Genomic DNA, 72,089 nt, shown 5'->3' with positions numbered 1-72,089 from the left:
GTGTCTAGTGCCCCCCTCCCAATTCCCATACTAGATTTAGTGTTGTTAGAGCACATGAATAGTGACTGCTGATGTGTAGTGCCCCGGTCATCACTGTAGAACACTTATCCCTAGTGGCTAGTAGTAACCTCAGAGGTTGAGAGTTCTCACCACTTCTGATATTGCATCTTATGCTCATTAGTCTAGTGTGTACAGGTATAACATCTATAATTCCCTACACACACAAACAGATGCACAGATGCACGCACGCACACATGCACACACACACACACACACACACACACACACACACACACACACACACAAACATGCACACAAACACAGCTTCCTTACCCCGTTACTACCCTCCTTATCCTACCTCCCAGATAATTACATACATACACACAAATGCAGACACATGCTCACATATGCAGCCCCTCACAAACACTCACTCAGAGACTTTTTAACCCTTCCTAACCATTAGTACATACTTCTTTCATGATGGCTGGATGTGGACTTTTGGCTGTGTTCACCATCGCAAAGTGGTAAGAGTGTCATTGCTGATCTACACATCTGTGTGATTTCATGAATCTCTTCGTGTATAGATGCCTTGCTGGAGGTGGCTCCTGGAGGAGAGACAGAGCTCATGGATAATTAGCATATGATTCTCCCCAAACTGCCTCATTATTATACAGCATGGCCTCGGAGATAGCCCCATGTGGTTTTGCAGATCTTCATGCAAAGCCACCATCTTAGGGCTTCTTTGAGTAAGAAAAGTTACCAGGAGGTATACTCATTGTGTATACCTTGCAGTAAACTTTATGAATTCATCCATAGTCTTCAACATAGAATTACTTTGGATAATAAAAGTATGCCCTTCAATAATACAGCACAGTGACCTATGTACTAAAATAGCGAACCACATTGCACTGTAGATATCTCTATTTCACATATCATATCTTATTTGTAAGGTGGATGCCTCAGCTTAATCCCACAGTGAATTATTCAAGCAATAGCTATAAAACCAGCAAACCAAACTACGCATCCTATAATACACCATAAAGTAGAAAAAAAAATAAAATATGTATGTAGCTGTAAAAGGCCTTACGGTTATCCTTGGCTGTACTTGCTAAGTTTCTCTCATAGGAACTCTTGGAGGATTTGACAAGTTGTCTTATCTGCCTGTTGAGGATGAGGTGGGTGATTTTCCTTTGTTAAGGCCTCGCCTTTCTTCTCTTGGAAAGCAGCTTTTTGCATTTAAAGTTCGTTGATGCTGGATGTCCTCCATTGCAGCTTGTTTTTACTTGGGGCTCTGGCTTTTATCCTTTCTGGTATAGCTGAGTTTATACACTTAAGCAAGTGACTTTGCAGGGCATTAGTAAGCTTTGGCATATTTACCACTTCCAGCTTGGGGTGGGGTGTGGAATGCATGTATACCTTCACCTAGGTGGGTATAGTTTACCTTGGTGAAGTTTTTTAGTTTTTTAGGTTGATTTCACACTTTGTGAGTTCTGGTGTTTGTGTCAGTTTGAAGGAGACTGATTTGTGATAATTTTTAACTAATGAGGCTCCGACAGTTGAAGCAGTGCATCTGTTTAATAACTTGGTGAGGACCAGATCTAGAATCTTTGTTCCCCTTGTCGGAGTATGAACAATCTGTTCCAGGACATTTGAATTAACAAAATCAAGGAACTTTTTTGTTATGAAGTTAGGACTAGCATAGGTTTCCAGATGATGGTGGGATAATTGAAATCCCCCATAACCAGTGTGTTTGGGAAAATTTGGATTGTCTCCAGCTTGGTCAAGTAGGTTTCTTGGGCTTCATGACCCATGGAGGGGGATCTATAACTAGCTATGACTGAATGGGGGGGTCTTACTCACTGGAAGCTGGAGTAACTCCATGGAGTTGTCCAGTCTAACTAGACGGGAGGTGAATTTGTCTCTAATATAAATCAAAAAAATTGCCTCTTTTGGATTTCACATGTTAATTTTGTGGTCTAAATGTGTGGAAGGCATTGTAGCCTTGCATGGCCAGGGTACTCTCTGAGGCCTTGAACCAGGTTTCTGTGACTACTCAGACATCTGTGTCTTCTAATGTTAGAAGTGCTTCCAGGGAGTGCAGATTTTGGTTTAAGCTCCTAGCATTTAGCAGCATGACCCATATTTTGTACTGATTGGTTAATTTCGTGTCAGTAATGTTTTTGAGACCTTACCTAAAAAGGCACTATAGGGAGACAAGAGCCTTTGCCAGCAGCCAAAAGCCTAGAAGTGCCAGGTGCTAACTGTCTTTGGCAAAGCAGCTATGTTTGTAGACCATGGCTTCCCAGGCTGACAGGAACTGGATTCCCTTTGAATGACACCAAAACCTGAGCCATTTATTGAAATCAATCATTTTTTTGTTTATACTGTGGCATCACTCTAGGTGAGGGTAGTATGCTGCTCAAGGCTAAGGACATACCTGCCTGGGGCACATACTCGGAGAGCTCAACCATGTCTCTCTTCATATTGTCCAGTGAGGTATGTTTCAGGTCATTCACACCAACATGAACTATGCCAGAGTCATAACGGTACTTGTTGCTTAGAGACCTGAGTGCATGCATGATATGTTGAATCCTGCCACCAGACAGGCAGCTGACCATGACTGATGCGTTTTATTAGAGAGAATACTTTTATCACAAATGCAATCAAAACAAATATCACTGTGATTTTGATTACCCAATGCTAGAGATATCTTATTTTTACTTTTGACCACAAACTTCCCTTTCCTGATCACACCAGCATCGGTAAAACAGAACTTATCTAAAATCTGGGGTCTCTGCACTGCATTAACAGATGCCTCTCCCCTGATAATAGGCAGGCACTAACAAACAGCATCCATCTACCCAAGGCATTTTATAGATGTGTTGACATGGGTGACATTAATAAAGCCATTCAATCTAAACTGGAATCAACATACAACAACACTGCTAAGCTTGCATCTCAGTCACGGCCTAGTTGGTACCCCAACAGTATACTCAGTAAGTTACAATGGATAAATTACACAGTTACATATAATCACCAACTTGTTATAAACAGCTATATAGCAACCAATATCCAGACATGAAATCAATTTTGACTGATATTCCACTATTAGAAACTGCATATCAAGCAACAAGAATCTCCTCAACATGAACAAAACTAATTCTACTTCTGGAGATAAGGCACCTTGCCACTTCCTACCTTACTGAATGAATTTCAAAGCCCTTGGAAGTGAGACAATGTGAACTATACATCTTTCAAACTGCACAGCAAGTCCATCCTTCTAAATACATTGTTATGTTACAAATGTGACAAACCTAATACTCTATTCCTTTAATATGGCCTTATTTTCCTTCTTTCAGGTTTTAACTTTTGGCACATGTAAATAAGAATGAGACCTCTTCCTCTCCCTCTCACATCCACTACACCTAATCCTTATACATTATCTAACACTTTTACCTCATCTTTCTTATAAATCTCTTTTCCTGCTTCTGAATCTAGCATATCTTAAGTCACTTTTCCCTTGCCTATTTTTTTACTGCACTAATACTAGATATAGATATATTGACTGATATATATTACTATTTCTTCTAATGTTATTAAGGTATATTGCATCTTTTCTAAGCATTGTCACTATATGTTTATGTTTACTACCTGGGTCCTCTCCGAAAAATGGCCAACTCCCAGTAGGGCTAAACTAGAGAACAAAATGCAAATAAAATAAATAAAAAAAATATTTATTTCTGTTTATGCCGCTGCTGGCTACTGCAAAGTGTACTTTCTTAAAAGCTATGAACTTCCCACATTATTTTAGGTGGCAGGGAATACTACTGTAAAAAAATGACAAATTTGTTATCAAAATATAAACGAATAAAGATATGTACAGATTTTTCTAGGTCATGATTATGAACTATCAAAGTTTTCTTTGCAGACTTATTTGTCCTTGATCCACTGATAAGGTGGTGGTGGATGGGAGAGCGAGGTGCAAGGGGATAAAATGGTGAGTGAGTCATAGTTGAAAAGGAGTTAGTTTTCAGGTGCAACTAATGGAGGGGTGATTTTCGTAAACAGGGAATTTGAGGGAGGGTGGAACGATAAGTGGGTTATATAAGTTAAGGAAGGGGCTAGGTTCAGTCTTTTGGGGCATATAACCTTAAAGAGCAATACTCTGTTGCTCAGTTGTCACCATCCAGGTGACTATTCAGGCCAAACAGGTATAGCGTGAGTTGTTCCAGTAGCATAGAGGGATAAAGCCCTGACTATGGCCCAGCTGACTGGGGTTCAGTTAACAGCTCAAGTAACTGATGGAGCAGCAGGGAAAGGGATGGGATATGCTTGGTAAGGGGGCATGGTCAAAAGAGGGAAGTTTCCCTTGGATTTAATTAGTAAGAGTGGTGGGTACGGATAGCTAAGTGGTTAGGTCATAACAAAAAAGAAAAACTAACTAAATAAAAAAATCCCTGTTGGATGGAAGCACAGACAAGCAAAACCCCTAAGACACCCTATCACCAGGACACCATCAGGATCCACAACTGGCCCCAGTAAAAACAGAGTAAATTTTGGGGACTGGAGAGTGTCTGGTAGACCTGGCATGGACATTATGTACTGGGGGCCTAGCTAGTAACAATGAGTTCTGAGGGGGTCAAATAAAATGTTACAGGGTGGTTGGTAGAAACGGAGAGGTAAGATTTCAGTTTATGTTGTTTTTTTTTTTTTTGCTTCCGTGGGTAAAATTTGTGTAGCTGGGGGAGGGGGGGCTATAGAAGTCATGTCCACCTTAGTGAATAAGCTGTGTAGGCTACACCAGTGGGTTTTTAAAGAGTGTGTCCTAGTGTTTCCATACTGCTTAGGCTGGTGTGAGTCCATCAGCTGTTAAGGATAATTTGGTAAGGTTACAGAGTTATTTGTTGAGAAGCTATTGTAGGGTTATTTGTACAAGATTCTGCTGCATATGACTGACTGTTTATGGAGATTTTTATGGTTTTAGAAGTCAAATCAGGAATGCTGCTGCATTAGTTGGTTTTCTACCTCTTTGATGCTCAGTCATTGATGTTATGGAGTGTTTGGTGGGTTTGCAATGTGTTATTTGCATCAGAAAAGAGTATCTAAAGCATACTATCAGCTGCTCAGACTTTTGAGGAATACCCAGCATGCTTCATATTTTGATTTGTCTCTCATGCAATTTTTGTTATGCTAGCATTGAAGAATGAACTCACTGCAGGTCAACAAACAGTTGAACAGGAGTGTGGAGTTGGCAAACTTCATTTCAGGGGAACAGCTTTAGAAAATGCATGTCTTGTTATTTATTTAGGATGCCACTGTATGTCCTGTTTTTATAAGAGAGGTAGTCAGACTTTTCCTTGGTTTTGGGTTTTTCATCCCCTCCTTTAATTGTGGTGTTGTCCAGGTTCTTTGTGATATGACAGTTAGAGTTATGGAGAACAGAATAATCTTTGCTGCTGGTGTGTGTTTATGGCTCTTTGGAGAGCATGCTTGTGATGGCTATATTGAGCTGGTTATCATGCTGGCATAATTGTACTGTGGAGTTAGTGGTTATTACTGAATGGATACATAACCAAGCTGCTTTCCTTGAAATTTGTGTTTTTAAAAAGGTGGTTTATTCAATTGAGAATGTTGCCCCATTTCGTGGCTCAGGAAGTCATGCTAAGAACATCCTACTATCAGTGTTTTTAGGATAATGTCTGCTAGTAGGATAATTTACTCCAGCCATTGCTTCAATGTTTGGTTAAGTCTGCTAGCTGATGAGTGGCACTTTGGATAGGCCAGGTGAATGAGTGATAGCAAATGCTTTATGCCATTACTTTTATATGCTACCAGATGCTTTAGAAATTTAGGAAGATGAAAGCAATGGATAAATCCTTGAAACGGGAAGCTATACATGAGGATACATGGTTATCTACCATGTGTGTCAGGCTGAGTTTGGTGAACCAGTGAGGTCAAGCAGAAGGTTGAGCAGACAGAACGACATGTTGGGCATTTTATACAAAGGAATGCTTTTGGCCCATGTGTCATTTTACTCATATGTGTTCAACATACTGAGGTCAATTAAGTGGAGTAAGATGTTTGTATAAGGAAGATGGATAGGTAAGAAGGTGAGAGATGCTGAGCTTTCAAGGGGGACTGGGAGTAGTGATGTGAGGTTGAGAGGCTGGGGCAGAAGGATAGGTTTTGGAGCAGGGCAACTCTTTTGGAGATGGGCCATTAAACTGGCCAATGCACTCCCCTATTAGAGTACAGTTATTGAATAAATTACACACATGGTTCCCTGATAAGGACTGGAGAGGGAACTGATTCAAGGTTTTCAAGTTAGTTTCTCCATTCAATCAGAGGCAAAGGCTTTTTACAAGATTTGCAATAATCTGAAGTAAATTAAATGAAATGAGGATATTTTACTGAGTTTGTTGATTAAGGAGGTCAGAGCAGGTAGACATTTGAGACCATTAACCACACCCTCCATTTAAAAGCTTTAGAGTATCCCTGATGGGTTTGTTTCCTAAATAGAAACATGGGGAGTACTGTGTCATTCATTACTTTTCATTTCCAAATGGGAAAACTGTTAATGATCATATTGACAAGGATGTGGTGAAAACTCAACCTGAATTGCAGAATGATGCCGTTAGTATTTTTTGACTATATGAGGACAAATGACTAGCAAAACTGGATAATAAGTCTGTCTTCTGATTTTCTGCCAGTAGCAGATGCTGATTGGCTAAAACTAGGGATGTATCTGGAAGGTCCATTTTATTTTGGCAAGGCTATGCCTGTGCTACCTTAGAGAAGATCAGCTCATCTTTGCATTGGATTTGGGACCAGTGGGTTAGTGGACAAAAAGTAGTCCACTGTTTGGATATGGGAAGGGAAGATCAGCAGATAAGTGAGGTCCAAGAGTTTGTGTAGCTTTTTCAGGAACTCAGTGTACCCCTGATACAGGACTAGAAGGTGGGTTCTCTGGAACAGATTTATTTCTTGGTCTTAAGGATTGATGCTAGTAATGGGTATTTTCATTTTCTTGAAGTTAAGCTCGATATATTTAAGGAGTAAATTGTCAGGTGGTTGGGCACAGCTAAAGTGAGAGTGAGGGGATGAGAAGGAGTGTCTATGATTGTTGAATTTTGCCTGCCTGGCAATGGATCCAGGGCATGCCTTTTGCAGGTGGGTAGCCAGTCTTCTGAAGGGTGGTTAGAGGAAAGTTTATCGGATCAAGATGTCAAGGATGTTGAAGCAGAACTTGTGAATTTGCTTAACCTTCTTAGATAATTTTAAAGTAATCTCTATGTGGCAAAATAACTGTGTATCTGCTGATGAGTTAGAGTTGTTCACAGATGTAGCAGGTGGACTTGGCATGGGGGCATATTTTGGAGTAAATGATTTGTGGTCCCCTGGCCAATGGAATGGTGTAAGACACTGAGGAGGATTATTGTATTCCTGGACTTGATGTCAATTTGTACTGCAACGGTTGTATGTCAGACAGAAATAGCTAATGGAAAAGTTGTTTTCTCTGATAATGCAACTGTCTTGCGAAAGTTGTCTGAGAAATCATCAAACGTAGAGCAAACACAACTGGTGTTAAAAAAGTTAGTGTTACAATGTTTGAGAATCAATTTGTCTATTTCAGCAATTTTAGCAAAGCATATACTAGGACACTGTAATGTGATAGCTGAGAGTCTTTCAGGCACATAAGTATGTTAAGACCCATGTCACTCACTTGTACCTCTTCTTGCCTGTACCATACTGGATCTTTATCACACAAGTCCAAATAAACAAGTACAACTATGTCTATGGTCTTAGCAACCGTAGCTGCTCAATAATTAACATGTTTATGAGAAGCTTCAATTGCACTCCATTTAAAAGCATTACTCCAGATTAATCAAGAAGTCCTCACTGACCAAACAGAGACAGGGGTCCAAATGGAGAGATGAAAAGTAAGCAAGCAAAGGAGAGGAGTAGTAGTGCTGAAATTGAATTCATCCTCAAGTTTGGTGAGTACATTCACGAGGTGGACCGTGTTTTCTACAAAATCTCACCAAGACAACACTGATTTATATAGCATATATCATGGACAGAAGTAGGTCAAAAATGAAAATATATACCTGGGTGCACAAGACCCAGGATAAAAAAGTGCCCAGTCCTGGTAGGTGTACTGGTGCCAGGTCTGGAAAAAATGGCAGTGTAGAATCCTCAAATTACAGAAATATTTCTACAATGGGGTCAGGCCAGGCCCATGGATGGGCCCCCTGTTTAGTAGGAAGTAGCAGTCCATGAAAATTACAAAAGAAAGAACTTATGTATTGTTATTATTATGCAAAAAGCCAAAAAGTTGCAAAATACAAGATATACAAAAAGATAAAGAGATAAATTAGAGGAAATAAAAATACTTCCACAAGAAAAACTGTCAGAAGTTTCAAATAAAAATGTGCGGTCATTAATACAACAGATTTAAAAAAAACAGTATATAGACCGAGAAATTTTGATCTGTTTGGAAAAAGAAGCATCTGAGGAAGGGAAAAATATAAACAACAAAACCTATTTATTTTTTGAAAAGTATAAAAAAGAAATATGGACATGGGAAAGAAAGCGAGATTTGATATGGTGCAATATTTATGCAAAGGTGAAAGCCAAATTAATCAACATAAAAAAGGAAAACCCAAAGATATTCAAAGAGAAATACAGGCAAATGCATCCAGATATGAAACATTTCACAACAGAAAATAGTATCACAAGGAGAGAATGTAGAAAAGCAGATTAGTAAAGTAGAAGTTAAAAAATAGAAGTTGAAGTTATGGAGTGCCTGTGAAGTGAAGGATTTGATGCAGAAGGTCTAACACAGGTTACTTCACACCATGATGGAACGAGTGCCCAAAGTAAGAAAGGAAGATCAGGAGATGTCTGAAGAAAAACTTGGTTGACTTTTTCGAGACAGTCACCAAGGCCATTGATGAGGGAAAGGCAGTCCATACAGCCTACCTCGACCTGGCAAAGGCCTTCGACACAATACCCACTCAGGTATCATCGAAAAACTCATCAGCTTGAATGTAAACCCATACATCACAAGATGGGTTGCAAACTGGCTAAGTGACAGAACCCACAGGGTCAGAGTTGCTGGAGCCATGTCAGACTCAAAGCCTGTCACAAGTGGTGTCCCACAGGGCTCAGTCCTGGGTCCACTCTTGTTCGGCATCTACTTTTCTGAAGTACAAGCAAACACAGGAGGGTTATGGCTGACAAAGTTTGCAGATGACTGCAAACTGGGCGTCATAGTCGAAAACACATCTGACACAGATATCCTCCAGAAGGGCCTCACAGAAATGGATAACTGGTGCCAGAGCCATGGCCTGAAGTTAAACGCAAAAAAATGCATAGCCAAACCCTTGGGAAAAAACAAGGCTACCCCTAGCTACCATATAGGTGGCAACCCACTGAGCACAGAAAAGTCATCAGAGATCTGGGGACCCAGGTTGACAGTAGCCTTCGCTTGACACTCATGTTGCTAAAGTAGTTAGGAAAACCTTCTATATCACCCACCTGATCATGAAGGGATTCACATCTAGATCAAGGGAGGTCATCGTTCCCCTGTACTCATCACTTATTAGACCTATGATTGAGTACAATGCCCCGTTCGGAATGTATCTGACCAGACACCTGCTGCAGCTTGAAAGGCCCCAAAAGTTCCTCACCAAAAGGATAAAGGGTCTCAAAAATATGTCTTATGCTGCCCGACTGAAAGAACTCCAGCTCTATTCAGTCTCATACCGCTTGCTCAGAGGTGACCTGTGCCTGACATATAAGGCCATGTCAAACCCAGATTTGATGAATATGCTTCACCTCAAAAAATCTAGATCCCTCAGAACCACAAGGGCGGGAGACTTAAACCTTGACACGGTTATAAATAGAACGTGCTGGAGGGACAGATTCATCACCCAGAGACTCCCTATGCTGTGGAACAAAATCCCGGTACATGTGAGGCAGAGCACCTCTCTGGTCTTGTTCAAGAGGAATCTTGACCAATGGATGGGAGATTGCAGATATACCCCAGGGATTACTTCAGCGTCACTGCTTGACAGAGGCACAGCAAAATGATAGGCATAGTTTTTATTCAAACTAAAGGGGTGGCGAAAGCCACATAACTATGGGCTAGGCTTATAAATGCCCTTGGGCAGATAGCCTAGTATGAACCTATGAACCTATGAACCTATGAACCTAAGAAATATGGACATGGGAAAGAAAAAAAAGAGTTAATATGGTGTAATATCTATGAAAAGGAGAAAGCAAAATTAATCAATACAGAAAGAGCAGCACCAAACATATTTGAAGAGAAATACAGGCAAAGGAATCCGAACATGGAAAACTTTACAATACATAAAATAAGAAGACAAAGATAAAAAGTAGAAAAGAAGATCAGTAATGGATGAGTTAAAGAAATAGAAACTTAGGTTATGGAGTACCTACAGAGTGAAAGATTCAGTGTAGAAATTTAATTCAGAAAGTACCACAGCAGGCTAGAGCAATGGAACTCCAAATTAAGGGTAAACCAGTAGAATGGGAAGCAATTGGTCAGGTGCCATATGAAGATATTTTGGAGCCATCCACATGAAATGAGTGTAAACATTCACTTGTAGCTGGACAGCAAGGGAAGGAACAGGAAACTGTGGAAACTCTGACACAGTTAATGTTGAGAAGTGATAGGCCCGTGAGTTCTCATGTGACAGAGCAATAGATAGCATGGGGAAATTGAAGAGAATATGTCACAGGAAGATGCAATAGAACTTTCTATAGAATGCCCACAGGAAATAAAAAACAAAAAATGTGCCCTCAGTTTGGAAGAAAACAAGCTAAGAGTAGAGTTGCTTGAGACAGACAGACATATTAAGATCAATGAAAGAATAGATTGCAGAAGATCAATAAAACCCAAAAAGTAAGAAGTTTCATAAAACAAATGAACACAACTATCAGGACTGTCCATGCAATATAATGGAAGTAAACAGGATATATTACTCTGCAGCTAAATTAATAACTGATAAAGTTCTACCACAAGTACACAGGACAGTGACGGGAGATCGAATACCATCATGGAAGTATCGAATAGAGAAAACTATAAAGCAACTAAGACAAGAAGTGTCATTATCAGAAGAATATAGAAGAGAGAACAGATCAATAGAAACACTTAGAAAGATAGAAGTGATAAAAGCATAGTGCAGTATTAAAACAGATCAGGATCTATCATGCAGCATCGCAAATAACAAACTAAAAATCACAGCACAAGTAGAAAGATTTAGAAGATACGCAGATAAATATAAAGGAAAAGTGCAAAATAAGTGATTTATTGATGACCCCAAAAAGGGCAGCCATGGTGGTGCAGCAGTTAGCATTGCTGCCTCACAGCAAGAGGTTCTCTGGTTTGATCCTTGGCTGGGATACCTTCTGTGTGGAGTCTGCATGTCCTCCTGTGGTTGCGTGGGCTTCCTCCGGGTGCTCTGGTTTCCTCCCACATCCCAAAGACATGCTGCAGGTGGATTGGACACTCTAAATTGGCCCTAGGTGTGAGTGTGTGCCTTCTGTGGAAGGTTGGGCACTGGGCTGGCAACTCAACACTGTAAAACTCCACTGCCAATCATGACCGGACAGGTGATCCGCTGTGGCGACCCCTAACCCTAAAGCCGGAAAAAGAAGAAGAATTGATGACCGCAAAAAGTTTTATAGAGAACTGGGAAACAAGGTAAAAGGAATTGAAAGGTCACCAAAAAAGAAGAAATAGATACATTTTGGAGAAGTATCTATGAAGATCCTGTGGAACATAACAAAGATGCTAAATGGATAGGAGAAGTAAAAGAAAGAATATGAAGATTAAAGGTGCAGGATATGAAATGGGATGAAGTAACAGGCAGAGAGATTGAAACAAAGTTAAGAAAAGCCTAAAATTGGAAAACCACAGGCCCAGATGCAGTAGCTAACTTCTGGTTAAAAGTATTAATATCTTTGCATGAAGATTTAGCCATGAGTAAGAACTATTTATATGCACACCCCGAACAGACACTAACCTGGCTAACAACAGGAAAAACAATGACCCTACTTAAGAGTGAACCTGCAAGCTACCCTCAAAATTATAGACCAATAACTGGCCTTCTGACAAGGTATCAGCTATGCACTGGAATTGATGCTGACATAGTCTATAGTTATTTAGAAGAAAACTCAGTTATGACAATAGAACAAAAGGGCAATAAAAGAAAGCCATATGGAACATTTTCTGTTAAATAAAGTCATAATGGGGAACTGTAAAAAGGGGAAGAATTTAAGTATGACATGGACTGACTACAAAAAAGCATTTGATAGTATATCACATTCATGGATAAAAGGGTGCCTAAAATGTATAAGATACACCACACACTGATAGATTACATTACAGAGACCTCGGAACAATGGCAGACCACTTTGCAATTAAGCTATGATAAGGGACAAATTATTATTCCAGGGACAAACATTTAAAGGGAGATATTCCAGGGTGACTCTCTGTCACCCCTGCTATTCTGCCTTGCCCTTAACCCACTAAGCTGTCTACTTAACAGCTTAGGCTAAAGCTATAATTTGGCTCCTAGAAAACAACAAAGTATAAAGACTTCTCATCTTCTCTTTGACAATAATTTGAAACTGTATAGCTCATCAGATGAGGAACTGAAAGTACAACTGCAAGTTGTCAAAACTTTTTCAGATGATATAAGAATGTCATTTGGTTTTGTTAAATGTGCAAAAGCAACCTTTAAAGCAGGAAAACCGCAGCACCAAGAAAACATCAGTTTGGAACAAGAATGTAAAATAAAAGAACTTGAGAAAGTGGGAGTGTATAAATATTTGGGAACTGATGAAGGATCAACACTAAAACATGAAAAAAATAAAAATAAAGTTTAGTAAGGAGTACTTTAGAAGACTTAAATTAATCCTGAAAACAGCGTTGACATCTAGGAATACAATGCAAGCTATAAACCAATTTGCTCTTCCTGTACTAACTTACAGTTTTGGAGTGATTGACTGGCCCCAAAATGTGTTGGATAGATTAGACAGGAAAACAAGAAGGATGCTTCATGTTCACCTAATGATTTATAAAAATCAGTGCATAGCAAGATTATATATTCCTTGTTCCGAAGGAGGGATGGGCCTCCTTGAAATTGATTACATTTACAGATCTGCAATCATGGGACTCCACACATTTCTGCTGACCTCACAGGACCCAAATGTAGTGAAAGTTTTGAAACATGAGGAGAACAAATCTAAGATGACTTCCCTGCTTAGGCTAGCAGAAGCACATTGGCATCAAGCATAAATGCAAATCAAAGCACAAGTGGATAAAACCAGGGAGCAACTGAATGTGCCAAAAAAACAAAAGGAAAAAAATATAAGGTGAAGGACCAGATGAGAAAGCAAGAAATGTGGAAAATGTATAAATATAGTTGCAAGTATAGAAAACTTCGGGAAGAACCTCATGTTGATCAGGAATGAATGCAGAAATGGTTAAGGAGAGGCAAATTTAAACCGAGAGATGTATGGGCTACATACACATTGGTTTACAAAGTCCATTGAACATTTAGGAGAAACAGACAAATGTAGGTTTTGTAAAACAGAATTGGAAACAGTTGCACACCTCATTGCTGGTTGCAACATACTAATGGCAAAAGGACTGCATACTGAAAGGCATAATAATGTGGCAAGACTGTTACACTGGGAATTGTGAAAACATTATGGCATTGAAGTGGCTGAAAAAAACTGAAAACATGAGCCACAAAGCATCATAGAAAATGATGAAGTCTACATCACATGGGCACATCCACTCCTAACAGTTCAAAGGATAGATGCTAGAAAACCAGATATAGTGGTTGTGATGCCCGTGCCCTGGCCCAGCAATCAAGGAGCTTCAATCCTCACCACTTACACCAGTGAGGGGTATCTCATATAGGAGTAAAGGATAACCAATACACGCAGTAAAGTGAAATTTCCCTTAAGAGCACACAGAGATCACAGTCAGTCCAAGGCTGGTCGCTCCCTTGCTCCCCAGGTCCCCAGTAAGACTCCCCACTGGCACAGCTATAGGATCCAGATCTCAGCCAGCTGGGCAAGCTAAAATCTCCAGCACCCTCTCTGTCCAACCAGTTCTTCATGTCCCTGCCCAAGTAGCTGACACACACACACACACACACACACACACACACACACACACACACACACACACACACACACACACACACACACACTTTGAGATATGAGTTTATACAACCACACAGACACTCCTGAGGAAGGCTAGCACAGGTTCTCCAGCTGTGCCCCTTTTACCCAGACTATATACAGTAGAAATCACTGCCACCACCCAGCTAATATTTATTAGCTACTCAAAGGCCCTTAAAAGGGTGTCCAATTATTACTGTGCAATATTATTCTCCAATTGGTAAGTGTGACAAAACAGTCAAGGCTTATTTGGAGTGACTTGGACAGTAAACACTATAAATATGCAATGTACCCTAAAGCTTAAATTATCTCTACATAAAACAGCCACAGTTGAAAGGTTTAAAATATTTAATAATAAATACTAAAAACACAAGATAATACTTGTTACTACACAGTGTTAGTCAAGAGTTCAGAGATCACAGAGAAATACTTAAAATAATTCAGTAGTACAGTTCTGACATCACAGAAAAACCCTTAGTCTAATTGTTCTAGTTCGTAGCTATTTCTAAGAGAAAACACAAGTCTAAGATAAACTTACTTATAGAGCAAGACAGTGCTGTGAGTTGGATGGTCAAGACAAAAATGCTTAATGCCCTCTTATTCTCTCTGTTTTTAAAATCTCATTCCTGGTTCCCATTTAATCATTCTTCACACTTCCCTGAGTTACCAGGCTAACAGAAACTACATTTACATTCTTAACATCTCCTTTTGTTATTATGCAGCTGGTCAGGAAGCAGAGCAATAAAAATACATTTGCATGTTTAAATCTAGCAATTTAACTCTTGGTTAAAACAATAAAAGGTTCACAAAATGTTTTACTTGGTCAGCAGAGAGCACTGTTGTGACTTTCTTTCAGTTCCACATCTAACAGCAGTTTTTCCATTTAAGACAACAAACCTGTGGTTCACATTAATATTTACAAATTATAGCATTATCTATAAAATTCTATCTAGCTAGGCTGGCAGCCTTCACTGTGGTCCATGAAAAGAAGACAAAAGTAGCATTGATCATTGAAATTGCCACACAAAGTGACTACAGTGTCCTGTGTACAGACAGATACAAAGTCATAAAATATCAGGATTTGCAAGCATATTTAGATATGCTACCAATACATGTAACTCTGTACAAATTGCAGAATAAGACATTTCTGGGCAAATTGCTGGTGCTACGAAGAGCACTTTTGGCTGACATCAAAGAATGAAACAATACTAATTTCATAAACTTTAATCATACTTTGATTTAGGAATGGGGTCAATTCCCGTCATGGTATTAGGAACCCAAAAGATTTGGAGAAATTAAAAAGGGAGAAACCAGACACTGGAAACAGGAGCCACAAAGCATCATAGAAAATTATGAAGTCTACATCACATGGGCTCGCCCATTACCAACAGTTCAAAAGATAGATGTGAAAAAAACAGATATAGTGGTCCATGAAGAGAAGACAAAAGTAGCATTGATCATTCAAATCACTACACCCAAAGACTACAGCGCCTTGTGTACAGAGAGACACAAAGTCATATCAGATCAAGATTTGCAGGCAGAAATGAGACTAATGTGGAAAAAAAGATACCCAGACAGTTCCAATAGTAGTAGGAGCAACAGGCCTTATAAAAAAGAATCTGCAGTCATATATAGATATGTTACCAATACATGTAGCTCCATACAAATTGCAGAAGAAGACATTACTGGGCACATTGTGGGTGCTGTGAAGAACACTTTTGGCTGACATCAAAGATTGAAACAATATTAATATCATGAACTTTAATGGTACTTTCACTAAGGAATGGGGTCCATTCCCATCATGGTATTAGAAACCCAAAAGATTTGGAGAAATTAAAAAAGGGAGAGACCATACCATAATTGAACTGGGGTACCTCTGCCTGATTGCTGAAAAATCCTGTACTATAACTTTAAAACAACTGCAGCTTTGGACAGCACCCAGATTGTTATACTGTAATTGAATTAAAATTACATCTGATGATCTTAACCACCCTAATGTCACCACCATACATAACTGCAATTGCCTCCACCTAAGCCCCTTTGCCCTAGCCAGTGAACCTCCTAAAATTCTGGGTCCCGTCCTAACAGTTCACCATTAAGTTTGACTATGGTGCCTTATAGAGGGAAGAGTTATGTAAACCAACTGCTTTGGCCATCTGCTGTGGTCTGCAGTATCCTCAAGATGGGAGAAAACAGATCACAGATTGTATGCTATGGTAGAGCTAGCCACTTGTATGTGATCTGGTCATGTTGATTAATGTCACCAAAATGGGCATGGGTATTTGCTAGTGCTAAAAGAATTGAGGACCTGGCCTACTACAAGTTATGTCAGGGACCCATGCTAATGGTGAGAGGGGTGTATGCGCCCCTATTGGCCAGTGTGTGCCCACCATAAAGCCCAACAGCTCTGGTTCAATAGGCTGCTGACAGTCCATTTTCTAGTTGCCAAACTTGGGTTACCTGGGATAGCTCTGTTGACTGAAGGATGGACATAAAACAAATCAACCTGCCAGACATGAAGTAAGAATTGCCAGACTCATTGTAGGTTCGCCGACAGGATGAGGCTTGGAAGTGGATGACATGATGGTAAGGAAAAGGCTGGACATCCTATGTATCTGAGAGTCAAAGTGGAAGGGCAGTGCAGCAAAGCCACTTAGCCTGTAATTCAGAGTGTACTACTCAGGAATAGGACAGACTAGAAATAGTGTGTGAATTGTGATGAGGGACAGGCTTCAGAAAACAATGAGAGATGTAATGAGAATGAGTGACAGTCTCATGGCAACCAGACTTCAGTGTAATGATAGAACAGTATTCGTAATCTCAGCCTATGCCTCACACCAGGGTTGTGATAGCGAGGAAAAAAAGTACATTCAGACAGCTGTAACAATTGGCTTAGTTTCTGTTGTCATTCCAGGGGAATCCAGTACCTGACAGCCTGGGAAGATGTGATCGACAAACCAATATGCTTTGCCAGAGATGGCCTGCATCTGTCTCAGCTGGGCTTCAGGCTTCTGGCAAAGGCTCTTGCCTCCCCTATAGTGCCTTTTTTAGGAAAAGAGATGAGGTTAAAACTACCAACATAAAAATTTCAACAAAACACAAATTAAAGGTCATGCTGCTAAATGCTAGGAGTCTAAACATGAAACTGCACTCATTGCAAGCATTTGTAACCCTGGAAAATGCTGACATCTGTGCAGTCACAGAAACCTGGTTGAAAGCTGTGGAGAGCACCACAGCCTTACCTGGTTACTCATCCAATCATACATTAAGACCCCAAACTGTGGGGAGTAAAGCCAAAGGAGGTGGAGTTTCAATATACATCAAAGCCATACATACTTCGAGGCTGGTCAAACAGTATGATGCACAGGAGACACTCCAGATGCAGTTAACTATTTACAAGACCCCTGTTAAAATCATAGCTAGGTACCAGCCCCCAATTCTGACTCAAGATGCCCAATCTGCCTATTTGGACCTGTTCAAATCTATCAAGATTCAATGCTTTACACTGATCCTGGGAGACTTTAACTTTCCAAACATAGACTGGAAGAACTACTCATGCCAGAATACAAATGCCCAGAGATTCCTTGATTTTGTCAATGCAAATGCCTTGAAACAGCTAGTAGATTCCCCCAGAAGGGGTGATAATATCTTGGACTTAGTATTAACCAACATGAGTAACCACTGCAGCATCCCTATAGTATCATCCTCCCTGGTAAGATCCGACCACAAAGCAGTCAGTTTTAAAGTCAGCATCTCCCCCAACCCCCCTCTAGCTAAGATAAGACATAAAAAACTTCTCCAAAGTTGATTACAGCCTCCTGAGGGATGGTATAAACAGATCCACAGCTTCCTCCCCCTCTGTAGGAACTGGCACCAATATCCAAAACTACACCAAAGCACTATACAAGCACTTATATAGATGCATGGAATCAGGAATACCCAACAGGAATAAGTCATCCTCCGCAAGGAAGAATAAACCTCTCTGGTGGACATCTGCAATAAATAATCTTTATAACATAAGGAAAAATTGCTGTCCAAGACCAAGAAGGAACAGGTGCCCAATTGGAAGCAATGTCTCTTTAGCCTGAACAAGCAAATAAGAGCATTAGTGAAATCCTCCAAAGCAAACTTTAAGTCCAAATTGGCCATATCTACTAGAGACAATCATAAGGGCTTCTTCACATATGTCTGCTACCTCAAAGGAAGCACCCAGATCTGTTCAGAACTGGTGGTCAAGGACACAACATATACAAATGCCGTAGATATAGCAAACTTGCTGGCTGATAGATTCAGTGAAAACTTTACCCCTCTGTCCCCCTTATCAGTAAATCCAGACAACCCCTGTACCTGCCCCCTTCCCCTTATATCTAGGGAACGGGTCATCACTGCCCTCTCAAAGGCAAAAAATACAGCCTCCATGGGACCTGATAACATCCCAGGCTGCATCCTACGTGAACTCAGGCAGGAACTTGCAGCACCATAAGGCACCCTATTTAACCAAAGCCTGAGCACTGGCTTTGTCCCAGCTGAGTGGAGGACAGCCACTGTCATCCCTTTACACAAAGGTGGATCGTCCACCAATCTGGGAAATTATAGACCCATCAGCCTAACTAGTCCGATCTGCAAGGCCATGGAATGGATTATCATGGACCTCATTAACAAGGGCATTAACAACTTCCAAACACTTGATCCCACACAGTTTGGCTTTGTCAAGGGGAAGTCTTTGGTCAACTTCTTTGAGACAGTCACCAAGGCCATGGATGAGGGGAAGACGGTGCACACCACCTAACTTGACCTTGCCTTTGACACTATCCCCCACTTAGGCATAATGGCTGAACTCTCTCAACTAGGCATCAATCTATATGTTACCAGATGGGTAGCAAACAGCCTACTGATAGAACCCATATAGTCAAAATAGGGGAAGCCACCTCAAGCAGTAGACCTGTAACAAGCGGCGTACCACAGGGTTTGGTCTTGGGGCCTTTATTTGGGATATACCTTTCTGAGGTGCAGGCCAAAACCATTTAGCTATGGCTGACCAAGTCTGCAGATGACTGCAAGCTGGGTGCTGTCATCAGTTCCTGTAGTGATGTGGACATCCTCCAACAGGGTCTCACTCAGGCAAATGGCTGGTGCCAGAAACGTGGCCTCAAGCTGAATACCAGAAAATGCATCATCATCATCCTCATTATGGAGAGTGATGTTCCCACAAATTATCACATTAATAACAATGTCCTAAGCACTCAATCAGTTGTGAGGGATTTGGGCACCCAGGTTGATAGCAACCTGACTTTTGACCGCTGTGTTGCTTCCATGGTACAGAAAGCCTTCTACATGGCCCACCTCATAAGTAAGGGTATCTCATCCAGGGAGAAGGAGGTCATAACATCCCTGTATTCTTTCCTTATAAGGCCCACTATTGAGTACAATGCACCTTTTGGCATATATCCCGCAAAGCACATGCAGCAGCTGGAGAGACCACAGACATACCTCACCAGGAGAATCCAAGGTCTCAAACATCTACCATACACAGATAGGCTAAAATCTCTATCCCTTTACTCAGTTTCATACAGGCTCCTCAGGGGTGACCTCTGTATGGTATACAAGGTGATCATGGACCCCACCTTGATGGGACTGCTGCATATCCGCAAGTCAAGCTTCACTCGAGTAACCCGCTCGGCCTCAACCTGGTCTCTGACATCAGCAAGACATTTTGGCAGGACAGATTTGTGCCCCAGAGACTCCTTCATATATGGAATAGACTCCCTCTACACATCAAGCAGAGTACAATTTTTACCCCTTTTTAAGTGTAACTTGGATAACTGGATGGGAAGCAGAACATATAACCCTGGGATTCCACCCATGTCCCTGCTGGACAGGGGCATTGGGTGCTGATTTGTCTAAACATGGGCTAAACTTTTGGCTAGTGTTATAAGGGCCTCAGAGCCAATAGCCTAGTAACCTCCTATGATCCTATGAGTTGCAAGATCTACAAGATAAAACAGGACAACAAGAATTGGTGTTGATAATGTGTAACCTGAATGTACACATTGGGGCAGACAGAATGAAATATGAGGATGTCCTGGATCCTCACAGGTGGGGCAACAGGAATAAAGAAGGAAAGTCCATTCTAGACTTTTGTCTGGCAAATTGCTTAATGGTAGCCAACACATGGTTTAAAAGGAGAGAGAGACAGTACCAAGATCACATACAAAAGTGGCCAACATACAATTCATGTAGACTTCCTCCTAGTAAAGAAAGGGCACTGGGTTAGAATCAGTGATTGCAATGCTATCGCCAGTGAAGCAGTCAGCCCACAGTATAAACCATTGGTTGCCACAATCAGGTACAAACAGTGGACAGACAAGGCTCAAGGTCAACAGACACCAGGCTGAAGATCTGGACGTTGACTGGAAAGAAACACAACAGTTCAAGGGATTACTCAAGTTTCTAGCACCTCAAGAAGAAGAGGAAATAGGTTGAGTTGAAGAAGAATGGCAGTGCCACAAAACAGCATGTGTAAGGGCTACAGAACAGATATGAGGCTGAGTCAGGTATGGAAATAAGGTATATATAAGGAAAGCTGATGCAGGGAAACAGAAGTCCAGGAAGTCATCAAAAGAAAGAATGACTGCAGGATAAAGTAGGAGATAGAAGAGACAGACCAGGCTAGGAAGGAATAACAGTGGGCTAACAAAAAGGCTAACAGAGGAGTTATAATAGCAAAGAACAATGCATCAGAGGCACTCTAGCAACTTCTGGAAAGTGACTAAGTGGATGGCACAAAGGAACTCTATCAGGTTGCAAGGCAAAGACAGAAAGATAAAGAAGGTAATCCGACACTCTTCATAAAAGGATGCCGGCAACAACCTGCTCATCAATCCACAGGACATCAAAGGCAGCTGGAAAAAATACTTCCAGCAGCATCTGAATGAAGAAAACCCCACAGAAGCTGTACTGCCTCAGATACAGCCTACAGTGAAAGAAGAGGAGGAGCCCCCTGCCCTCAGAGAAGAAGTAAGAACAACACTAAGGAAAATGAAATCAGGGAAAGCAGCAGGCCCATATGAGGTCACAGCAGATAGGATAAAGTTGTTGGGTGAGACAAAGGTGAAATAGCTCCTGAGGGTACTCACAGCAGTGTTGAGATAAAATCGTATCCCGGATGAATGGAGAATAAAAATACTAGTGCCAATGTTCAAGAACAAAGAGGACATTCACAACTGTGAGCAATATAGAGGTATCAAATTCCTATCACACTGCATGGAAGTTCTGGCAAAAGTGGTTGATAAATAAATGCACAGAGTAGTAGAACGTAAGATAGGAAAATAAGCAGTCTGAATTCATATCATGATGCAGCTTAACTGACTCAATCTTTACAGTGAGACACATACTTGAGAAGAAGCTAGAAATGAGGAAAGTGTCTATTCCTAGATTTCAAGAAAGCATATGACAAGATCCCAAGGAAATGGATTTGCTCAGTCCTATGCAAAGTCCCAGAAACTTTGGCAGAATTATTGCAAGCTATGTACAAGAACCAGTGACTCAAGTATGAACAGTGTTTGGTCTTACAGAGGGGTTCCTAGTGAGAGTGGGTGTGTGTCAGGGTTCAACTCGGAGCCCACTACTATTCAAAATGGTGATAGACTACATCAGCAAACAGGCCAGAGGTCAGAGGGAACAGGTCAACAAAGTTGCTGTATGCACATGATGTGCATTACATGCAGACTATGAACAAGAAATTCAGAAAATGGTAGGCTAATGGAATGCAAAACTGAAGGCACATGGGATTAAACTGAGTGCAGATAAGATAAATGTAAATGGCAGCAAATGAGGGAAACAAGAAAAATCTGAAAATTGAGATAGAAGGGAAAACAGTGGAACAAGTTAACAGCTTCAAGTACCTAGGAGGGGTGGTTGAAGACACATGTCAGGGGTAGTGTATGACAGAAGAATGCCAAAGAAGCTGAAAAGTAAGATTTACAAAACAGTAGCGCAACCAGTACTACTGTATGGTACAGAAACTTGGGCAGTAAAGGCAGAGCAGATGTGAAAGATAGAGATGATGGAAATTAAGTGTGTGATTGGTCGAAGGATGCACACTGTGGAACAGAAAAAAGTGAGGGCATAAGATCAGAAGCCAAAGTAGCTCCAATTACAGAAAATGTCAAAGATAACCAACTGCAGTTGCTTAGGCACATGTGCAGGAAAACAAAAGACAACCTGATGAAAAAGATTTGGAAAAGACAGGAAGACAGCAAGAAGAAATGAGGGTGTCCAGCAAAGAGGTGGGTGGATTGTGTCAGAGAAGACCTGCGACAGTTAGGCAAGAAGAACGCAGGAGAGTGGCATTGAATAGGGAGAGATGGTGACAAGGGAAACAACACTTCGACCCCATGTAGAAAATTGGAAAAAGAGAGTTGATTATGGTGTTTAACCATAGCTCTGTTCTCTACTCAGTACACAAAAGAATGACAGATAATGACCACTCTTAATTAAACTGCAAAGCAGATAAATAAAGCTAACCTTGTATACTAGAACTAGCTTACCTCACATACAATCGAGCAGGATTATAATTCCACCTTCCCTGCCTCTTTACTAACTCAGATGACCTACCCTCAACTGCTAATTTAGACACTCTTCCTATAGTAAAGGAACATGAAGAATATCTATTATGTGTTACCCCTGATTTCCTAATACTTTTTTTAATGCTGAGTCAGACTATTTCAGTGATAAAACCCTACATCCACAAAAAAAAACAAACAAAAAAAAATGGATTAAATGGATTAACTTTATTGGCCCAAACTAAAGCCTCCCATCTTAAACCCCAATAAACTGGGCGTAACTGGCTGAATGAATCTTCTGGTGAGTCTAATTGAAGTCCTAGAGAGTTCTGATTTACTAGTTTGTAAATTTATAAGAAGCATCAAGCTTAAGTTACAGATATGTAAATACAAATGGCATTACTCTGCTTTTACCACACCCAACTCAGTTAGGCACCCTGAAACTAATGAAGGCAAATGAAATGAACAATCCATACACAGTCAATCAAAACAAACTCCAGCTGAACACCAGCGACTGAATTTTGTATTTAATGAAAAAAAGATTAAGCGCTTTCATTCCTCACAGGGAACTTCATCAGAATACACAATGGTGTTACTCAAGTACTTAAATAGCACACCCCAAAAAAATTACATTATAAAAACATCCAACACCTATTGGTCCCCTACTAATTACTTAAAACAAATGACTTTTGTGTTAGTAAAACTATTATTACATAATAATATAATTTTAGTACAATTAAAATTTTCAAATACACATATTTCATCACAATTGATATTTGATATTTAATATTTAATATTTTGGGGCTCTTCTTTTTAGAGCCGGGATGATGGAATAGTATGCATTCAAACTGGGATGGGAACAAGCCTCTAGTCTTAATTGCCAAATAAGCTCCTTGAATCCAAGACTTGTTTCCCAGTTCCCACCCCTTGCTGGAACCTTTATCTGTTCCAACACCCAAAATCTAAAACTCACTTGGGTGCAGTGTAGGGAGTAGGCATTGATGTCTTTTCTCTTACTGATTTCATAGATGTGTTCATATCTCCTCTGTTTTAATTTTCTCTTTGTTTTTCCAACATGATAGGAAAAGCACACTACGTAGTAAGCAATGTAAACCATCCCTTTGGTGTCACAAGTAAAATACACAGAAGCTACTAAATTGCCCTGCATCCCACAGATCTGAAGTTCTGCCAGGTTAGAAATGTAAGAACACTAGGCACACATTCTACACGTAAAGGTAAATAATCTTGTACTAATACCTCTAACATTTCCAATGCTTTCAAAATATTTTTTCAAGTTATGACATCTTCTGAATCCAAATCCAAGAGGTTTGGAGAAAACATCCAAACTATTAGGCACATTTGAAAAAAGATCCCAATATTTGCAAAATATATTTTTAATCTCCTTGGTCCTTGGTGTCACAATGATACTCTGTTACAAAAAATAGTTCTTTGTTCAAACTCCCACTGGCTCCCACCCTACATCCACAAAAAAAAATGGATTAACTTTATTGGCCCAAACTCAAGCCTGCAATCTTAAACCCCAATACATTGGATGTTGCTGGCTGAATGAAACTGAAGTCCTAGAGAATTCTGTTTTACTAGTTTGTAATATGTATAAGAAGCATAAAAAAGGATTTGAAATCATTATATTACTGTAAAAAAAAAAAAAAGATAGAGAGAAATGTCCATGTACAACTAATATACTCTTTTTATAATTGTTTTCTGTTTTGGTCATACAGAAAATATTTTTATAGGTTTGCAGATGCAAATGAAACCATTACAGTTCAAGCTTATGTTACAGATATGTAAAAAATGGCATTACTCTGCTTTTAACGGATTCCCTCTAATAAATACAAGGACTATTTTTAGTACTGCATTTGATATATTCATACCTCTCAGCTGTACAGATTTTCACAGAATGTCCAGATTTTTGCCTCATATGTTTGGTCCATACTTCATAAAAGTGTGGTTCTCTGGAAAATTAGTGGCAAATCATTAAAGACTGTAGTTGGAAAATAATGACTGACATTTGAGTTTCAGATTTCATACCCTTCAGAAAATTCTTGCAAATGCAAAACCTGTTATTCTAACAACTGTTTGTAAGAGCAATATTTAAAAATAGTCCCTATGTTTGGGCCTTTGCCCCACTTTTATTTATAGCTCTGTCCAGATTGCTTGCTCTTAAAGGTTGAAAGGAATGGATCTATTGCCATATGAATGCATCAGAAGTATGCATAAGTACTTTTCATATCAGTCTTCCCAAGTATCCAAGCACATCCCAAATGACATTATGTACATAAGCAATTCCCATACACAAGTTTTACTTCAAGAATGGTTTTGCTGTAATAATTAAATAGCATATGAAATGGCATGTAAGCATGATTTGTGGATTTATTGTGCATTTTCTCTTTTGTTTCTCCCCACCCCTTTTATTCTCTGTTTTTCTTATTTTGATTTTTGTATTTCTTTCTCCTTTATTGTTTCATTTCTCTCCCATTTATTTTCCTAGTTTTACAGGTTGAAATCTCACAGGAGCAGGCTGATAACATACCTCCCAGGCTAGGGAATGCTCACCCTTGGCTAATCCAAGGACATCCCTGCAGAGTCAGGGTGGAGGCAATGGTCCTGCAGACACCCTCTGGCAAGTTTCAGCCTGGCAAGCCTCACCAAAAAGGGGGCTTCAAGCTTGGTAGAAGACGTACTAGCTTAGGTAGTAGATAAGAGAATGCAGCCAGTCAAAGCCTCTCTTCAGAGTGTTGAAGACATCCTCTCCCAGTTGGCACTGACCCCCACATGGACACAGGTCCCCACTTCCTGAACATTGGGGTCCTCTACTGCAACATTTCCTAATGGGCATGTTTCAGGCTTTGTGGACTGGGACTCCTGACATCTCTTCCTCAGCACTTCTTCCTTTCTCCTTTCTTCTATACCCTCATACCTATTTTCCACCAACACCACCCTTATATATACATATATATATATATATATATATATATATATATATATATATGTGTGTGTGTGTGTGTGTGTGTGTGTGTGTGTATATATATATATATATATATATATATATATATATATATATATATATATATATGTGTGTGTGTGTGTGTATATATATATATATATATATATATATATAAACATAGGGTGGTCTATCCTTAGAAAAAAAACATAGTTCCCATCCTCGCCTATCTCCTGTAGCACAAATCCTCTTCATGTTTTCCTTGTGTGCTCCTCTCTTTGTTTACCTTTTTTCAGTTTTCCTATCTTTCCCTTTCTTTTCTTTAATGAAACCATCAGGGTGTCCACAAAATAATACCTTATATAGAACATTATAATCCCCTTTTCTTTTTAAAAAATCATTTTTAAGGGCCATGCATTATAAAGATTTCCTTATGCCTTTTAAGTGTGACTGTTCTTAGCCAGTGGTGCCCATGATATTCAAAAAAGAAAAAAAAGTAACACAAACCATCAGGCTTTTGCAAAGTAATTTGTAACTTCATAATTCTGAACATTACACATTTTACTCTTTTTGTGAGAAATGGTCATGTTTTCAAAAAAAGACTTCACTTTTCTTTATTCATTTCAAATAACTTTTGCTGACTTTATTTGCATATCCATGTAGCACTGCTATTTGTAGATAACCTTAAATCATTTACAAAGCCCTGAACTATGAATACTGGCCTTTTTCTCATGTTAGCAGAACATACTGACCCTTATCAATGTAATCAATTCTTGATGACTTAATCCAGATAGACATAGCCTAAACTGAATGTTCACTTTTTTTTATGTCATTTTTCAAAGTTACAGAGCAGCCTCGTTTCCACTTCTCTCATCTTAATTAATGTTGTTATGTAAATATATCCTCCTGACCTTGCATGCATTGATCCTGATCAAACATTTTTTTGATTTTTTTAATCAATTTCCCTTTCAGAAGTTGACACATTCCTGTTGCAGTCTTTCCACTGAATGCATCATTCCAATTACTTTTACATAGTGACTAATTTGCTTCTATACTACTACAGAAAATCTTAAAGTAAACAGAACCTTGTAAATACAAAGGCTTTATTTAAAAATTGACATATGGATTTACAGCTAGAGTTCTTAACAAAAGAATGTGTAGATATGAACCACTAATATATTTATATATTGAAATGAATGTGATATTCATTTTATTCACAGGTTTATACATGTATACTAGGCTATCAACCACCTGGACTTTTATAAGCCTAGTGTTACATCCCAAATACATCCCACACATTTTTGATCCATATAGTTTATATTAAGGGGTATTTGTAAGCTAGTCTCTGTCCATAAAAAGCATAGCCATACAGACATAGGTGACCTTCGGTGAATTTTTGGTCAGCCATCCACTGGTCTGTGTTATGCTTGAACAGGGTTAGGGGATATCCCTGCTTCTCATGGAAAATCTCTGAGGCATATACCTGTCCCTCTAACATGTCATATTTATGTTACAAGCATGGTTCAAGCCAAATCTATATATATATATATATATATATATATATATATATATATCTATATATCTATATATATATATATATATATATATATACACACACACACACACACAGACTGGTGGAGAGGGATTTTGTCCTTTACCAGCTCCCCCTGCTAATTATGTATATCTGCTTCAAGATCGCACAACAGTAGGTAAAGGACAAAATCCCTCTCCACCAGTCTGACACACACTGCAGCTGGCATTAAAGAGAATTCATTCTATTAAGCTAGTAAACCAGCCAAAAAGGAACAGTCAAGATTTTGAACATTCACTCATATGAACTGCAGCAATATTTGTCCATTTATCTATCTATCTATCTATCTATCTATCTATCTATCTATCTATCTATCTATTTATCTTTCTATCTATTTATCTATCTGTATGTGCACATACATACACATGTCCTCCCTGTGTTTATGTGGCTATTCTCCTGATGCTTTCATTCTGATGAAGTTCCTTTTGCAGCACAAAAGCACTCAGTGTTTTATGCTATAATATTAAATTGTTTTTAAACCATTTTCAGACCCTTCATGGCATTTATTTTAATTATTTCCATAGTTGTGAGAGCACGCACGTGTGTGTGTGTGTGTGTGTGTGTGTGTGTGTGTGTGTGTGTGTGTGTGTGTGTGTGTGTGTGTGTGTGTGTGTGTGTGGTATGAAAGGAAAACTGCGGCTGGGCTAGCCACCCAGCGGTGTGAAGACTGGTCCTAGATGATAAAGTTACTCATGATGTGACACCCCAATCCCATGTCCAAAAATGGGACAAAGGGGGTTTGGAGGGATGGATGTGTGCACTTGTGAGTGTGTGTGTGTGTGCACACGCGCACGAGTGCATGAGTGTGTGCTCGCGCGCGCAAAAATATGCTACTGTCTTTTTCTATATTCAAAATTATTTTTTTTAACATATAAAGAAAATTAACATCAGCACCACTTTTTTGATAAAAAAGGCAAGAAAAAATTAAGTTTGTGTATAAAAGACAAGAGATGCCTCCTCAGAACAAATGATTTTTTTAGATCTCTGGCATCCACTGGAGAAATCACTGCTTGGCTGCATCCCTGAAACATGTCACTTTCTTATCATTTGGAGGTGCATGTAGGTAGAACTATGTCACTCCTCCTTACCTACAGTTAAACCACTCTGGATGTGAGGCTTTTAATCAAGCAAATGTCATAGGAGCAGAAGTTAATGTTCCATCCTTTTACAACACAGAACTGACTATGCTTATTTTTTTATACTTGTTTTGCATGCATTAATAATATGTTCAGTTATATTTGTTAACAGAGTGAAACTAGGGCGGCCGCGGTGGTGTAGCAGTTAGCATTGCCACCTCACAGCAAGAGGCTCTCCGGTTCGATCCTCAGCTGGGGTGCCTTCTGTGTGGAGTCTGCATGACCTCCTTGTGGTCGCGTGGGTTTCCTCCGGGTGCTACGGTTTCCTCCCACATCCCAAAGACATGCTGTAGGTGGATTGGACACGCTAAATTGGCCCTTGTGTGCCTTCTGTGGAAGGTTGAGTGCTGGGCTGACAACTTGACACCATAAAACTCTACTGCCAATCATGAGCGGACAGATGATCTGCTGTGGTGACCTCTAACCAGGAAAAGAAGAAGTAAAACAAGGCCATTTGTCAGTGAAGTGCAAGATTTGTGGATCAATTGCATTTTTCCAACATTCTTTGGAGCCACAACCTAAGTTTTGCAAACTTCATTGGAGGGATTTTCAGCTTTAGCATCTCAAGTCAAGCCTATTTCTGATTTTCAAAGCTTATATTTATTAAAATTCATGGGTTGATCACATTCCTAGCCAATGAAATGCCAAATTTTAAAGTATTGTAGTATTTTTATGCAATTACTCTTTCCATTGTAAGGCTGAATATTACAGTAAGATTATTTCTTCTGCTTAGCCTATTTCTATAATACCAGACATTCCTTTCCTGTTTTACTAAAGTGTTCTCTGTAGTTATACAAAATCTATGGACTCTATTACATGGGTAATTAGCAGATTAGACCTATTTTTCTGTCCACTGCGGTGGTGGTGCTGTGGTAGCATTGTCGCCTCACAGTAAGGCACTATCCTGTTCGATTCTCAGCTAGAGCGTTTAGACATGCATGAATGGATGTACCTTTGTTGAAGGGTGTACGTCAGAGCTGGCAACTCGGCACATAAAAATCTACTGCCAATCATTAGTGGACCGGAGTTCCGCTGTGGCGACCCCTAACCGGGAAAAGCCGAAAGACACAACCACAACAACAAGACCTATTTTTCTGTCCACATTGCCTGACAGACATCTACTGCCTAATGTAACTTTCTGGTATTTCATATCCCAAAGGTTAGAAGTAGACGTCACACCTTTATCGAGGTAACCTTAAGAGTGTTTTTTACTTTCTGTCTTTAACTATTGTCTTGTAGGATGATATGAACTCCAGGACACTGTCTGTCCTTTGTCCCTTCTATCAGATAGTTAAAAAAAAAAATAAGCAGCCACTGAAATATAAAATGACAGATAGCACGGTAGTTTTTTTTTCATAGAGTTCATATCATTTTTTTCTTTCTTTCAAATGATAGATTACTTTATTGTAAGCAGGATCGCTATTATTTCTATCCAAGGGAAATACATTTTAGCAATCGTTATATACAGATTATGTCTATATTACACTATTTCTGTCAACATAGTTATTCAAATACATATTTCTGAAAATGTTCAATTCTGCGCCAATTGATACATTATTGTGAATTTTGCATTGCTGTGTATGTTTTGGAAAATATGTTACTTTTTAAAGTTCTACATGTAGATTTTTACATAGGATTATCAGGTCAGTAAATGTGTGCATACTTTCCCTTAGGATTCAGAGGCTCTTGCCATAAGTTCTAATAATGTGACGGGGAAAATCTCTGATTAAGAAACACAAAAAAGTTGTTCAAAGGAGCATCTTAGTAGCAGCTCATTACCATGTCTGTGAATTTAACAGAGCACTGTAAGACTTGATTGTGCTAGTGTTCTCCTTACGACACCATGTATAGCGGTAGCATAAGTACCCACAACATACAGACAGACACACACACACACACACACACACACACAGACACACACACACACACACACACACACACACACACACATGCTTGCACCCTGAGACAAGTTCCTACTGACGTGCTTACATGCACAGCTGTTCACACACACGCACACAAAGACAGCCACGTCGTCCCTATGCTAACATCTTGTAGTGAGATCACTGAGTCAGACTAACAGACACACACACACACACACACACAAACACACACACACACACACCCACACACACACACACACACACACACACACACACACACTCACACACATACATACACACATACACAGATGTCTTCCCTATATTAACCTGTCATAGTGAGATCCCTCAGGAAGAAAGTCATATATATATACACACACAGAAACATGAGTCCTCACTGAGACAAACATACACACACCACACACAGTCAAACACAGATGCACACACATCATAATCTGTCATAGTGGGAGCACAGAGTCAGACAGAGATACAGATACACTGAAACACCCACGCGCGTGCGGACACACACACACACACACACACACACACACACACACACACACACACACGGACACACACGGACACACACACACGGACACACATACACACACACACTCACATATCTGGTTTCCTTATAGTCATTTGTATGAATTGTGTCCACTCTCATAAGTGTGAAAAAATGCAGGATATGTCTTTTAGTCAAAGGTAGAAGTAAATAAGTTAGATTTGGTAGCTTATTCCATATGTCATAGCACATGTCTTGATATTAGACTCATTTTGTTGATTTATTTACTTGACATTTGTTAACTGGGTTAGTCCAACTTAACCTATATGACCCCTTTTCATCCCCAGCTCCAGCATACAGATTAATGAATAACAAAAATAGAAATAATATAAACAATGGATAGAAAAAATGAGTATGCATAGAGATAATAGCAAATTTCATAGAAAATATACCAGTGAAGAAAAATGTGGCTGAAAAAGAAAAAAAAGTACAAAAACATAGGAAAGAGATACACTGTGGGTTAAAACTAACAAGAATATACATATATGAGGAAGAATAGTCAGTATAAGCATGTTCTTTACATGGTGGCATTGTAATTATTCAATTATGCGGAATTTTACAACAGACTGAGAGCTTTTCAAGGTGCCATGTACACTTGGTAGATATTCAGGGATGACTATATTGAACTTATTGCAAATGGTAGAATGGAGGGAATTTGATTAACATAGCCTGAAAGGTAGAAAAATGGTGGAAGTAATACTGAAATTAGGGAGGATTATGGCAAGGGCAGGATTTTAAATTCAGGAAGTAGTTTCTGACTTCATTTTTGAAGCGGTTAGTACTTTTTATGATATGGATGTTAGGAGGAAGCCTATTCCAAGCTAGGGATACTGAGTTTTTCTAGAGGAGTTTGCCAATATTTTTATTTGGTTTATAGATATCTAGAAAGTTCTGTTTAGAGGTACGAAGTGAACGAGTCGGGATATAAGGGGATACTATAGATGAAAGAGAGGGACAGGCTAAGGGTTTATTTAGTAGGGAGTGTGTGGGCTTCAGCTGGAAAAAAAGGAGGAGCTGGGGGAATTTAAGCCACTGAAGTTGTTTACTGGCAAGACAATGATCTGATTTGTATGGTTCGTTACAGGCAAATCTGGCTATGTTTTTATAGGTTTGTTCATTAATATTTGAAGATCATATGTTTATTTATTCTGCCACTGCAAAATCTTTTTTTTTTTTGTATCTGTAATGTTTTATATAATTTAAACACATAATGAACAACTCTATTTTGTGTATGTTTTACCTATAAGAAATATTCCGTTAAATGTGAATACATTTCTGGGGTATACTGCTGTAACATAATCAGTTATATCAGGACAAAAGAAATGTACTGCATTTCACCTGAAACATCTTCCATGTTGCTACATTCTCGCCATACTGACAGTCATGTGTTGCTGATATGTTGTATATAACATATGCTACACTCCAAAATTTGATTTTGAATTATATTCCACAGCCAAGTAATTAAGCTCATTAGCATAATATATATATATATATATATTTACATTTAAATTTCTTGATTTTAGTTACAGTGGCTATTGCTTGTAATACTGGCCAGTATATTGTTTAAATAATGCATTTCTTTCCTTTCGTAGATTCATAGTTGTGTATTAGGTTAATGACCATTGGGAGCTTTTTTAAACTTAACCATGTATCCCAAATCTCTGACAAGTTCTGGTACCTTTGATAAGTGTAAACAGGGGCTTGGGAGATGAAACATTTACAAGCAGGGGCCTGGAAGATAAAGTATTTATAGGCTGCTTGTGTCCATTACAGACACAGGTGCCAAACCAGGGATGAAGTTCCTATTCCCCAGCCAATTGTTCAAGTAGCACTTGACGTGGATTAGGGAGGAGCTCTGCTTCACATGCCTGGGGATCCTGTATCAGAGAAAAGGTACTCTTAGATGTATATCTGTCTCTCCAACAGGTCCTATTTATATCACAAGCAAGATTTAAGTGTTTAGAATGGGTAATTCTGTTGCCATTTGTTTTGTGGATATACAAGAGGACCATCAAGGTGGGCTGACAATGCCTTATGTGCCAGGTATAAATTATTCCTCAATAGTCTGTAGGAGACAGAATATAGGAATATGGCTTTGAGGTAGTCTGCATAAGACATGTTACTCACACCTTGTATTCTTTTAGTGACTAACCTCTGTGAACGTTCCTGTTGCTCAATGTGCCTGGTTAGGTACATACCAAAGGGGGCATTGTACTCAATTATAGGGCTGATGAATGCTGAGTACAGAGGAACAAGGAACTCCTTGGACTTAGATGCCATACCTGTGTTAATCAATTGCATAACATAATGTGATTTCCTCACTACTGTTGACATATGAGAGTCAAAGGCAATATTACTGGATTTGTGTGACCCCAAGACTCTGACTACAGGGTTGACTCTAAGGAGTGTGTTGTCAACACAATCGTTACCAGACATGGATGATTTCCTGAAGGATACCATTATGCATTTCCTGACATTTAAGTTTAGTCCATGGCTCTGACACAAGTTATTCATCTGTGTCAGCCCTTGCTGGAGAATGTTAGTGTCAGTGGGGGATTCTGTGACTGCTCCTAATTTGTGATAATCTGCAAATTTTGTCAGCCAGAGACCCTTGATATTAGCCTTAACTTCAGAGAAGTAGATGCCAAAAATCGAGTGGACCCAGGACTAATCCTTGAGGGACTCCACTTGTAACGGGCTTCTTTGAAGAGATGGACTCCCTGATTCTAACTTCCTAGGTCCTGCCTATGAGCCAGCTGGCTATCCATTGAGGTGACATAGGATCATAAGATCATAGGTGGTTACTAGGCTAATGGCCCTAGGGCCTTGGCAAGCCTAGCCAAATACAACCCCTGTTCCAAACAATATCAAGGTACTAAGTAGAACAACTACTGACCCTGTCCAAAAGTGACACAGGTGAATTTGCTGTTTTCCATCCAGTCATCTAAATTGCACTTAAATAAGATCAGCGAGGGGCTCCACTTCAATGAACTGGAAGTTTGTTCCAGAAGAGAGGTAACCTCTGTGAGACATATCTGTCTCTTCAGCAAGTCCTGTTGATGTCACATACTAGGCTGAGTTCCCTAGAGCGAGTGCATCTTATACCATTTGATTTACAAAAGTGCAGCATTTCCGTTAGAACAGGATCTGAAATTGCTTTATATTCAAGGCAGAGGTTACCTCGGAGTAGTCTGTAAGACACAGAATATAGTGGCAGTAATTTCAGTCTGTCAGCATATGACATATGTTGAAACCTCTGAATTTTGTTTGTAAGAAACCTTTGAGGTCTTTCCACTTGCTGCATGTGCCTTGTAAGGTACATACCAAAAGTAGCATTGTACTCTATTACTGGCCTGAACAGTGAGTAGTACATAGTACATGGGGGGGGGGGGTTATAACCTCTTTTCTTCTGGATGCAATGCCCTTACTTATGAGGTTGGTGATGTAGAAAGCCTTTCTTACCACTGTGGTGATTTGGTGGTCAAAGGAAAGGTTGCTGTCAACCTGTGTGCCCAAATCTCTCACCACTGATTGTGTGCTATGGTGTTGTTATTAATGTGGTAATGTGCAGGGACAGCACTCTTGCTGAACGGGATGATGATGCATTTTTTTGCATTGAGTTTTAGCCCATGACTTTGACACCAGTTGTTTGTTGGTGCAAGTCTGTCTTGTAGGATGTTGACATCATTTGGGGACTCGATGACTGCACCCAGTTTGCAGTCATCAGCAAACGTTGTCAGCCATAGGCCTTTTGTTTTAGCCTGTACATCTGAGAAGTAGAGTCAAACAATAAGGGACTCAGCACAGATCCCTGTGGAACACCACTGGTTACGGGTCTGCTGGTGGAGGTAGATTCACCTATTTTGACTGTGTGCATTTTATCAGTGAGCCAGTTTGCAACCCACCTGACAATATATTCATTGATCTCCACCTGGGTGAGTTTACCAATGATGATGGGGAATAGTGTCAAAGGCCTTGCCCAGGTCCAGGTAGGCCATATGCATGGATTTCTCAAAGAAGTCCAACAAGTCCAAGATGCAGGATCTCCCTTTAATGAAACCACACTGGGTCGATTTGAGTGTTTGGAGGTCTCCTATATCTTTGTTCATTAGGGCCATGATTATTCTTTCCATAGTATTGCAGATTAGGCTGGTCAGGCTTATAGGTATATAGTTCCCAGGGTCTGTGGAAGCACCTCCTATATATAACAGGATGACGGTTGCTGTTTTCCATTCAGCAGGTGCAAAAACAGTGCTTAGAGTGTGGTTAGAAAGATTACCCAGCAGTGTAGTTAGTTCCTGTTTCAATCCATTTAGAATGCAGCCTGGGGTGTTATCGGGTCCCAAAGAGGCTGTGTTCTTGGCTTTGGAGAGTGTTTATGACCTGCTCCTTGGAGCTACTACATGGAAGGCAGGTGGTAGGGATGCTTTGGGGGATATGTGGTGGGGACAGAGGGGAAAAGTTTTCACTGAACCTGTCAGCTAGTATGTTGGCTGTTTCTATAGGTTCAGTATATGTTCTGCACAAATCTGGGTTTTTCTTTTAAGGTTTCTGCCATAACTAAACAAGACCTTATAGTTATCCTTAGTGAAGGAAGCTAATTTGGATTAATAGTTAGTTTTAGAATGCCTTATTAGGTGTCTTATTTGCTTCTTTAAGCTGAAGAGGGAATGCTTCCAACTCATACACCATTCTGTATAACCTGTTAATGGTAGATGTCCACCAGGCAGGCTTGTTCTTTCTTGATTATCTTGTTTTGATCTTACAGATATGGCTGAGTCAACACATTTGTTTAGATGCTTATACAAGGCATTGGTGTAAATCCCAGTATAGTCCATGTCCTTAGTGAGGGCTGGGCCTATGAGCTATTAATTCCATCACGTATTAGGTTGTAATTGGCTTTGGATACATTTTTTGTCTAGTTGCTGCTAACGGGGTGGGGGGGTCAGAGGTTATTGTTGCATCTAATGAGACTGATTTATGATCAAATCACACTAGGGAAGGCCACAGACATAGGGTGGTGCAACGATCACCCATGTTAGTGAACACCAGATCCAGAATTTGTGAGACCCTTGTGGGGGTGTCAAGCAACTGGTCCAGGGCACTGGAGTTGATGAAGTCCAAGAACGTTTCATCAAGTGTGTTAGTACATCTATAATTTATCCAATCTATGGATAGGTAGCTGATTCAAGTAAATCCAAGCCTGCAGTGTGGTATCCTGGTTCATGGAGGGGGTCCTATAACTGGCAGTAACTTGGAGAAGGGGTTTACCTACATTTAATTGGACCTGTTTACTTCAAGGGAACTGTTTTGTTTAACCAATCTAGAGATGTATTTATCTTTGATGAATATTGATACTCCACCTCCTTTAGTTCTTGCACTTACAGTTTGTGATCTGAATTTGTGGAAGGCATTTTATCCCAGTATGGCCGGGGTACTTTCCACGGCCTTAAACCAAGTCTCTGCGACTGCACAGATGTCAGCATCTTTTAAGGTGAGAGCTGCTTCCAGTGAGTGCAATTTTAGGTTTAGAATCCTAGTATTTAGCAGCATAACCGTAAGGCTGCTTTTTGAATATATTTTTATGTTGGGAATCTTGTTGTTGTGACATTGCCTAAAACACACTATGATGGAGGAAAGATCCTTAGTCAGTAACCAAAATCCCAAATGTGACAGATGAATACCATCTCTGGCAAAGAAACATGGTCAATCTACCATGTCATCCCAGGTTGTCAGGTACTGGATTCCCTTAGAATAACATCAGAAGCTAAGCCAATTGTTGAAGTCAATTATTTTTGTTTATATGGTGGTATCATCTTATGTGAAGGTAGCATGCTGCTCAATTCAGAGAGTTCAGTCATGTCTCTCTTCTTATAGTCAAGTTAGGCACATTTCAAGTCATTCACACCAACTTGAACTATGATGGAGTTTTTATGGTATTTGTTATGCAGAGACTTGACTGCATGTGTGATCTGGTGGATCCTGGCATCCAACAGACAGCTGACCTAACCTTCTCATTGTCCAGCCTGGTGAGTGGGACATCTGTGTGTCTCACTATAGAGTTTCCTATGATCAGAAATTTGGCTTAGATGTGCTTTGTCTTAGGGGCTTATTTGGTGAGAGACTGGTGCTTGAGATTTTATGTCTATTAAGTGCTGTTGGTACTGTATTAGGTGTAGCATTTTTGTGTTTCTGAGGTTGCTGATGTGTAAGTAAATTTCTGGTGAGTACCTCTGAGTATAATGGTTTATGTGTTGAGACTGTGGTGTAGTATGTGTGCTGACAACCTGTTCAGTCTCACTGTTCTGTAAAATTGAGCTTGAGTTGCTTAGGAGTAGTGGGTTGTCAGTGTACATGAGACAAATGCTACACTGCCTCAGGGTATCCATGCCAATCAGGCTGACAGCAGAAATGGAGGAGAGATGACCATCCATAATACTAGTGTAAATTTGCTTACTTTAATGAGGTAGGATATGATTTAATTGGGGGCTTAATGCTTGGTCTACACTACTGGGGTTCTTAAGGAGTACAAGACTATTAGGAGTTAGGAGATTTTAGATAAAGTGGCAAATGCTGTAGAAAGCCTAGCTGAGGTGCTCTCTGAGCAGCTAATCACTATTTAAGGGACTCTTCAGTTGGAGCACATGCAGCTTCTAAGGGAAAATAAATCTACTTTAGCTTTTGTGCCTATAACTGCCAATGGTTACCTCTACTGTGCCGTGCTGTGCAAAGGTGCACTAGGTGCAAAGAGATGCCTTGGATTGGTCAGATGAAGATAGTAGAGCAGTGGCTGCTCACCAAACACTGTGGAGCTGTGTTACAACAGGCACACAAGTGCTCATATGTGGGGCTTATGTAGCAACTGTGAGAATCCTTTTTTAAAAAAAAAATTTAATCAATTTTCAAACAAGCTGGCCAATAGAAATGCTTAATACTGAGCCTTATTCCAACAGTCTCCACTCACATGTGTCGTTTGCTATACTCTTCTGCCACAAGGGTGCAGGGGGCCCTCTTATTGTAAGACGGCTGGTTTTAGTGCTCAGATAATGCCAAACACTCTAGATTCGCAAATCTGAATCTAACCTATGCTCTAAAATATACAAGTACTAGAAAATACAAAATGCTGTGGTGGTACGACGGTAGCATTGTTACCTCACAGCAAGAGGTTCTCCCGTTCAATTCTCGGCTTGGCTTGGGGGTGCTTTCTGTGTGGAGTCTGCATATCCTCCCCGCGGTTGGGTAGCATTCGAAAGACATGCGTGCGTAAATGGGTGTGCCTTCGTTGAAGGTTGTGCATCGAGCTGGCACCTCGGCATTTCGTAAAAAATCTACTGCCAATCATTAGCAGACCGGAGTTCTGCTGTGGTGACCCCTTACCAGGAAAAAGCCAAAAGACAAACAACAACAACTAGAAAATACAAAGTGCAGGAAAAAAACAGTCTCAAACAGCAAAACAGTTGAAAAAGTGAAACATCAAAGCAGTTAAAATGGCTAAAATTAGTTGAAAGTAGGTGGCAATTCAGTAATACATAGTTTAAAAGTGCAGTATAGTGAATACAAATACTTAGTTTTCTGAAGATTTCAAAGGATTTCTTGAATTTCATTTTGATTCTCTCCAGATATTAGAGAGAGCACACCAATCCTAGAGCAGCTCCTGTAAGGGTTTATACATAACTGCTTGAGTTTGTCAACAATGCTTCAGTAGGGTATTATGTAAAATGCCTTGACCAGGTCAAGATAGGCAGTGTGAACCGTTTTGTCCTCACTTATTGCTTTGGTGATCTTCTCAAAGAAGTCCACAAGGCTGAGTAGGCATAACCTGCCCTTTACAAGCATAAACTGGGATCAGACCAGTGTCTGTAGGTTTCTTATGTCATTAAAGATCATTTCCATGGCAATTCTTTCCATAGTTTTTTATGTAAGACTAGTGAGACTTATGGGTCTATAGTTTCCAGGCTCTGCAGGTGGCCTGCCTTATTGCAGAGGGTTGATGGTTGTGTTTTTCATTTGTTAGGCATGAAATCTGCTTGGAGGCTATAGTTCAATAGTGATTCCAGAAGGCCTAATAGGGTATATTTCATGCAATTTATAAGGTAGCTTGGGACATTGCCTGGGCCCATGGATGCAGTATTCTTGGTATTTGAGAGAGCATTAAGATACTTTTCCTTAGTGATAGCAGACAGAGTTATATTTGATGGTATTTCCTGACAAGAAGTTGACAGGAAGAGAGGGTTAATGTTAGAACTGAATTTGTCTGAGTGTAGGTTTGTTTTATATTTCATTTCAGTATAGGTGGCTCCATTAATGATGAGCTTTGCACACTGTTGTGTATTGCCTTTAAGGTTACAAACATAGCTAAAGAATGCTTTGTTGATGTCCTTGGTCTGAGAGGCCAAATTTACCTCAAATTTGGCTTTGGTAGACTATTTGTCCTCTGATTTGTTTGTTTAGTTTGATGAGAGTGCTTTTATCCTGCTGGGTGGTACACCTCCTGCTTTTTTCCATGATTCTTATACAGTCTATTGATGTTGTTATTCCACCAGGGTGGTTTGCTTTGTGAGTTTGCTTTGTACTTATTCCTAGTTGGTACAGCTGCCTCTATGTAGCTATTAACATGCTTTTATATGGTTTCTGGGAACAGTTCCTTATAGGCAGCAGTGTTCCCTATGTTTAGAGGGCTTGAAATTCTGTTGAGTTATCATGTAATAGTAGGAAGCTAGCCTTAGAGTAGTTTTTGAACATTCCAGGATTAGCTGGATTTCTAGGTTTTATTTTTACTTCAGAGGAAATCGATTTGTGGTCTGACCTTACCACAGAGTTAATTATACTAGGGTTTGTGCTGCATTCTCCCATATTAGGGAGGACCAGATCCAGTATTTTTGTGCCTCTGATAAATATATGGACAATCTGGTCCATGGAGTTTGCATTAACAAAATCTAGGAATCTCTGCGCTTGTACGTTTTGTGTCATACATGATTCCAGGTTAATAGTGGAGTAATTAAAGTCACCCATAAATATGGTATTGAGTTGAATGGTGAGTATTTCTAATAAGCTTAAATAAATGTTATCAGTTTCCTGGGGTCATACAGGGGAGATCTGTAGCTTGCAAAGAAGTTTTGTGGGATTTTGTCTATAGTGCTTTGATGTGAATGTGGAGAAACTCTAGTGCATCATCCTGTTTGACCAGCCTTGAGGTATATTTATTTTTGATGTAAACTGAGACACTGCCAACTTTAGTTCCTGCCTGTTTCATGGCTGGTCTAAATGTGTTGAAGGCATTATAGCATTGCTCTCCCAGGATGACCTATTCAGCTTTAAACCATGTCTCAGTGACCCCTGATACATTAGCATTCTCTAGGGTGAGATACGTTTGTAGGGAGTGGAGTTTCTTGTTTAGACTCCTAGCTTTGAGAAATAACACCATTAGATTTTCTTGGTTTTGATTTTCTATGTCAGAAGTATTTTCAGTCTGGCATTGTCTAAAATGGCACTATAGTGAAGGACAGTGTTTTAACTTATATTCAAAAGCTTAGAGGGGAAAGGTGCAGACCATCCTTGGCAAAGCAGCATGGTCTCTTGACCATGCCCTTCCATGCTGACAAATATCAGCCTATTTTAGTATGATATGAGAAACTAAGCAAATTATTAATTTAAGTCATCTTCTGTGTATATCGTTCATAGGTTCATAGGTTCATACTAGGCTATCTGCCCTAGGGCATTTATAAGCCTAGCCAGAGTGTGTTTGGCTTTCGCCATCCATTTTAAATTAATTTTGCTATGCCCTTTTTTGAGATTAGTATACTGTGCCTCTGTCTAACAGTGACACAGAAGTGATAGCCGGGGTAAACCTACGATCTCCCATCCACTCATCAAGATTCCTCTTGAAGAGAGTCAATGTGGGACTCTGCCTAACCTGGACTGGGATTTTATTCCAGAGTGAAGGGAGCCTCTGGGTTATGAATCTGTCCCTCCAGCATGTCTTATTTATTTCAGTGCTGAGGTTCAAGTCTCTCGAGCGCGTAGCTCGATGGGATTTGGATTTTCTGAGGTGCAGCATGTCCATTAGTTCTGGGTTGGACATGGCTTTATACATCAGGCACAGATCGCCTCTGAGCAGGCGGTATGCCACTGAGTAGAGCTGGAGTTTCTTTAACCGGGCAGCATATGGCATCTGTTTGAGCCCTTTGATCCTCTTGGTGAGGTACTTTTGGGGTCTTTCCAGTTGCTGCAGGTGTCTAGTAAGGTACATCCCAAAAGGGGCATTGTACTCAATTATGGGCCTGATGAGGGATGAGTAAAGAGGTACGATGACCTCCCCTGATCTAGATGTGAATCCCTTCATGATTAGGTGGGCTATATAAAATGTTTTTCTAACCACTTTGGCCACGTGGTTGTCAAATGAGAGATTGCTATCAACTTGGGTCCCCAGGTCCCTAATGACTTCTTCTATACTTAATGGATTACCACCTATGTGGTAATTTGTGGGCACTTTGTTTTTGCCAAAGTGGATGACTATACACTTTTTGGCGTTTAGCTTGAGGCCATGGCTCTGGCACCAGTTGTCTGTTTCTATGAGGCCCTTTTGGAGGATGCTTGTGTCAGCTGGAGAGTTGATTATGGCGCCCAGTTTGCAGTCATCTGCGAACTTGGTCAGCCACAGTCCTTCCGTGTTGGCCTGTACCGAACAAGAGAGGTCCCAGGACTGAGCCTTGTGGGATGCCACTTGTAACTGGTTTGGAGTCTGACATGGCTCCAGCAATTCTAACCATGTGGGTTCTGTCCTTGAGCCAGTTTGCAACCCATCTAGTGACATAGGGGTTTATATTTAAGCTGGTGAGCTTATCTATAATGCCCGAGTGGGGTATTGTATCGAAGGCTTTTGTGAGGTCCAGGTAGGCTGTGTGGACCACCTTCCCCTCGTCAATGGCCTTGGTGAATGTTTCAAAGAAATCGACCAGGTTTAAGAGGCAGGATCTGCCCTTAACAAAGCCAAACTGGGTAGGATCCAGTGTCTGTAGGTCCCCAATATCTTTATTTATGAGGTCCATGATGATCCTTTCCATAGCTTTGCAAACCAAGCTAGTCAGGCTTATGGGGCGATAGTTTCCAGGATCCATTGAGGTACCACCTTTGTGGAGAGGGACCACTGTTGCTGTACGCCACTCTTTGGGTACATATCCTGTAGTAAGGCTAAGATTGAACAGTAGATTTATGTTTGGGTTTAGCTCTTCTTGGAGTTCATGTAGGACGCAGCCCGGGACACCATCTGGTCCCACTGATGCTGTGTTTTTTGCTTTGGAGAGGGCGGCTCTTACCTGAGCATCTGAGATGTCAGGGGGGCAGCACTCTGTTGGGATAGATATTTGCCCTTTTGGTGGGGAAAGGGGGGAGAAGTTTGCACTGAACCTGTCAGCTAGGATGTTGGCAATGTCTGTGGGCTCGGTGTATTTTTTGTCATTTTGGACTAATTCTGAGCATATCTGGGAATTCCCACCCAGGTTCCTAACATAACTAAAGAAAGCCTTGTGATTATTCTTAGTGTCCTGTGCAATTTTTCTCTCGAAGCTGGCCTTAGACGATTTTATGAGTGCCCATAGTTTTTGGCTAATACTGATCAGAGATGCCTTCCCTTTTTGGGATTTTGCTCTATCATGTAGTAGCTTCCTCCTTCTATTGTATAGTTTGTTTATGGCTGGGGTCCACCAGACAGGACGTCTGCCTTTGGAGGATTGGGTCTTGGTTTTATTTGGGATTGCATGATCCATGCATTCCTGAAGGTGTTCATAGAATGCGTTTATAAAGGATTCTGCAGTCTGGGCCGTATTTTCCACAGGCCTGGGGGCTTTGAAGGATTTCACCTCGGTTTTGAGGCGTGTGAAATTTGCTTTAGAGAAGTTTTTCACTGTGGTTTTCTGGGCAGGGGGTGGGGTCGGGATGTGAATATCCAGTGAGATTAGTTTATGGTCTGATCTTACCAGTGAGGGATACACCTCTGGTCTGGAGCATAGTGTCCCCATGTTGGTGATGATCAGGTCCAGTATGTTTTCCCCTCTTTTGGGAGTGTTAACAAGTTGTTCCATAGCATTTGAGTTTATAAATTCTAGGAACCTTTGGGCTAGGGTGTTGGAGCTAGAGTAATGCTCCTAGTCTATGTTTGGGTAGTTGAAGTCGCCCAATATAATGGTGTTTGGAGAGACCTTCATATTTTCCAGTATTCTCAGGAAGGCCAAGTGGGGTTCCTGTGTTTGGGAGGGTGGTCTGTAGCAGGCTATAAACTGGAAGGCAGTTTTACCCACAGTTAGTTGCACATGGATAGTCTCTGATGCTTCGTGCTGTGCTACCAACCTGGAGGTGTGGGTATCTTTGACGAATATTGATACTCCCCCTCCTTTTGTGGTTCGGTCCAAGTTTTGGTGCCGAAAAGCATGGTATGAGGTATAACCTGGTAGTGCTGGGTTGCTCTCGGGAGCCCTGAACCAGGTTTCTGTTACTGCACAGATATCGATATTCTCCATGCTAAGGAGAGTTTCGAGTGCGTGCATCTTGAGGTTTAGACTTCTGGCGTTGAGTAGCATTACTCTTAGTTTCTTATCCCTTGTGATACCTATGGAGGTGGGTTTGTCTTTTGAGCCTTGCCTAAAAAAGGCACTATGTGGGTAGCAAGAGCCTTTGCCAATATCCGAAAGCCCAGGGGTGACAGGTGCAAGCCGTCCCTAGTGAAGCATCGTGGGTTGTCGAGCATGTCATCCCAGGCTGACAGGCATTGGATCCCCTTTGAATGACACCAACACTTAAGCCAATTGTTGAAATTGATCATCTTGTCTTCATATTGTGGCATCATTCTTGGTGAGGGTAAGATGCTACTCAAGGTCAGGGTCATACCGGCCTGGGCTACATGCTCAGAGAGCTCCTCTATGTCTCTTTTCATGTAGTCCAGGGAGGTACGTCTCAGGTCATTCACACCAGCATGGACAATGACTGAGTCATATTTGTACTTGCCTTGGAGTGACCTGAGTGCTTGTGTTATGTGGCGGATCCTAGCGCCCGACAGGCAGCTCACCGTGACCTTCTCCTTGTTCAGCCTGGTGAGCGGGACGTCAGTGTGCCTGAAGATAGAGTCACCTATTACAAGTGTATCAGGTGTGTTGTTTAGCCTTAAGGGCTGTGACTGTTCGGCACACTGGCTTTGTGAGTTATGTGTTGCACGTGTTTTGTTTTGGGGTAGCGGTTGCTTGGGTGTCTGCTTTGGAGGTCTCTGCTGCTTAGGCAGATTTTTATTTAGAGCCTCTGAGTATGTTTTTGTGTGTTTATGTGTTTGGTTTGTTGTCGTGGTAGGTCTATGTGAGACTGGAATTGTAGTGAGTGTGGTTTCCTTCTCCTCCTGACTGGTTACGCCAGTACTGAGTTGAGTGAGCTTAGCCTCCAGTTTGGCTATATGGTTGCATCGCTCACATGTGTTGGAATTTGTTGGGAGGAGGAGAGGGTTGTCTGTGTACATGAGGCAGTTGTAACATTGCCTCAAGATTCCCAGATTCTCCTGCTGGACCGGAGAGGAGATTGACAACTGACCTTTGGACATGCTAGAATAGTATTGGGAATTCCTTTATAATTGAAAAAAAGGGCCACTGGGGAACAAGGTACACAAGGGGAGTTTGTGAGGGTGTAGTGCTTTTAATTTTTTAGAGCTGACTTATATAATTGCTTTAGTGAGCAAGAGCCAGGTAACTTAAATGCAATGTGTTACAGGTAACTTAAATGCAAAAATGACAAACAGTAACTTTCTTTCAATTGAAACAAGGAAATAAGTACAGTAAGCAATGCAGATATCACTAGGGATCCACAGAAGTGCTAAAAGGCCGCGTTTCAGGTGGAATTAGCATTTCAGGGAAATAAACAAACAACAAGCATACAAATAAAGCTAGATTCAGCAGGCCTGGATCTAGTCTATGCTACAGCAAACAAGGTGTACCAATTTCAGTAAGAAACAGTTAGAATATGCAGGCACTATAAGCCTTTAACCAGAAATTCCCTGCTCAGAAGGGCAGAGTCCAGCCTCACCTCCCACAAGAGTGCAGACCGCAATCCTTCTTAACGTAAAATAACTGGCCTGAAGCCCAAGTGCTTAAACCAGAACTAATACACTTTTAGAATAACAGACACTGAGCCCTCAATCAGCAGTTCCTAACTTAGAAGGATGTAAGCTACCTGTCCTGCCACCACAGTGCAGGCCACAAATCTTCCTAATGTAAAACAACTGGTCTGAAGCCCAAGTGCTTAATCCAAAAGACTTAGAAATGATAGCTACACTTTAATCAAGTTACTACCAGCAGTAATAAATACAACTGAATACTTTAAAGAATGCCTGGATTAGTGCTCAAGTTATACAAACAAAGCTAGATTCAGCAGGTCTGGATCTAGTCTATGCTACAGCAAACGAGGTGTACCAATTTCAGTAAGAAGCAGTTCAAATATGCAGGCACTATAAGCTTTAACCAGAAATTCCCAGCTCAGAAGGACAGAGTCCAGCCTCTCCTCCCACAAGAGTGCAGAACACGAACCCTCTTAATGTAAAATAACTGGCCTCAAGCCCAAGTGCTTAAACCAGAATTAATACACTTTTAGAATAACAGACACTGAGCCCTCAATCAGCAGTTCCCAACTTAGAAGGATGTAAGCTACCTGTTCTGCCACTACAGTGCAGACCACAAACCTTCCTAATGTAAAACTGGTCTGAAGCCCAGGTGCTTAAACTAAAAGGCTTACAATGAGTTACACCAAGCAGTAATAAATACAATTGAGTACTTTTAAGATGACGCAAAAGCAAAATAAAGTAAGAAAAAACACAAATACAGTAAAAGCAGATAATTTTTTTTTTTTTTTTTTGGAAAGAGAGAAAGGAAAGAGAGAAAGGAGTAGCAGAAACTAAGCTGATTGGCCTTCTCAAATGCTCTCCCTGTACTGGGTAGAATGAGGTAATGACACTAGACTGGGAGGAGGGTCCCAGATCAAATTTACACTAGGGGCGGGCAACTGCAAAGCCACCAACTATAAAAACACTATAGCAACAGGGAGGGAGAGTGGGAAACAAACTGCAGAAATGTTACTCCCAGCTGAAAAGCAGCAGTGAGCCTTTAAATGAAAGTTTTAAACAGCTAAAGGAGCCACTAGAAAAAAAGAGTTTAACTGCAACAAGTTATCATAAACAAACAACCCAACAGATGCTTAATAAGAGTGGACAATTTCCAGTTAATACCTCACACACAGTGAAACTAGCTAGAAAAAATACACAGTACACAAAGTGCTATAAACAACAAAGAAATAAAGAACAAAATAAACAAAAAACAGGATACTTAATGTTATATATTGTAGCTCCGAGTTTGCTGAGTGTCCTTCCTTCGATAAGCTCACTGTAAAATGGCTGAACACTCACAACTGAGCTTCTTAGGTAACAGAAAGTTGAAACCTGAGACAGCTTTTAAGAAAGAAATCTCAAAAGAACCAATGAAGTTAAGTTAGCCAGTAGCAATCACCAGTGGCATCATCCTTGGAAAATATAGGATGCTGCTCAATGCTAGGGTCATACCAGCTTGGGACATATGTGCTGAAAGCTCCATGATGAGTCTCTTCCTATAGCCTAGGCACTTATGTCTCAGGTCATTGACACCCACATGGACTATGACTGAGTAATACTGGTACTTGTTGTCTCACGAACTGAGTGCAAACATTATGTGGCAGATCCTGGCCCTTGATAAGCAACTAACTATGACTTTCTTCAAACTCAGCCTGGAGAGAAGGATATCAGTTTGTCTCACAATGGAGTTTCCAATGACCATAATGTTGGATTGTTTTGGTGGTTTGCCTTATGGGCTTAAAAGTAGAGGCTCCATGAGATGCGGCTGTGAGTGTTGATGTAGGTGTTGTTTTTAAAGTGTGCATTTGTAGCTGTTGAGAGCATTCATGTGTACTTTATCTAGGAGGTCTTTTGCATTTAGAAAGATTACGTTTATCTGCCTCAGCATATGTGGGTCTATGCGTTTGCTTTGTACAGTGATTGCTGTGTGCAGCATGTATACTACTGACAATCTGATTGACATTAGTACTGTTTTTATATGAACGCATTGCCTTCAGTGACATTGTGTAAACACATCTCTCATGTACCTTACCAGTTTGTTTGAGAATTAGCTGCTTGTCAGAAAACATGAGACACTTTATATATTGCCTCAGAATGCACATATCTACAAAGCTAGAAAAACAGATGGTGGTAAAGTTCATATCCATGGCAACAGTCTCTTTTTTATTGATTAAATGGTTTCAGTAAGAATATAAGAAATCAGGAGGACCTAGTTTGCAAGTTTGGCATTACTGCTTGTCACTGCGAAAATTAATTGTCCAGTGTGCAGCTACGTCTTGGAGAAATTTCAAGTATGCTTTTACAGGAAAATGTCAAATCAAGTTGTCTGAGTCTATACAGAGCACTGGGTAACACTTGAGTGTAAACTAATAAAGCAGACACAAATGGCGTATGGATGAAGCATTTAGGGAGATATTCTGAAGTTATCTGAAGTTAAGTTAGCCAGTAGCAATCACCAACAGAACACATACGGTAAAAGATAGTGAATCAACCTGTACCAGTAAAGCTATCACCACTGGCAAACCCCAGGGATCTGTGCTTGGCTCTTCACTGTTTGGACTCTATTTCCTGACAGTTCAGGATAAAGTATATGGCCTTTGACTTACCATGTTTTCTGATGCTTGCATATTGGGTGCAATTATTATGTCCACCAATGATGCTAACATAGTATAGGAGGAGGTAACATAGACAAATGAATGGTGACAAAGTCACACAATCCACAAATAAATCCAGAAATGTGTCTTTTTTATGTTGTCCATCTGAAACATGGAATTCCATGTTAATCACAGCATTGACAACAGCCCAGCTATGCTAAAACCCATTGATGCAAGCACTAGGGACATATGTAAATAGCTATCTGAACTTCAACCACCGAGTGTCCACACTGGCAATGAAAGCCTGTTTTGTGCACATCATAAGTCACACCAGCATAATTAGATCTTAAGACTGTATGCCAGCACTGTACTCAAACCTCATCAGAACATTAACAGAGTATAATGCTCTCTTTTGCATTTATCTCACCTGGCACGTGCAGCAGCTGGAGAGACTGCAGGGCCTTCTCATAAAAAAAAAAAAAAAAAAAAAAAAAACACAGCACCTACAAAACATGCCATGATGTATTTTGATAGATTAAAAGCCACGTCACTGTAATCTGTCTCACATAAGATGAGGTGACATCTACCTGTACTCCTGGCCAGTCTTTGACGCTGCCCTGGTGGGAGTACTGCATATCCACAAATCTGATATAACTGGTGACATCAGCAGTGTCTGTTGAGGAGAACCTTTCTCACTCACCCTGCTTCCCCTCTTTACTCTTCACCTGGCCTTCTTCATCATTTCTCCAGCTTACTTAACTTTCCCTCTTATTCTATCTCTCTATCCATCTTTATTCATTCATATTTCTTAACCTAAATACTGATGTCTTTGAATAACACACCTTAACCTAGCATTTTTATCCAACCTAGACTTCTGCTTGGCCTCACATAGAAATCAATTTCTGATATACCCTGTAATTAACCTATGACATTGTTATTATTTTTATTTTTATTCTTAATTTTATTGTATAAGTTTTTGTATATTTTTTATCTTGTTAAGTAGTAGTTAGTGGAGCTTTTCTCCTCGGGCCTCCACTGAAAATGGACTTGTATCCAGTTGGACTAGCCCGGTTAACAAATGTAAAATAAAATAAATAAAATAAAATTAGTAACAGTGTTCTACATGCTGGTGTAAAATGTTCTCTGTAATGTCAAGCAACAGCCCATATGCACATAGACCCAGTTGACTGTAGTTAGAATAGAACACCTACCTATCTAAGTACACAGACTACATAACTAAGTGTTTTACACAAGTGCTATGGTACAAGTCTGACTTGGAATGTCTCAGATAATACTTTATAGCTGATGACATCATCAGTGTATGATGAGGAGAACAGAGTAATAACAGTGTCCCACATGCTAGTGTAAAATGCTTTCTCTAATGTCAAGCAAGAGCATGGATGCACACACACACATACACACACACACACACACACACACACACACACACACACACACACACACACACACACACACACACACACACACACACACACTTAATTGCAGTGAGAATTGACCCCTTATCTAAGTACACTGACTACACAACTCAATAGTTTATGCAAGTGCCATGGCACATGACATCAGCATAGGGTAATAACAATGCCCCACCTGCTTGAGTAAACACTCACACACACACACACACACACACACACACACACACACACACACACACACACACACGCACACACACACACACACACACACACAGTTGACTGCAATGAGAATGGAACCCCTACCTAAGTATGCAGACTACAGACCACAGTATTTTATGCAAGTGTCACAACACAAGTCACATTTTTCCAAGAGTGCAGGTCAACATGTAGTAGATGACATCAGCAGGCCATGTGATAGACAAGATGTTAGGAGGCCTGCAAGAAATGGATTTGTAGGCATGTGCAAATATCAAACTACTGTCAATCCATGGCATTGGAGCAGTAACTGTAGGATACACACTTCTTCTGTCTAGACACACACACATACACCCAGTTGACTGCAGTGAGAAGAGAACCCCTACCTATCGATGTAGACAGACTACAAAACACAGTACTTTATGCAAGTGTCATGGCACAAGTCTGAATTTTACAAGAGTGCAAGTCAACTTATAATACATGACATCAGCAGGCCATGTGGGAGACAAGATGTTGGGAGGCCTGCATAGGCTCATAACTTCATAGGTTCATTGCAGGCTACTAGTCTAATGACCCTGGGGTGTTTACAAGCCTAGCTGTGTAAAACACAAGTACCATTATTGAGCATAGTTAGATGGTAATTGTTAGCAGAGCAATTTTGTGAGCAGCACCAACTGGCCTTGTCCATGAGGGACATAGGTGCTACCCTAGCGGTGATGTTACGATCCCTCAACCAGTTATCAAGGTTGTGCTTGAACAGGGTCATTAAGGAGCACTGCTTCACATGTAGTAGGAGCCTATTACAGAGGAGTGTCATTCGCTGAGGCATATATCTGTCTCCCCAGCATGTTCTGTTTATGTCACAGGCTAGGTTGAGAACCCAGGAGCAACTTATTCTTTTTCCATTTCATTTGCAGATGTCCACTACTTCCAGCAGGGCAGGATCTGCAACTGCTCTGTAGGCCAGGCAGAGGTCACCTCTCAGCAACCTGCATAATACTGAGTACAGTGACAGGTCATTCAGTCTTTTCATGTATGTCATGTTTATAAGCCCTGGATTATCCCAGTCACAGACCTCCATGTTTTCACCAGTTGTTGCAGGTGTCTGCTGAGGTACAGACAGAAGGGAGCAGCATTGTACTCAGTTAGTGGTCTGATAAGGGTAGAGTACAGCAGAGCTATTACCCTGCTGGTCTTGGATATGATGTACATATGTATGGTGTGCACATTGCAGAATGTATGTCTCACCACTATGGACACATAGTGAAGAAAGTGCAGATTGCTATCAACATGAGTTCCCAAGTCTCATAACACTGTGCTCGAGCTTAGGCAGGTTTTATGTATATCATAATTAGTCGGGGTACTTCATTTACAAAGGGGATAATGGAGGCATTATTTACTTTAAGGTCCAGTCCATGAGTTTGCCACCTATCATTTGTCTGTGTCAGCCCCTTCTATAATATGTTACCATCACTGGGGGACTCTATATGAGTGCTTTTAGTTAACTGTCATCAGCAAACATGGTAATCCACAGGCTACCTACCATTGCCTGGGCTTCAGAGAGGTAATTTCCAAACACTTGAGGGCCCAGCACAGATCCTTTTGGTATTCCACAGGTAAGTGGGCTAGTGGTGGAGGTGCAGTCCCCAACTTTGAGAGTGTGTGTTCTGTTGGTGAGCCAGTTGGTTATCCATCTAGTAATGCATAGATTAATTTCCAGATGGGAGAGCAGCTTCACCATGAAACAGGAATGTAGGATTGTGTAAAAGGCCCTGGATTACTCAACATAGGCGTTATGTCCCATTATCCCTCATCCAGGTCTTTGGGGTCCATATCAAAGAAGTCCACAAGATTTAATAAGCAAGATCTACCCTTGAAAGAAACAAAATGGGACAGGTAAAGTGTGTTGAAGGTCAACTATGTCCCCGTGGATGCTGATTCCTTACCTAGCCTTGTAGATAAGGTTAAGCTTATGGCTTAATAGTTGTAGTTCTGCATGTTCTCAGATTGATGTGCATTGCATATCACACAACATTTAATATTATTTTCTGTAGTGTAGTTGATATATGTGTGGAAAAAGTACTTAGACACCAGGGCTACAGTGCTTGAGGGGGATGGCCACACATGATTGTATTCGTAGGAGGGTAGGTTCATAGGAGGGTACTAGAGTATTGGCCCTACGGCCTATATAAGCCTAGCCAAAAATGTACCCTGGCTTTCACCACCCAAGAAAATTATTTTCCTGTGCCCCTGTCAAGCAGAGCCACAGAAGTGATCCCCGGGGTGAATTTCCTATCCCCCATCCAATCATCAAGATTTTTCTTGAGGAGTGCTAATGAGGAGCTCTGTTTGACATAGATAGGTAGTCTGTTCCAGAGTATGGGAAGTCTCTGAGACAGGAATCTATCCCTCCAGCATGTTCTGTTTATCGTGATGATAAGGTTTAGGTCCCTAGAGCGTGTAGCATGGAGGGATTGGGATTTCTTTAAGTGGAGCATGTCCAACAGCTCTGGGTTTGACATAGCTTTGTATGTTAGGCAGAGATCGCCTCTGAGTAGGCGATATGCGGCAGAGTAAAGCTGGAGTTTTTTGAGACTGTCTGCATAGGGCATCTGTTTGAGGCCAGTAATCCTCTTTGTGAGGTATTTATGTGGCCTTTCCAGTTGTTGTAGATGTCTTGTGAGGTACATACCAAAAGGAGCGTTGTACTCTATAATGAGTCTAATGAGTGATGAGTAGAGGGGAATGATGACCTCTTTTTTTCTGGATGAGAAACCTTTTGTGATGAGGTGAGCCACGTAGAAGGATTTCCTGACCACTGTGGTGATGTGATTATCAAAGGAGAGACTACTGTCCACCTGTGCCCCAAGGTCTCTTATCACATTTTCTGTGTTAAGTAGACTACCAGCTATGTGGTAGTTCATAAGTACAGAGTTTTTACCAAAGGGGATGACAATACACTTTTTGGCACTGAGCTTCAGGCCATGGCTTTGACACCAGCCATCTGTTTCAGTGAGGCCCTTTTGTAGTATGTCCACATCATTAGGAGTTTCGATTATGGCTCCTAGTTTGCAGTCATCTGCAAACTTTGTTAGCCAAAGACCTTCTGTGTTAGCCTGTACTTCAGAGAAGCAGATACCAAACAGGAGAGGACCCTGGACTGAACCCTGTGGTACTCCACTTGTCACTGGTCTGAAGTCGGATTCGGAGTCTGCTACCTTCACAGTGTGGGTTCTGTCCATGAGCCAGCTGGCAACCCATCTTGTGACATAGGGATTTATACCTAGTTTAGTGAGCTTATCTATAATTCCAGAGTGAGGGATGGTGTCGAAAGCCTTGGTAAGATCTAGATAACCTGTGTGAACCACCTTACCCTCATCTATGGCTTTGATGTCTGCTTTAAAGAAGTCAGTCAGGTTTAAGAGACATGATCTGCCATTTACAAATCCAAACTGGGTAGGGTCCAGAGTTTGGAGATTACCAATGTCTTATTTTATGAGTTCCATGGCCTTGCAGACCAGGCTCATCAGGCTAATGGGGCGGTAGTTCCCAGGGTCCGTCATGGCTTCCACTTTGCGCCATTCAGTGGGCACATAGCCTAAGGTGAGGCTATGACTGAACATGGTACTTAGGTGGGGTGTCAGTTCATTCTGTAGTTCATGTAGAAAGCAGCCTGGAATATGTCAGTTCCCATGGATGCTGTGTTCATGGCTTTGGAGAGTGTGTTTTTTACCTGTGCAACCACGATTACAGGAATTTGTATTCTTCCGGTATAGAGATGGGCCCTCTAGGGGGTGAGAGGGGGTAAAGTTAGCACTGAACCTATCTGCCAGGATGTTTGCAATATAAGTTGGTTCTGTATATTTAGTGCCATTGTGCTATAACTCAGAGCAGATCTGAGTGTTGCCATTGAGATTCTTGACATAGCTATAGAATGCTTTGTGGTTGTCTTTAGAGTCAGTGGCAATTTTATTTTCGTAACTAGCTTTGGAGGATTTTATGAGGGATCTCAGCTTCTTACTGAGGTTGACCAGGGCATTCCTTAAGTCGTGGGATTTTACTCTTTTTTGCAACAGTTTCTTTCTTCTGTTGTAGAGTTTGTTTATGGCAGAGGACCACCAGATCAGCTTCCTTTTTTTGGAGGATAGCATCTTGGTTCTATTAGGGATAGCATGATCCATGCACTCGTGTAAGTGCTTATAAAGTGCATTTGTGTAAGATTCAGCAGTCGTCACTCTATTGTCCATCTGCATGGGTGTCATGAAGTTTGCCACATCTGTCTTAAGAAGTGTGAAGTTGGCTTTGGAGAAGTTTTTTTACAGGGGTTTCCTTAATTGGGGGTGGGGGGTGGGATGTGGATGTCTAGGGTGATTAGCTTGTTTTCAGATCTGACCAACAAGGAATTGACCTCTGGTGTGGAACACTGGTTGCCCATGTTGGTAATGACCAGGTCTAGGATATTACTGCCCCTGGTGGGGCTGTGAATAAGTTGATCCAAGGCACTGGAATTTATGAATTCCAGAAAACGTTGAGCAAAAGAGTTGGTACATGAGTAGTTTTCCCAGTTAATGGTGGGGTAGTTGAAATCGCCCATTATTAGGGTGTTAGGTTGTACCCTAATACTTTCCAGTGTATCAAGAAATAAGGAGTTGGAATCCTGGGGCATGGTGGGGGGTCTGTAGCAAGCTACAATTTGGATTGCGGTCTTGCCCAGAGTTAGTTGCACTTGGATAATCTCGGATGCATTATGCTGTTCAACTATCCTGGAGGTGTGGATATCCTTAATGAATATGGACACGCTTCCACCTTTAGTGCTTCATTGTGGGTTAGGTGGCCGAAAAGTGTGGTATGAATTATAGTCTGGCAATGCACGGGTGCTCACTGGAGCTTTCAACCAGGTCTCTGTCACTGCACCGATCTCGATGTTCTCCATTTTAAGAAGTGCCTCGAGTGAGTGCATTTTGAGGTTTAGACTTCTAGCATTGAGTAGCATTACCCTCAGATTTTGCTTGCTTGTACCTGTTACGATGGTGAATTTGTCATTTGAACCTTGCCTAAAAAAGGCACTATAGGGGTGGCAAGAGCCTTAGCCAGTATCCGGAATCCCAAGGGTGACAGGTGCAAGCCATCTCTGGCAAAGCATTGTGGTCTGTCGATCATGTCGTCCCAGGCAGACAAATACTGAATCCCCTTAGAATGACACCAGAAGCTTAGCCAATTGCTGAAGTCAATCATTTTGTCCTTGTACTGTGTATTGTAAATATGTGACATATTTTTAAAGAGGGCCTTCATTTTGTTATGTTTCCACATGTAATTTCATGTCATAAACAGGAAATGGATAGTAAACAGCAGTAAAACATAACAATATTTACTTTTCCATAGCACGTTGAGCAGAGGGTTTGTGCGACGGTTGGCAAAGTGTATATGCATGTGAGATGCACATATTTGCATATAGCTAAGCAGTGCACAAACGCGACCTGCATTGCTAAAGTCTGACAGTTAGTACTGTGTCTATGAAACACACCTGCTGCTTAACTGACTCTGTAGCAACACATATTAATGTGTTACTATGTTTCTTTTTTGGGCTCAGGTGGTACTGGGTTTGAATCCAGGTGTATCTGATACTTTTAAATACTTTTACATAAACATTGTTAAGACAATTACATGCATTCTTTTTTGTACTTGTGTTGCTGTGGTTTGGCATAGTGCAGTGGGGTTAAGTGGCATTGCATGGAGGTAACTTCAGCATTTTCCCCTCCTCACCGTTGCTGCACATTGGTGCATGATGAGCACCTCCACACAAACATAGAACCCAAAAAGTGAAGGGAGTAAAGGGATCCATTGCTTTTTCAACAACTTATGTGTGTTTTGTGTGATTCTATTTTTTATGAGATTAAAGTGGTGAAAAAGGGGTAGATAGAAAAGTGGTGAAATGGGTATCAAGCAGGGGAGTAAACAAAGGGAAAGCAGGATAGGAATGTGGAGGAGGGAGGTAGGAAATAACCATAGCTATCCATTTCTTTAACAGTGTGAGCTGAAAATATATGTAGTATAGTAACTGAATTTGGACTGTCACCTCCAGACAGAGAGGTGACCACAACACAATCATGTTATATAGTCAATTGAACCGAATCAAGTGCGTCAAGAAGATGTGTGTGAAATGGCGAGCTATGTATGGGACAATTTTTTTTTTCTTTGTGGACAGATGCCCATTTATTTTTTATTTGCGAGAGAAGAATGTTGGGGAAGAGACATAGGTATGTCTGAGTCATGTAAATTGATTAGGTGAGGAAGCAATTGCAGACAGACAAGACAAACAAGACAAAAACAGAGACGGTGATGGACACAAAAGGTTGGGGGACACAATGATTGAGGTGAGGGTGGGGACAACCCTGGCCCACAGCTGTCAAGCTTGGAGACAGCGAGAATATAGTCCTCACCCACTGGACTGTCATCACTGTCACCTTACTCCACAGGTAGCTGGAGTGCTTGATGTTTCCTCCTCCTCCTCTTCCTTTAGAAAATGAGGAAGAGCAGCATCTCCATCTGCCATAGGAGTGCACCAATGGTATGGTTTACCACCCTATGCAGCATCCCTTACAACACACTGCAGGTGATGAAATCACCACCTCCATCACTGCTCCTGGAAGGTACCACTGGACCAGCCTTCAGGGTAGGACTACCTGAGGGTGCAAGTAGTGCAGGGGCAGCGAGGCAGTGCTGCCACGTTGGCTGCCAGATGTGCTAGATATTGGTGATGAAGCTGGTGGAGGGGGTGCAGGCTAATTCACTTGGGCTGGCCTACCCCACTGTGCTGTGGAGCATTTAGTGATGTGGTACATATGGAAGACATGGACAGATTTTGACGAGACATAATAAAAATGAAAAATAAAATAAAATAAAAATAAAGTAAATACTATTTTTAAAAATAAAATAAAAAAATAAAAATATTAATAAAAATCAAATCAAATAAAAATATTTTTAGAAATAAAATAAACATGAAGAAAAAAAGAGATAAGGGTTGGGGTGAGAGAAAAAAAGAATTAAGAGTAGTACCATCATATGTGACATACAATGCATTAATACAATTATACAACTCTAATATCTTAAGTTTTACATTTAAATATACATCCTGACAGATACACAATATACTACCAATTGCTGCAAGTAATCCTTGAAATGTGCATGTATTGCACATATGCATGTTCTAATTATACAGATTACAGTTTACAGCAGGGCAGTGGTGCCACTGGTATTGAGGTTTTAATGTAATGTAAATATTATTGAAGAAATAACAGTATGGTATAGTTGTGAATTGTAGTAGTTGAACCCGCAACCTCTGACTACAGTTTAATATTAGACTCTTACAATTGGTTTGTGCTACAGACTAATGCATGCATACTTGCCTTTACAGTTGGGATATGCATGCTCTATTTGATACAACTCTATAAAATACAGAAATGTTATCTTTAATTTTTAATGCTACAATAACACTTATCTTCTGCTGCATACATACCAAGTGCTTCTCTCAGTCTCTCCAATCTAGTCCCATGGGCCCGGACTTTGAACTCCTGATCTATGGCAGCTGGGGAAAAAACAGAACAGAACAGAAGGCCATTATGCATACCAGCCTTGCCTATATTCAGCTTTCTATGTCTTACAAATACTCTCTTTAGTTGATAGTTTCACAGCTGTGGGATGACTGCAGTCCTATATTCCTCCAACCAATAGTCAAGAGTAGCCATCTTCCTAATCTGTAGGTCATTAAAATGATGTCTGCATTGTTCTTCAGTGTGCAGGATGCCAGTGGCATGAGATACAGTCTTGACTAAACTATTCCATGTCTCAAACTTGCACTGGGAGCCAGAACAGTCTCCCTGCAGAAGCCTTTGGCTGTGATGCTTTACTAGGAGTCCAATAAATATACTGAACTCCTGTAAACCCCACTTCTGTGCCCTAAACCTGGCACCTTTTCCTCTAAGTACAGCCATGTCTACCAGCAGACCTAGAGCAATGGAGACTGATGCTTTCCCTCCAATACCATTTATCAAGTTTACTGGAGTTCACACAACAGAGCAACACGTTTACATGATGGTAAACAGAGAGTAGCACTGCCAAGCAGTGAGGAATGAAATAATTGCAATTAGAAATTTAATCTGGCACAATAATAGTTTCTCATCCCTCCTACATATAACTAAGATCAGCTCCACTATCTAAAGTGTTATAAGTGAGAGTGAATATAATTGGAAGTGGAACAACAGTAAAAGTGTATGGAATATCTTGTATCAGAACCCAGGATCATGTTTACTGCAGTCATACACTTAACTCCTGTTGCAACAAGAAAGGTGAAATAACAGTTGTCTATGTTTCAGTTCATTGCTATAAACTGCAATGTCACAAGAGTAAAAAAAACCCTGTACTAGAACCCAGGACCATCTGTACTCCAGCACTACACTTACACTTGCTGCAACAGTTAGTTACCTGACTTTCCCTAATTACTAATCATTGTTAAGGTCTCTCTGTTAACTGCCATACAATGCTACTTAGCAGGTTTTTGCAGTGTCCAATACAATTAATGGAATGTATCTGGTTTCTATTTTTGGCTGTTTGGGTCCTGCCTGCTTCCTGGTGGTCCAGTTGTCCAGTTTGCACACTGTTGCACTTCATACAAATGAGGTAAGCATAGCCCAACCCATCATTGATATTCTCCATTCCAATGATTGTGCTAAGCACTGCATCACACACACATTGGCCTGCAAAAATAAAAAAATAAATAATACAGAAAAGAGGAAAAAGACAAAAAAGGGACAAGTAGCTGAAATGAGGAAAATCAATCTATGACATACACACTAGAAAATGATATTTCACATGAGATATGTATACAGAGAAAAGGATTTGAACTCTCACTCAAATGAGACTTCAGAACACAAGACAGATGCCTTATCCATCTTTGCCACACAAAACAGCTTTGCAGCAAGAATCTGAAATCAGTCTGCACACAACCAACTACAACATTATCTATAGTAAATGAAACCATGCAACTGTTATTTGTACATTTATTAGATTTGGAGGTAGTGCACTTAGTGGTCACACAACCTGTTATGATTATTGCTTGCAAATATCTATGTTACCTCTATGTATTTTTCATCATTCTTCAGTTATCTGCCCAGTAATCTGAGACATGCAGTGTGTAAGATATTCTATATCATTTGCCTTAGAATGTGTCAAGATATTAACTGGAAATAATATCATATGCAGTTGAAAACAAATGAAAGGCAGTTTGGATGCTACTGAACACAACCTGTGAATTATGTGCTGCTTACTTGAATTCCAACCTTACATCTAGCACTTTATAGATCTAACCTGACACACCTACTAGATGTCAGGTAGCCTGCAGTGCTATTGTGTTTTCCTTTTCCCAACCAGTAATCAGTCACATTTGCAATCCATTAAAAGCAAACACAGAGGGAGTGTCTGCACTATGTTTACATCTCCTACATGGATCCATATATGTGAGATTCAGGAATTAAAATGAGTTCACACCTCATTTGCATGTTCACTGTGCTGACAGCCCTGAATTTACACCAGAAAAGGCAACCATTTATCTAGGGAACATGAAGGTGAACACACTCATTTATGTGGTGAACACAGAAGAGAGGCTATTACTTTGGGATATATCTGCATAGAGAATTACTTTTATTGAGCAGGTATGCCTACCTTTTGTCATCTACATACTGCATATGCTATCAAGTAATTATGAATATACTGTTTTATATTTGTTTGTATATGTGTGTGTGTGTGTGTATATATATATATATATATATATATATATATATATATATATATATATATATATATATATATATAGGCTAGCAAAGGCTTTTATACTTCTATCTTTATGTATTAGTTAGAAGTGCACTGATGGCATGGGCAAGTGTGTTAGGGCATTTCATAGGTATACATGATTAGCAATACCTTCAGATGAAATATTCTGTAATAAACCTGTTGACATGTTTTAGGGACAGGTTATTTGCTTCATTTGCTAGCACTTTTAGCATTTCAAAGATCCTCTGTTAGCCAAATGTGTCATTTGGCTGTTCTTTTGGGGGTGGGGGAGCAAAGCTGCATTTCTGTTATGGCACAAACAGTGATATGTTACTGTTGTTACTCTCCTTTTTTTTGCATCCAGCTTGCACATATAAGCCAAATATGTCTCTGCTATCACATGTTAAGATTATGTCTGTAAATATCTCCGAACTTTTATGTGCTTACACTACCAAGTAACAACATGCAAAGATATGTCACTCATTCATATTATTACACAATCCACTCCAGGTTCAATACTTACCTTGTAAATGTGGCAGTTGCTACAGTTTTAGTTTAGAGCTGACTCTGTTTGATGCAAACAGTACACAGCTAATATATGAGGAAGTAAAGGTTGTGACAGTTACCTGGCATCAACTTCATTAGATGTATGTGCATAGGCGGCAGGTTTTAGGCCTTTAGGTGTTGAATGAGTGTGCTATGTGTTGCCTCTAAGCCAATGCAAGGGCATTTTGAGCCTTCCTGCATCTGTCTATACCCACAGCAGCTGGTGGTTCACCCTCTGACACCTGATCTGCCTGTGACTGTGGTGACCTTGGTATTGTTGGTGGGATATGTGCTCCTTCCCCTTGCTGATCTTGCTGAAGCTGTTTTCTCAGGATGCTCTAGTGTAGCAAGGCACATACTCTGAATATTTCATACATATCCATGGATTGTACTGCAGGAATCCCACAGAAGTACCTAGGCGCTGGAACTGTGACTTCAGCAACCCAAACACACTTTCGATGATATTTCTTGCTTGAGCGTGTGTCTCATTGTGGCATTCCTCAGTAGGTGTGCATTTCTGATGGATGTCATCAGCCAAGATTCCAGTACACAACCTGATTCACAAATTAAATGACCCACTGGGATATCCCCGCTAGTTAACTTCAGATACAGTTGGGAGATGTGCCAGATATGTGAGTCATTGTAACTGCCAGGGTTGCCAGCGCACATGTTCAAGATGATTCCCTTGGCATTACACACAACATGATAGTTAATAGAAAGGAATCCCTTTCTATTTATGCAGAGCCTACCTTGTTTCCAGGGTGGTGCCTTAATTTCTATATGTGTGCAATCTATGGCACCTACTACTTCAGGGTAGTATGCTACAGGGTAGTAGTCTTGCATTTTTCTTGCCCATTCCTCAGGACTATGGGTTAAATATATGTGGTTACTGGCATATTAGAGCACGGTATTCGGGAATTCATGGCGGATCCTGGATGCTGATGTTTGTGACACCACCAGCATGATCCTTGTTGGTCTCTGAAAGGTACCTGTAGCTAAGATATTAAGTGCTACACATACCTTTGTCTCCACTGGGATGGTTGCCCTTCAGTTGGCCCTGGCTCTGAGTTGAGGTAGACGGAGGTTGCAGAGTTCCTGTAGTGTGTCTCTATCCACCCTGTAGTACTCTACAGTTTCCATAACATGGAGGTTATGAAAAGTTAAACAGAGCCTGAAAACTCTTCTCCTACTTGGCACAGGTCTATTGGCAGCAGCAGCATAGACTTCAGGCTGTTGCACATACAAGTTAATTAAAGTTAGCAGCCCCTAACATTCTTTCCGCATAGACAATTTTCCTTGGCTGTATTCCAATAGGTTTTGGAATTCACAAGGAAAACCATCACTGAGGCTACACGATTGCTTTATAGCTTGCTGAATAGCTCTGATATGTTGGATTGGTTGACTAGCATACAGTTCAGTTACTTATGCTGTAATTAGCATGCCACAGTGTTTAGCTTGTTTGCACTGTGGTGTGTGCCTCTACATATCACTTATTGAACCTAACACTTTGTGCTACAGTCGAGTGACGAGCACACAGTGTGAACATACTTTGTATGCTTTATTGAATCTGGCTGATAGTGTAAGGAAAATGCACCACAATCTACAAAATGGGTTCATAGGTTGGTGCTAGGCTATCGGCCCTAGGGACTATACAAGCCTAGCCATAACAATTCCATGGCTATTTCTTCCCACAGTATTTAATTCCCTGGACCCCTGTCTAGTAGGGTGACTGATGTGATCCCTGAGGTGAATTTCCTATCTCCCATCCAATCATCAAGGTTCCTTTTGAAGAGGGCCAAAGAGGCACTCTGCTTAACATGTATGTATAGACTATGAATCTGGGGAGTCTCTGGGTCAGGAACCTATCCTCCAGCATGTTTTGTTCATTGTGATGACAAGGTTTAGATACCTGGAGCATGTGTCTCTGAGGCATTGGGATTTCTTTAAGTGTAGCATGTCCAACAGCTCTGGGTTTGACATGGCCTTGTATGTTAAGCAGAGATCGCATCTGAGTAGATGATATGTGACAGAGTATGGGTGGAGTTTTTTTAGATGGTCAGCATAGGGCATATGCTTTAGGCCTGTGATTCTTTTAGTGAGGTATTTCTGCGGCCTTTCCAGTTGTTTCAGATGTCTTGAGAAGTACATACCAAATGGGGAGTTGCATTCTATAATGGGTCTAATGAGGGATGAGTAAAGTGGGATGATGACTTCCTTTTTTCTGGATGAAAAGCCCTTAGTGATGAGGAGTGCCACATAAAAAGATTTTCTGACTGTTGTGGTGATGTGGTTATCGAAGGTGAGATCATTGTCCACCTGTGTCCCTAAGTCTCTTATCACACTTTCGGTGTTTAGTGTACTGCCATCTATGTGGTAATTCATGGGTACATGTTTTTTCCCAAAAGGGTATAAGTATACATTTCTTGGCATTGAGCTTGAGCCCATAGCTCTGGCACCAAACATCTGTTTCTGTAAGGCCCTTTTGTAGAATATCCACATAATTTGGAGATTCAATAATGGCTCCCAGTTTTCATCTGCAAACTTTGTTAGCCAGAGTCCCTTAGTGTTGGCGTGTACTTCAGAAAATTGATGGCAAACAAGAGCGGTCCCAGGACTGAAACCTAAGGTACTCCACTTGTCACTTGTCTGTAGCTGGATTTGAAGTCGGCTCCAAAAGTAATACAACAATATAATTTACAAGAAAGCAATATAAGAAGAACTAAATAGTATTTCTCTCACAGCAGTAAATGGCAGAGTGGGTGTGGGCTTTTACTTTTATTCTCAGCAGCTAGAAAACATTTTCACTATTTCTTTCCTTCTTTCTTTATTAATCAACTCATTTGTTAATTTATTAATTCATTCTTTTGTTCTTTCATTCATTTCTTAACTGCACTTGGGTCTTGCTTAAAGCTTTATGTGAGCCTTGCAATTTAGCACCAGAATGGTGAATTATCGGATATTACTGTTTTGTTTATTTTACAGCAAATATAAGCTTTATACAGGCTTGCTTTATTATATTTTGTTTTTAATGTTCAACATAGATCACATTTTTTAAAACCAAGATAAAGAGTCAAAAACATCCCAGGGATTCATTAATGTTGTGTAAACATCACAGTGGAGCTAACAAGCTCAGCCTTGTGTGCATGACAAGCATTATTGCTAATCGAATATGCAAAAAGCCATGACATTCTACATGATGAGCAGCAGCAGCTAAAGCCCACAAAACAAGCTTGCAGCCAAGCTGAGGTAAGGCAGGGTGTGTGTACACAATGTAAACAAATGAGTGTATACAAATCTGAGATCTGGAGATGAGTACTCATGCATGGGATAACACAAAGGTTGATTAAGAATAGATAAAAGCAAGGGTAAGCCTAAAAATAAGTGTATAAGAAATGTCGATTCAGTTGTACATTGCACTAAGTGATGTAATGCACATGTGGGAACTCCATTGTCATTTTTGTGTACATTAAGAAAAAAAAAGAACATAGCCAGTAAGTGTTCAGGAGGAAAGATGTGTTGTTTGAAAAGATGTGCAGCTAACAAAAGTTTACATCTTTCCATGGCTTTTATACATAAAAGTATCAATACAGGAATAATGGAAAACACGTGGACAAATTGAGAAGATTAAAGGAACACCCTGACATATTGCCCATATAAATACTGACAGTGGGTATCATAACAAGTAACATGAATGTTGTGAAGAGTAGAAAGTGAGACAAAGAACAAGTCCAAATCATTATGCAGTGCAATCCACAAGGATATGCCACAGAAACAAACCTCTCATGTTGAACAGAAAATAAATTAACTAAAACAAAGAGTAAAAAGGTCACACAGATAACCAACTGGTTAAAAAACACAAAAAGAAAAATATAGCAAAGCTAGACTTCTAACTATGTGATACCTTAAACCTCTTTCATCAGAGGCCTCATGGGATATATGCAAATCACCCTTTAAGGATATCAGGTGTTTCAGCTAAATGGCAATTCTGAATGTCCACGACTTTTTCTTTTACTTTCATTTTTAAGTCTATTTATGGACAATTTCAGGCCATTAAAGCCAACCCCCTCTAGCTGTGGACATGCATGTTTCTGCCCCAACATGCATGTCCACAGCTAGAGGGGTTTGGCTTTAATGGCCTGAAATTGTCCATAAATAGACTTAAAAATGAAAGTAAAAAAAAAAAAAAGTCATGGACATTCAGAATTGCCATTTAGCTGAAACACCTGATATCCTTAAAGGGTGATTTGCATATATCCTACAAGGCCTCTGATGCAAGAGGTTTAAGGTATCACACAGTTAGAAGTTTAGCTTTGCTAGATTTTTCTTTTTGTGTTTTTAACCAGTTGGTTATCTGTGTGACCTTTTTACTCTTTGTTTTAGTTTGTTAGTTGGGATATTTTGTAGACAATCAAATGTTTATGGATATCAGCTGGGTATGACAACCCTGTGTTTCCAAAGGTCAAACTTTTCTCTTATGTTGTGCTGATGATGTCATAAGAAGGCAGAAACATGCATGTCCACAGCTAGAGGGGTTTGGCTTTAATGGCCTGAAATTGTCCATAAATAGACTTAAAATGAAAGTAAAACAAAAAGTCATGGACATTCAGAATTGTCATTTAGCTGAAACACCTGATATCCTTAAAGGGTGATTTGCATATATCCCATGAGGCCTCCGATGCAAGAGGTTTAAGCTATCACACAGTTAGAAGTCTAGCTTTGCTAAATTTTTCTTTCAAAAAATAAAGAAATTATGCATCTGTACAAATTGTTACAGATATGTAAAATATAACAGATGAAATGTATGCACGAGTAACATGTGACATGTCAAGAAAGCTTTACTAAGATAGAAATCTCTCCAGACACAACTCATGTGGAGGCAGTCCATTAAAAAAAAAAAAAAAAAAAAATATTTCTCCTTTCCTAAACTTTCCTAGCTAGTTGTTCCAGTGATCAGATTTTGCTGATCCCTGGGCTTTGTATTTGGTTTCTGTGTTCCTCCATTTTCTTGTGTGGCCAGAGGTAGTTTCTTTACTCACCAGTGGGAGTGGGGAGTACTGAGCTGCTTGTTTGTCCTCAGAGGAGTGGTTAGAAGCAGCAACTAGTAATTTGTCGGCCATTTTGGGCCATTTCCTGTTTTTTCCAGCCCCCTGCTATAAAGCACGCGTTAGCACGCTTTAGCGCGATTTAGTGCGGAGCTGCTACCGTTGCACACTAGGGCAGTGCCGGTTAATCAGATTTAAACTATTAGGGCTACCTAAAGTCCACTCTTCAAATTTTCCCTTAAGACTACCTTCCTCAAAGTATACTACTGTTCTATTTAGTGTATCCTACAACTATAAATTATCTCTACTTGACTCCCAAGTAGACTATTCTCTATCTGTATAGCGAAGCACTTGCTCCTATAGTACTTATCACCTCGATACAGCACTCTTGTTATAGAAAGTACCCCAAAAAAGCAAACCCCATTTCTCGGTCACCCACATCCCCCAGAACCTTTTCTTAAGTTTTTCTGTCTATTCCTTCTAGCATGTCGAGGGATCAGTTGCTAATGTCCTCTCCTGCTCAGCTGGTGAACCTGGGAATATTGAGGCAATGTTACAATTGCCTCGTGTACCTGAACAACCCTCTCCTCCTCCCACAAAACACAAATACATGCGAGAGATGCAACTATATGGCCAAACTGGAGGCTGAGCTCTCTCAACATAGGACTGGCATGACCAGACAGGAGGAGAAGGTAACCACACACACTATAGACCCAATCTCACATAATACCATCGCAACCTCAAATCATACACATAAACACACAAAGACATACTCGGAGGCTCTGATCAAAAATCTACCAAAACAGCAGAGGCCACCAAAGCAGACACCCAAACAACTACCACCTCAGAACACAACACCTGCAACACATAGACCACACAGTCAGAGTGTCAAGCAGTCACAGCCCTTAAGGCCAAACACAATGCCAGACACACTAGTCATTGGTGACTCCATAGTCAGACACACTGGCGTCCCGCTCACCAGACTGAGTAAGGAGAAGGTCACAGTAAGCTGCCTGTCGGGTGCTAGAATCCGCCACATAACGCATGCACTCAGGTCTCTCAACAGCAGGTACAAGTACGACTCAATCATTGTCCACGCTGGTGTTAACGACCTGAGACGTACCTCCTTGGACTACATGAAAAGAGACATAGAGGAGCTCTCTGATTATGTAGCCCAAGCAGGTATGACCCTGACCTTGAGCAGTATCCTACCTTCACCAAGAATGATGCCACAATACAGAGATAAGATGATCAGCTTTAACAATTGGCTTAAACTCTGGTGTCATTCAAAGGGGATCCAATGTCTGTCTGCCTGGGATGACATGCTGGACAAGCCACGCTGCTCGCAAGGGATGGCTTGCACTTGTCACCCTGGGATTCCGGATTTTGGCAAAGGCTCTTGCCACCCCCATAGTGCCTTTTTAGGCAAGGCTCAAATTCTAAACCTACCACCCTAGAACAAAACAAAGAAAAAAAACTAAGGGTAATGCTGCTCAATGCCAGAAGTCTCAACCTCAAGATGCACGCACTCGAGGCCCTTCTCAGTATGGAGAACATCGATGTCTGTGCTGTGACAGAAACCTGGTTCAAGGCTCCTGAGAGCACCCCAGCACTATCAGGTTTTACCTCATATCATGTGTTCCGGCCCCAAAACCCGGACAATACCAAGAAAGGAGGAGGGGTATCCATATTCATCAAGGACACCCACACATCAAGATTGGTGGCATCGCACGATGCATCGGAAACCATCCAGGTGCAATTAACCATAGGCAAGATTGCTCTGCAATTTGTAGCATGTTACAGGCCACCCTCGCAAACTCAGGAACCTCATATGGCCTTCCTGAAAACACTGGAGGGGATAAATGTATCTCCAAACACCATCATACTAGGTGACTTCAACTACCCTAATATAGACTGGGAACACTACTCAAGCCCAAACACTCTAGCCCAAAAGTTCCTGGAATTCATAAACTCAAATGCCATGGAACAACTAGTCACCATCCCCACAAGAGGAGAAAACATACTTGATCTCATCATCATGAACATGGGAGCACAATGTTCAACGCCGGAAGTATACCCCTCACTGGTGAGATCTGATCACAAACTAATCTCGCTGGAGGTCCTCATCCCGCCCCCACCCGAAATGAAAAAGACCACAGTAAAGAACTTCTCAAAAGCCGACTTCACACTTCTAAAGACTAGTGTAATCTCCTTTAAGGCCCCTGAGCCGGCGGTTAACATTACTCAAACCGTTGAATCACTTACAAATGCCTTCTACCAGCACCTGCAGGGCTGCATGGATCAGGCAATCCCAAGCAAAACAAAGACTCTTTGTACCAAAGGCAAGCGTCCAGTCTGGTGGACCCCAGCCATAAACAAACTCTACAACAAAAGGAGAAAGCTACTACAAGATAGAGCAAAATCCTTAAAAGGTAAGACACCACTGATCACTATAAGTAAAAAGCTAAGAGCTCTCATAAAATCATCCAAAGCTAATTTTGAGAAAAAAATAGCTAAGGACTCTAAAGACAACCATAAGGCATTCTTTAGCTATGTCAGAAACCTAGGAGGAAACTCCCAGATATGCTCAGAATTAGTTCAAAATGATGTGAAGATTACTGATCCTACAGACATTGCCAACATACTGGCTGACAGGTTCAGTGCAAACTTCTCCCCTCCCCTAAAGGAGAGATATCTATACCAAATGATTGTAGCCCCCAAACATCTCTAACGCCCAGGTGAGAACTGCTCTCTCCAAGGCAAAGAACACAGCATCCATGGGACCTGATGGTGTCCCCGGCTGTGTGCTCCATGAACTCAACGAGGAATTAAACCCACAGTTAGGACAGCTGTTTAATCTTAGTCTCACCTCCGGATACGCACCCACGGAGTGGCGCAGCGACTGTGGTCCCACTCCACAAAGGCGGTGCCTCCACCGACCCTGGAAATTACCGTCCCATTAGCTTGACAAGCCTTATCTGCAAAGCCATGGAGAGGATCATAATGGATCTCATAAATAAAGACATAGGGAACTTGCAGACTTTGGATCCAACCCAGTTTGGCTTTGTCAAAGGCAGATCATGCCTTTTAAACTTGGTTGACTTTTTGAAACAGTCACCAAGGCCATTGACGAGGAAAGGCAGTCCATACAGCCTACCTAGACCTGGCGAAGGCTTTTGATACAATACCTCACTCAGGTATCATTGAAAAACTCATCAACTTAAATGTAAACCCATACATTACAAGATGGGTTGCAAACTGGCTGAGTGACAGAACCCACAGGGTCAGAGTTGCTGGCGCCATGTCAGACTCAAAGCCTGTCACAAGTGGTGTCCCACAGGGCTCAGTCCTGGGCCCACTCTTGTTTGGCATCTACTTTTCTGAAGTACAAGCAAACACAGGAGGGTTATGGCTGACAAAGTTTGCAGATGACTGCAAACTGGGCGCCGTAGTTGAAAACACATCCAACACAGATATCCTTCAGAAGGGTCTCACAGAAACGGATAACTGGTGCCAGAGCCATGGCCTAAAGTTAAATGCCAAGAAATGCATAGTCATACCCTTCGGGAAAAATAAGGTTACCCCTAGCTACCATATAGGTGGCAATCCCCTGAACACAGAAGAAGTTATTAGGGACCTGGGAACCCAGGTTGACAGTAGCCTTTCATTCGACACTCATATTGCTAAATTAGTTAGGAAGACCTTCTACATTGCCCACCTTATCATGAAGGGATTCACATCTAGATCAAGGGAAGTCATAGTCTCCCTATACTCATCACTCATCAGACCAATGATCGAGTACAATGCCCCATTCGGAATGTATCTGACCCGACACTTGCAGCAGCTGGAGAGGCCTCAAAAGTTCCTCACCAAAAGGATAAAGGGTCTCAAAAATCTGTCTTATGCTGCCCGACTGAAAGAACTCCAGTTATATTCAGTTGCTTACCGCTTGCTCAGAGGTGACCTATGCCTGACATACAAGGCCATGTCAAACCCAGATTTGATGTACATGCTTCATCTCAAAAAATCTAGATCCCTCAGAGCCACAAGGGCGGGAGACTTAAACCTCGACACGGTTATTAATAGGACGTGCTGGAGGGATAGATTCATCACCCAAAGACTCCCTATGCTGTGGAACAAAATCCCGGTTTATGTGAGGCAGAGCACCTCGCTGGCCTTGTTCAAGAGGAATCTTGACCAATGGATGGGAGATCGCAGATACACCCCAGGGGTTACCTCAGTGTCACTGCTCGACAGAGGCACAGCAAAATAATGGGCATAGTTTCTCCAAACTAAAGGGGTAGCGTAAGCCACAAAACTATGGGCTAGGCTTATAAATGCCCTTGGGCAGATAGCCTAGTATGAACCTATGAACCTATGAACCTATGAACAATTGTTGTGTGTGTGTATGTATGTATGTATATACGTATGTATGTCAGTGTATGTTAACCAATATGCTTAGAAATATGACAGCAGGAGCCCTCATGAGAAGTACCTGCTAGGAGAAATAATCTCAGCACAAGTGTGCCTGATGTCATTATTGTATAATGAAAACTGCTGCATGTACTGTTTCAAAGTATTATGTGATTGGAGTGTAAAGTATGCGTAGCTATGTAAGCATCACATTATATGTGTATTACCTGCTGCTGCCACACATGCACATTTAACACACTATGACAAAATACAATTCTGAAGGATTTGTTATATCAGGTTGGAAAATGTCTACTGAATTGAGTGTTTTGCAACAAATCCTAATGCATGGATCACTACTCTCAACATACCTCACAGGTAGTTGCAACATCACCCTCAAGTTGTTACCTAACTGTGGAAACTGCTAGAGTTTACATACAACTGTTGTGTACTGTTCTATATCACTGTTGTTGCCCTCCATGCATCAACCACTATCTCTATTGCACTACAGTGAGCAAAACCATGCTGCCAGAAACAATCTCTCAGCATTTTTTGCCACAGAATGAGAAGTGACAATAACTAGTACCCCATTGATTGCTTATGGCACTTTGTGCTGTCAATCAATGAAAAGTACAATGCATACATCATTATTCTGGGTATGTTCATCAGGAATTACAAGAATTAATAGATGAACATCACCTACCTATCCAAAACATAATAAAATATCAGAAAAAAGGTCTTATGATACTCTGTGTCCAGTATGTAGCTTGTCACATATCATGAGCTGTTGAATAACCATTTATGACTGTTGCCACTATATTGTAAACAATATAATAAAAGGTATACACCTCTGGATTTGAACACATGCAATGTATCTCAAGGTACTCTTGACCTCTGGCCTAACTGATACCAACACACAACATATCATATCTTACTTGTTAGAAATCACACACATGAAAGGATAACTTGAACCATGTATTTTAATTCTAACTGCTTCCATAAAAGGGAGTGCAAAATTGTCCATTCTTTCTCCATTTGTAAATATTTCAACTCAGTAAAACTGTAAATATCAATTCTGTTGGATAAACCAATACTGTCTGTTAGCATTCTCTTATACACCCAGCAGTTAAAGTTTGCCAGACTTGAACACCTGCCTAAGTTCATAGTTTATAGAATGTTGTATTAGCCACTGTAGCCACAGAAGAAATCATATAAGAAGTATCATAAAACATACAATTGAAGGGAATTTAATTCCAGTGTGTTTGAATGGTTATGGCTCCACTAAAATGTGGATTGAGGGCTTAAAGTTCTGTAGTCATATCAGTGTTTACAGAAGTGTGAATCATCCACATCTCCATATGTTGAGTAACCTTGTCCTGTCTGTCAGTACTATCCTACATACATATATTTTATAAATTCAAATATTTTCAAAACCTAAAATACATATATTTTATAAATTCAAATATTTTCAAAACCTCACGCTCTAAAAACACTTTTATCCAGAGAGCTTACACAATGAACTTAAGGCATGCGACTGGTCACCACTACATCATCTTCAACTTCATGAAGCAGTGTCCTACTTTAATACAAAATTCCTACAAATTCTAGAATACCATGCCCCAGCTCGCTCTACCCGTATAAAGACCAAAATTTGCCCCGTGGCTCACAAAAGAAACTAGACAAAAGATCCTTCTACGTAATAAAATCTGGGCCAAATAGAGAATCTCTAAAAACCTATCAGACCACCTTTACTTTAAACAGTTAAGAAATGCCACCAAAAAAGCAATTCTGCTCGACAAAAAAAAACTTTTACCTTCACCTCCAACAAACCCACCAGCAAAAACCTCAAAAGTTCTAGTCAGGCATTAAAAGACTACTTCAGCCAGGGCACTCTAAAACTCATGCCCCATCGGGTATCAGCCATAATAACTCTAAGCAAATTGCTGATGTAATCAACAACTACTTTATTGAAGCCATTCAAACTATAGCTAATACACTACCCCCTGTCAGCACTAGCCCATTAAACACCACAAATAACCCAGTTCATTCTTTTCATGTACACACACCAAAAAATGCGAACAGAGAGCCAAGTGCCTAGTTGTAAGTAATAGTAAAGCACAAAGTGCTGTAGTAGAAATTAAATTAACGTATAATTAGTTTATTTTAAACCAAGACATGTTTTCGTCTCTCCTAAAAGAGAAACTTCATCAGAAATAAAAACAAAACAATACTGGAGCTTTTTTGAACGTTCAGCTTGAAAGTAATTACTGATACAAACCAATCAGCTAGTCTCATTGGTTAGGAAAAGCTCGAGGTTTAAAGTGATATCAAACAGAAACATATTAAAAATATGTGTTAAAAAATATATGTTAAAAAATGTATAAACTGGACAATATAAATTGGACATGCAAACTCCAAGTATTCAGAAACAGCTACTATATACAGAAGACATTGTATACAACTAGTTACCAAAACTGATTATTGTAGTCCCAAATAGTTGTTATAAAAAATTAAAAAAAAAAAAAAAAAAATTTCTATGGCTAAAGGTACTAGATGTATGGCAATGTTAATTCAAAAAATGGTAAAAACATGTCGTTAACTACAAACATGTCATGAACTACAAAGTATGTGGCATAGAGTGTTTTATGAACAAGGCTGGGAGATGGAAGTTTATTGTCTTTAACAATTTTTTAGTTTCAACAAGCATGTAATGATTTAGTTGTCATTAAGTCCAGGATGGCAGAACGCATTTAATGACAACTGCCATTCAAGTTCACAGCATTCCAAAAGGATAGACGTAGGTCTCCCTCTAGTATCATAAGCTAACTGGTCAATAGCTAAAAATTGAAAAGAATGACCAGGTTTAATATTAACGTGCTTAGCTAAGGCATTGTTGTTCTTGTTTATAGAGACCACATACATGTGTTCGTAGATTCTATCACGAAATTTAAGGTCAGTTTTTCCTACATAGAAAGTGTTACAGTTTTTACAC

This window comes from Protopterus annectens, chromosome 3.part0 (assembly GCF_019279795.1).
Source record: "Protopterus annectens isolate FY-2018-M chromosome 3.part0, PAN1.0, whole genome shotgun sequence".
Taxonomy (NCBI): domain Eukaryota; kingdom Metazoa; phylum Chordata; order Ceratodontiformes; family Protopteridae; genus Protopterus; species Protopterus annectens.
This window is presented reverse-complemented; position numbering follows the sequence as displayed.